General features: G+C 39.6%; 1 protein-coding gene, 1 long non-coding RNA gene and 1 pseudogene across 3 annotated transcripts in view; 2 read left to right on the plus strand and 1 right to left on the minus strand.

The window, feature by feature from the left end:
- LOC132026188 (uncharacterized) overlaps positions 1 to 8,694 on the plus strand; it is a 105,494-nt gene extending 96,800 nt beyond the window's left edge. Inside the window, exons 3-5 of one of the 2 annotated variants that reach the window (XR_009406821.1) lie at positions 7,561 to 7,684; positions 8,175 to 8,325; positions 8,448 to 8,694. This is a non-coding gene — a long non-coding RNA (uncharacterized LOC132026188). The remainder of the gene's footprint in view (positions 1 to 7,560; positions 7,685 to 8,174; positions 8,326 to 8,447) is intronic. The other variant, XR_009406820.1, reaches the window with a different exon arrangement.
- A 24,860-nt stretch (positions 8,695 to 33,554) lies between these two features.
- Positions 33,555 to 42,004, plus strand: LOC132025999 (large ribosomal subunit protein eL43-like; annotated as a pseudogene).
- An 11,944-nt stretch (positions 42,005 to 53,948) lies between these two features.
- RGS2 (regulator of G protein signaling 2) lies at positions 53,949 to 57,300 on the minus strand. Its single transcript, XM_059413320.1, has 5 exons — positions 57,140 to 57,300; positions 56,007 to 56,108; positions 55,843 to 55,904; positions 55,110 to 55,276; positions 53,949 to 54,816 (listed from the first exon to the last, which is right to left on the minus strand). The coding sequence occupies exons 1-5, from the start codon at positions 57,247 to 57,249 to the stop codon at positions 54,622 to 54,624; spliced, it is 636 nt and encodes a 211-aa protein (XP_059269303.1). The 5' UTR covers positions 57,250 to 57,300; the 3' UTR covers positions 53,949 to 54,621.
- Between the last annotated feature and the right edge of the window lie 14,789 nt (positions 57,301 to 72,089).

Below are 72,089 nucleotides of genomic sequence, written 5' to 3' on the forward strand. Positions count from 1 at the left end.
CAGGTCATAATCCTGAGATCCCGGGTCCTGGGATAGAGTCCCAAATCAGGTTCCTTCCTCACTGGGGAGACTGAGACTACTTCTCCCTCTTCTCCTGCTCCTGCTCATGTGCACCCTCTCTCTCTCTCTCTCTCTGTGTCAAATAAATAAATAAATAAATAAATAAATAAATAAATAAATCTTTAAAAAGAAAAGACACCTTTACTTTGGATGTGTAAGCCATTCAAGATTAACAAACCAATAACAAAAGGGAGACTACTGCATGAATTTAAAAATGCCATTCCTGGTTTTTATATTCCTGAAAAAGTTAAAGAGATATTGGCATATTTTTTCAGCATAAATTCTTTATGTTACTGTGTGGAAAGTTTCGAGTATTTCTAATGGAAGACATTTTTCTTGTGGTCAGTGGATATCATGATCCTATTAGGTCTGGTAGGCAGAAGTTTATTGATTTATAGAGTGGTACAGAGTCTTTTATACTAGACTGGTGATAACTCTTAATCTCAGGAAACAAACTGAGGGTTGCTGGAGTAGAGTGGGGTTGGAGGGATGGGTGGCTAGGTGATGGACATTGGGAAGGGTATTTGCTATGGTGAGTGCTGTGAATTGGGTAAGACTGGTGATTCGCAGACCTGTACCCCTGAAACAAATTATATATTATATGTTAATAAAAAGGAAAAAAATAACTAGGCTGGCCATAGAAAATCTTGATATTATACTTACTATATTATGGAATAATATACTTTGAACAATTTTTTAATTAATTATCTTTTAACATATAATGTATTATTTGCCCCAGGGGTACAGGTCTGTGAATTTTCAGGCTTACAAATTTGACAGCACTCACCATAGCACATACCCTCCCCAATGTCCATAACCCAACCACCCTCTCTATGCCTCCTCTCCCCCCAGCAACCCTCTGTTTTGTAAAATTAAGAGTCTCTTATGGTTTGTCCCCCTCTCTATCCTATCTTGTTTCATTTTTTCCTGCCCTACCCCCTAAGACTCCCACTTTGCCTCTCAAATTCCTCATGTTAGGGAGATCATATGATAATTATCTTTCTCTGATTGACTTATTTTGCTCAGCATAATACCCTCTAGTTCCATCTATGTTGTTGCAAATGGTAAGATTTCATTTCTTTTGATGGCTGTATAATATTCCATTGTGTATGTATACCACCTCTTATTTATCCATTCATCTGTTGCTGGACATCTAGGTTCTTTCCACAGTTAGGCTATAGTGGACATTGCTGCTATAAACATTCAGGTGCACATGCCTCTTCGGATCACAGCATTTGTATCCTCAGGGTAAATACCCAGTAGCGCAATTGCTGGGTGGTAGGGTGGCTCTATTTTCAACTTTCTGAGGAACTTCCATGCTGTTTTCCAGAGTGGCTGCACCAGCTTGCATTCCCACCAGCAGTATAGGAGGGTTCCCCTTTCTCTGCATCCTCTCCAACATCTGTCATTTCCTGACTTGTTAATTTTAGCCATTCCGACTGGTGTGCGGTGGTATCCCATTGTGGTTTTGATTTGTATTTCGCTAATGCCGAGTGATATGGAGCACTTTTTCATGTGTCTGTTGGCCATCTGGATGTCTTCTTTGCAGAAATGTCTGTTCATGTTCTCTGCCCATTTCTTGACTGGATTATTTGTTCTTTTGGTGTTCAGTTTGATAAGTTCTTTATAGATTCTGGATACTAGCCCTTTATCTAATATGTTGTTTGCAAGTATCTTCTCCCATTCTGTCAGTTGTCTTTTGGTTTTGTTGACTGTTTCCTTTGCTGTGCAAAAGCTTTTGATCTTGATGAAGTCCCAATGGTTCATTTTTGCCCTTGCTTCCCTTGCCTTTGGCGATGTTTCTAGGAAGAAGTCACTAGGGATGAGGTCAAAGAGGCTACTGCCTATGTTCTACTTAAGGATTCTGATGGATTCCTTCTCACATTGAGGTCTTTCATCCATTTTGAGTCTATTTTTGTGTGTGATGTAAGGAAATGGTCCAATTTCATTCTTCTGCATGTGGCTGTCCAATTTTCCCAACACCATACATTGAAGAGACTGCCTTTTTTCCACTGGACATTCTTTCTTGCTTTGTCAAAGATTAGTTGACTATAGAGTTGAGGGTCTACTTATGGGCTCTCTATTCTGTTTCACTGATCGATGTCTCTCTTTTTGTGCCAGTACCATGCTGTCTTGATGATTACAGCTTTGTAATAGAGCTTGAAATCTGGAATTGTGATGCCACCAACTTTGGCTTTCTGTTTCAACATTCCTCTGGCTATTTGAGGTCTTTTCTGGTTCCATATAAATTTTAGAATTATTTGTTCCATTTCTTTGAAAAAAAAAAAAAAAGGATGGTATTTTGATAGGGATTGCATTAAATGTGTAGATTGCTTTAGGCACTATAGACATTTCACAATATTTGTTCTTCCAACCCATGAGCATGGAAAGTTTTTCCATTTCTTTGTGTCTTCCTCAATTTCTTTCATGAGTATAGTTTTCTGAGTACAGGTTCTTTGCCTCTTTGGGTAGGTTTATTCCTAGGTATCTTCCCCCCACCCCAAGATTTTATTTATTTATTTGACAGAGATCACAGTAGGAAGAGAGGCTGGCAGAGAGAGAGGAGGAAGCAGGCTCCACATTGAGTAGAGAGACCTGTGCAGGGCTCAGTCGCAGGACCCTGGGATCATGACCTGAGCTGAAGGCAGAGGCTTTAACCCACTGAGCCAGCCAGGCGCCCCTATTTCTGGATATCTTATTGTTTTGGGTGCAATTATAAATGGGATTGACTCCTTAATTTCTCTTTCTTCTGTCTTGCTATTGGTGTATAGAAGTGCAACTGATTTCTGAGCATTGATTTTATATCCTGACACTTTACTGAGTTCCTGTATGAGTTCTAGCAGTTTTGGAATGAAATCTTTTGGGTTTTCTGCATAAAGTATCATATCATCTGCAAAGGGAGAGAGTTTGACTTCTTCTTTGCCAATTCGGATGTCTTTTATTTCTTTTTGTTGTCTGATTGCCAAGGCTGGGACTTCTAGTACTATGTTGAATAACAGTGGTGATAGTGGATATCCCTGCTGTGTTCCTGACATTAGGGAAAAAACTCTCAGAAAAACTGAGAGTGTTCCCCCTTGAGAATGATATATGCAGTGGGTTTTTCATAGATGGCTTTGATGATATTGAGATATGTACCCTCTATCCCTACACTTTGAAGAGTTTTGATTAAGAAAGGATGCTGTACTTTGTCAAATGCTTTTTCAGCATCTATTGAGAGTATCATATGGTTCTTGTTCTTTCTTTTATTAATGTATTTATCACATTGATTGGTTTGTGGATGTTGAACCAACCTTGCAGCCCTGGAATAAATCCCACTTTGTCGTGGTGAATAAGCCTTTTAATGTACTGTTGGATCCTATTGGCTAGTATTTTGGTGAGAATTTTTGCATCTGTGTTCATCAAGGATATTGGTCAGTAATTCCCCTTTTTTATGGGGTCTTTGTCTGGTTTCAGGATCAAGGTAATGCTGGTCTCATAAAATGTGTTTGGAAGTTTTCCTTCTATTTTTTTGGAACAGTTTCAGAAGAATAGGTATTAATTCTTCTTTAAATGTTTGGTAGAATTCCCCTGGGAAGCTCTATGGCCCTGGGCTCTTGTTTATTGGGAGATTTTTTGATGACTGCTTCAATCTCCTTACTGGTTATGGGTCTGTTCTGGTTTTTTATTTCTTCCTGCTTCAGTTTTGGTAGTTTAGATGTCTCTAGGAATGCATCCATTTCTTCCAGCTTGTCAAATTTGCTGCATATAGTTGCTCATAATATGTTCTTATGATTGTTTGTATTTCTTTGGTGTTGGTTGTGATCTCTCCTCTTTCATTCATGATTGTATTAATTTGGGTCCTTTTTCTTTTCTTTTTGATAAGTCTGGCCAGGGGTTTATCAACCTGATTAATTCTTTCAAAGAACCAGCTCCTAGTTTTGTTGATTGTTCTACTGTTCTTTTGGTTTCTATTTCATTGATTTCTGCTCTGATCTTTATTATTTCTCTTCTGCTGCTGGGTTTAGGCTTTCTTGGTTGTGCTTTCTCCATCTCCATTAGGTTTAGGGTTGTGTACTTGAGACCTTTTTTCTTTCTTGAGAAAGGCTTGTATCACTATATACTTTCTTCTTAGAACTGCTTTGCTGTGTCCCAAAGATTTTGAACAGTTGTGTTTTCATTTTCATTTGTTTCCATGATTTTTTTCAATTCTTTTTAAATTTCCTGGTTGACCCATTCATTCTTTAGTAGGATGCTCCTTAGCCTCCATGTATTTGAGTTCTTTCCAACTTTCCTCTTGTGATTGAGTTCTAACTTCAGAGCATTGTGGTCTGAAAATATGCAGGAAATTCATCCCAATCTTTTGGTACCAGTTGAGACCTGATTTGTGACTCAGGATGTGATCTATTCTGGAGAATGTTCCATGTACACTAGAGAAGAATGTGTATTCAGTTGCTTTGGGATGGAATGTTCTGAATATATCTGTGATAACCATCTGGTCCAGTGTGTTATTTAAAGCCTTTATTTCCTTGTTGATCTTTTGCTTGGATGATCTTTCCATTTCAGTGAATGGGGTGTTAAAGTCCCCTATTATTACTGAATTATTGTTAATGTATTTCTTTAATTTTGGTATTAATTGGTTTATATAGTTGGCTGCTCCTATGTTAGGGGCATAAATATTTAAAATTGTTAGATCTTCTTGTTGGACGGACCCTTTGAGTAGGATATATGTCCTTCCTCATTTCTCATTATAGTCTTTGGCTTATGATCTAATTTATCTGATGTAAGGATTGCCACCCCAGCTTTCTTTTGATGGCCATTAGCATGGTAGATTGTTTTCCACCCCCTCACTTTAAATCTGGAGGTGTCTTTGAAGTACTCTATGGTGACTAACATAACATAATAAAAAATTAAAAAATAAATAAAACAACAATAGCAAGTATGAAAAAAGAAGTTATAGAAAGTTGAAATTTTTATTCTAAGGAATTTTTGATTACTTTAAATGGCAATTACATAGGGTGCCTGAGTGGCTCAGTGGGTTAAGCCTCTGCCTTCGGCTCAGGTCATGGTCTCAGGGTCTTGGGATTGAGCCCCGTGTCGGGCTCTCTGCTCAGGGGGGAGCCTGCTTCCCCCCTTCCTCTGCCTGCCTCTCTGCCTACATGTGATCTCTCTCTATGTAAAATAAATTAAAAAATATTTTAAAAAGTGGCAATTACAAAAGGAAAAAAAAAACCCACAATATTTTGGAACAAGGGTCAGATAAAATTAGGTTTAAAAACATTTCAAGGAAAGTCTTTAAGAAGGAAAACTAATAATAAAAAGTGCATTTTGAGAACCCTGTGTGGAAAATGAGGAAAGGCAGTACGGCCCTCCTCCCCCTGCCCATTCTCTGTCTTCCTGAAGTGAGTGGTCAGATTAGCTGGCTTTTCCTGTACAACTGAGGTGTCTTCAAGGCATGGGATGATCTTGGTGAGGCTGCTTCTCCTCAGTTTTAAGGATCCACAGGATGTACTGATCACAAAAGGGAAAATCTGTTATTTTTACAGTAAGAAAATTGCAGTGATGGGACAGTTCAATTAGCCCTATGAATAGATGTCCTAATCTTTAATTTTAACTTTGACAAGGCTCTGTGACACTCATTGGTGCAACCATATATTTTATTGCAGCTTACTCATGAAAATAGTTTACATATTTTATGTATAGAACACCACCATAAATTTTCTTAGTCTTAGCACTCTTACCTTGCTACTGCTCAGTGTTTATGCTAATAAACTGTTGCTAAAGAGATGAGTCAACTGTTGAATAGTAAATATAATAACTTCAACCTTCTGCCAGCTACATTTGACCCAACACCCTTATATTATAGATGATAAAACTGGAACTCTAGAGACATAAGGAATTTATTCAAAGTCACCCAGATAATTAGAGCCAGAATTTGCCTACAACCCAGACCTCTTACTTGAAGCTCTTCATATTGCCTTCGTACTAAAATGGAGTCAATTTTCTGACAGATTAGTTCTTATCTTTAGGGGTGATGGAGGTTACTCTATGGAGATGGCAAGTTATTTTCATCTTATATATTACTAATAGTAAGACTGGATCCTAAAATCAGCCATATTACATCCATCTGGATGTGTTGTCTATGGCCATTTAAAAAAAAAAATGGCTTTGAGGCATTTTATTTCCCTGGAGCATTGGAGATATATGAAAATAGCAACATGTAGTGGAAAGAAACTTGGATTATAGTTCTGTCTTAATCATTGACCCTGGTAAAGGCACTTCACCTCATGGCATCTCAGTTTTTCAAGCTGTCAAATAAAGACCATAGTACCTACTTCCATGACAAAGGTGGGGAATTTTCAAAAAGATCCTCTAAACTCATGGTAATATGTTTAAGCTGACTGAATGAAACACCTGTAAAGAGATCTTCATATCGTTTGCTTTGGGAATTGCTTACTGGCAGGCTGGCTCCTATACCATAGATGACTCTGAAGGTGTGGTGATGAAAATAAACATCCTATTTATTTGGTAACGCACTTGTGACGAAACACATCAGTGTGAGTCTTCAAGAGCACTGATGGCTGCTAATTAACATTATGCCACATTTTATAACATCCCAAGGAAGGTTGGACAGAGCTGACTCATTCCCATTGCACATGGTGTACTCATTTAGCAAACAGGAACACGGTGGACTCCTGAAAGTTGAGATGTGAACATTTTCTACTAATTTCAAGGAACTTGAAAGTTGTGTGCATAGCTGTTCTGTCATATTCCTCATGTGGGAGGAAGAAATGACTTTAAAGTCCCTCAGTCATAGTAATTAAAAAAAGGCTATAATTTATTAATTTCTTATTTTATGTCAGTCACTGTAGAGGAGTTTTAGATGTGTTATTTCTAATTCTCAAAGTTATCCCATGAGAAGTATTATTATACTTGTTTTCTTAATAATATTTTTATAGAAAGAAAATGAAATATAATTTGAATGTCTTTGTTCCCATTCCTACTACGGCAGGTATGCTTTTCATTTTTTTCCTATGACTCTTGGCTAAGCAGAGGCAAGCATTATTAATTCCCACCAGCAGATAAACTAGGACAAGAGGGAGTTAAATAACTTGCTTGAATACAAGAGTCAGACCAGGGCCCTAATTTCTCCAAGGGCTATTTTTTTTCATTAGACCAGTAGTTTTTGAATTAATACATTCGACAGTTCAGTGTTGGCATTATGGTGGAATCTGGGGAGAGACAGCTCCTGCCCTGTTTGAATGCGGATGAGTCAAAATCAGAACCCTCTGAATAGGCCTACCTTAGGGGCCTCATCTTTTCCCTTCTCTCTTCCTCACAATACATTTAGGCCACTTGACGCAGGTTTAAACAGTGAAAATTAACTCATCATCACTACCATTTATTGAGCACTGTCTAGAAGGGTCTAAAGCGCTCTACTTCTATTATCTTCCTTAATCTCTTCAGTGTCCTGGGGGGAAGGATGGTGCTGGTTTTTTATTTTGTTTTTGTTTTCTTTGCCAGGGAAGAGACACAGAGAGGAGGCCAAGCAAACGAGAGGCAGAGGTTGAACGTCAAGCCTGCCCTGAAGTCAGCTGTTCTGTCTCCCACCCCAGCCGGCTTCTTGGTTAATGGACCTCAGTTTCTTGTAAGTAGCCACTGGTGAATCCACTTTCTGTCTTGCTCTACCTTCTGCAGGCTACAAGGGCAAGGAGAAGTGGGAGTTCAGGTGGTCTGGAGAAGGAAAAAACGCAGGTCTTTTGGTTACACTGGGATTATTGGCAGGCTGGAGCTGTGGGCTCTGTGGATGGGGAGATTGGACTTTAGAGACCACTCTGTGAAGGAGCTTAGTTGTGATACTGAGAAGGCAAACACCCAACTTGGACTACGTGGCAATAGGGAAAAGAAATGTTAAGGAAACTTTGGAGAGATTACTGGAGGAAAAGATTCGAAGCACTTAGCTAGGATCTTCACTGGTGTTCAGTGTGTGTGTTATCAAGGTAGTCTCTTACAGTTTTGTTTTTTGTTTGTTTGTTTGTTTCTGGTTAAGATTTGTTTATTTTAGAGAGAGAGCAAGAGCATAGGGATGGAGAGGGACAGACAGAAAGAGAGAGACTTTTTTTTTTTTTTTTTTAAAGATTTTTGTTTATTCATTAGAGCACAAGATGGAGGGGTCGGTGGGAGAAGCAGACTCCCCGTTGAGCAGAGAGCCTGATGCAGGGCTCCATCCCAGGACCCCGGGATCATGATCTGAGCTGAAGATAGATGCTTCACTGACTGACCCCCCAGGTATCACCCAGTGTGTTTTTGTAACGAACTAAACTCTATTCCTGATCAACTTTAGCCTCGTCTATGCGATTTCTTTCACATCATTTCCTGCTAATGTCTTGTCTTTAATCCTCTATCCCCAGGTCTACATTGCGCCGTGTTTGTGAGGAAAAGGGATCTTGGCACTGCTTGCTGCGTGCGGCTCCGCGTCTGGCTTGGGCCCCCTTTGCATGTAAGAGCTTCAAAAATATGTGAATAGTGAGTAAAAGAAGTGGTAACAAAAGAATTTTTGGACATATTCATTGTTTTCGGCTTGATAGGACAAATCGCGTCACCTTGCTGATGATAGAACTCCAAGTAAATTCTAAAGAAGCGTGTTCCATCAATCCTATTTTATTACACAAATAACTCTCTCTCTGCTTTGTGTCCGGAACAACTGATATCAGTCACCTCCTTATTTCTAGCAAGCAGCTTATTTTCTTGCTACAGTGATCTAATTCGCCAATTGAATCACTAATAACCAGTTTCTGACCCCTGCTTCTCCACCTCAAGAATAATTTAACAGATAGATAGTACTTTGTTTCAAAGTCCATTAGAATATCAGAAGAATGCTTTGTTAATGACTGAAAGCATGTGATAAAATTTAATTATATAATTAATCGTTGGCAGAGAAGTAGATAATTTGGTTTTACCCTTACTCTAATCATACCTCTATTCTGTTTTTTAAATAGGTAAACTGTTTATTTTTATTTGATAGTCTACTAGCCACTTGAAACATATTTAATGGACTACTATAATTTTGTCCTAAAATTCATTTAAAATTTTGAGTCTTATAAATTATTTTTGTTTTATTGATTGACTTATATATTAAAAATGTATTAAATGAATGCTATTTGTCAATCTTGGGCTACATTATTTAGAGGTTTAAAAATACATTTAGAATCAGGCTCCAGGGAATTATGATATAAAATTGTATAGTATATTATTTATGGATTACCTTGGTTATTTTATCACTCAATATGCAAGGCAATATTGAACATGTTTGTGTGCCTTACAAATGTTTAAAGGTCATCTGGGGTGTTGATAAATGACTTCCTTCTGGTTCACTGTCTTTATTGGCAAGCTATTCAGGAAAAAAGTACTATATTTGAAAACAAAACTAATGGTATAGTTTTTTAAGGCTTGGATTAGGAAAGTGGAAAAGTGCTCAGGAAAAAAACTGAAGCTAAAACCAGAAATTTCTCAGTGCTTAAACTTTCTTTTATTGTTTAATATAGTTGAGTTCCTTGAATAATTTTAAATGAAGTAACTTCGTTCTATAAACTGACCAAACCTGGTGATTAGTTGTTTAAGCTGAAATTTTCTCACACCCTTAAATTCCCCTTAGCTTCTCCAACTTCCCCACCTACCCTAAAACTATTTAAGAGTTTAAATGACTTTCAAAGAGATTTACAAAGCCCTGAAGTCCAACCATACCCAGCTTCATCGAATTAGGTTCTAGGCCATGATAGTCCCAGCCCCATCCCCCAAGGGATCCCATGTGCACATGAAAGTGAGAACCGGTGGTAGAAACACCATCTCCTAGTTCTCAGGGGAGAGAGTTTTCAGGCATCTTCCGAGGTTCTCCTCTGCTCAGCTTTCTTTCACAACCAATTCCCTTGAAGAATCATTATTGTCTAAAGTCAATTTAGCTCATTTGCTTTAAGATATCTGAGAATGTGTATGCTTGTTATTTCCTAAGGGAAAAAAAAAATCTTGCTCTATTTTGTTGCTTTAGCTTGGGTTTTTCTATGTTCTTTTTTGTGGTCTCTACTCCATAAACGACAGTTGACTTCTTAGAGCAACCATAATTCTAAAATGTGTGCAAAAACTTGTAAGTTAGTAATATTTCACGCAAGCTACAAATTCTACATTAACAATATTACCTTAAGCTCAAACTGTCTATGAGATAAGTTTTAACATCCTGGTTCATAGCTCCATAAATTTATAATCTCTCATCTCTACAGCATTCAAAGGCTATTTGATTACACATTTCAAAATTCTCCAACATTTTCTATGATTTTGGAAAATCAAGTTTATTTGACAGGTATGAATCATAGTGTAGACCTTAATTGTAATTGCATTCATTTACAATTCTTAAAAAGACAGTTTGAATGGATTAACTACTAAATGATACCAGGCTTGTAAACAACTTTTACTTTATGACACTTTCAACTGGAGCTTCCCATGAAGCTTGGTTCAGGACCACTTTATCTTAAACTGAACTGTTAAAGAAAGCAATGTTGGGTCATAAACCATTTAGATACAAGTTCTATCACAAGAAGAAACCTGCACAGGTTGGTTTGTTTGGTTTGGCTTGGCATTTATCTTTACCTCTCAAGGCTTTTTGTTTTTGTTTTTCTCCTCTCTAGTTTTCGATCAGAAGTCATTGCTCCTCTTCCGTCGTCCATGCTTTTCTTCTCTAATCTTTTTTTCCACAAGTTGCTCACTTGGGCAACAATCATCTCCATGCACATCATCATTTCTACCTGTGTTAGCACTCCATAAACCCTCCTCTTTGTATTTACTCTTGTGATGTATTTACGCTGTAACATACTTTTGCTTATTTGGGGATAGAAGTGGTGCCAGGATGGTCTGATGAGATTCTGATGGGACAGAAAACCAACCAGAGCCCTCAGTGGCTGCTCTGGAACTTGTTCTCTACTTTGAAGGTCAGAGACACACTCCTGTTGGTGTCCAGGTCTAAACAGATCCTGGGAGAATGGATAGCAACAACTAAAATCCAAGCAAGATTTAGGTAGACCCCGGACTGCCAATTTAATAATTTTCTGTAAAAAGTAACTGTTAGGAAAATGGAGAAACTACAACCTGTGTGGTTAGGTTGTGCTCTTGTTATAGTCAGCTTATGTGGGAAATAGCCAGTTTCTTTGAAGAGGTTAAAATCGAAATAAAAAAGATTCGCATCAGTTTAGGAAAACCCTTTCTATAATAGTCAGAAAAATAAATGCTGGGTTAAGTAATATAAATGAGTCAAATCATCCAGGAGGAGGATCTAAAAATTAGAGAAGGCAGACATGCTTAGATTTTGCTCAGCTACCCTGATTCATGGAATTATTGACGTAATTTCGCCCAGAGCACTGATTTCCCAGTAAAAGCCAGAAATCCGAATTTTTAAAGGATCATTAGTTTGTGGCTAAATCTGTCTCAATTTGAACACCAAAATAAATAACAATAGCAAAAAGTTATAATCCATTGTATATACATCATGACCTACTGTACGAGTTACTAGTACTATCATACTAGTGTTAAATAAATGCTATGTTAAAAAAAAATCACAGGAAAAGGTCTCCCTAAGCCACCTGATAAATGATGATGGAATGATGGAATAATTAATATTACTTATTATTCTAAAAGGAAAAATGATAACTTTGTAGTGGAGAAACCCTGCAGAAAATACCTTAATGCAGTGATTAAAGTTAATATCTCCAATAACAGGGCAAATTGACATAAGTGCCTCCTGATACATTCACTAAGAAGATAAAAATATCACTGTGCAGTTCCTGACAAAAATGCATAAAGTTAATCTAATCATAAGGGAACATCAGACTAACCCAAATTGAGGTGCATTTTATTAAATAAGTGATGTATTCTACTTAAATGTCACTGTCATGAAAGACTGAGGCTCAGTTCCAGATAAGAGGAAGCTAAAGTGACATGGCAATGAAACTGACGCTTGATTTGTGATTTTTGTGGTTGTTTTACAGGACTTTACTGGGATAATTGGGTAAAATCTGAATAAGGTCTATAGGACAGGTGATAATATTGAATCAATATTCATTTCGTGATTTTGAGAACTGTACCACAGCTAGATAAGAAATACACATGTATCATGGCTTTAGGGGCAAATGCGCATTATGTCTGCAACCTATAATCAAATAATTCACAAAAAAATTCACAGAGACACAAAGAGAGGTGATGGAGAGAAAGAAAGAGAGAGAGGATAAAGCAAATAGAATCCTAACATAGGGCGTGCCTGGGTGGCTCAGTGGGTTAAAGCTTCTGCCTTTGGCTCGGGGGCTCAGGTCATGATCTCAGGGTCCTGGAATCGAGCCCCGCATCAGGCTCTTTGCTCAGTGGGGAGCCTGCTTCCTCCTCTCTCTGCCTGCCTCTCTGCCTACTTGTGATCTCTGTCAGATAAATAAATAAAATCTTTGAAGAAAAAAAAAAAAAAGCATCCTAACATAGCATGTGAGTAAAAATATACAGGAATTCTTTGGGGCATTTTTATGACTTTTTAGTCAATCGGATGTTATAGCACAACATAAATTTAAAGTCAGTCACCAGTTTGAATCGATGATCTATCGAGAGAGTTTGCAGCTGGAAGCCGGAGGCTTGAATTTCTTTGGATGAGCCTTGGCAGTCAGAGTGTGGCACTGTGAACAAGGACGCAATACCTCTAGCGCCTCCTCCTTTCGAATTCTTTTCTTTGGATCGAGGGGCACAGTTATCAATGCCACAGTTGTCGGTGCTGTGAGGGTCCCAAGCACGCCTCCCCCTTGTTCGTGTCATTAGAGAATCTTCAGCCTCTTCCTTATACGTTGTTACTTAGAAGAGTTGTGGTGCTACCTTTTGGAAAAACTTCCACTTTTAACGGTTAGTTAACCTTACGGTGTACGTGTTTTCAAGGGGCAAGCCTGCATTTCAACTTTTGGGGTATAATTTATAAAAATTTGCCATATCTTTACTCTCCCTTTCTCCAGGTGGACTGAATACATAGCAGCTCCAGCCCTAATTAAGCTGATTTAATATCAGAGACTCAGAGTTCCCTACAGGTCTTACAGGTCTTAATCTTTTTTTTTTTTTTTTTTTTTTTTTTTTTAATTTCCAGATCTCTTTGTTCCGGGTCTTGTTCTGGACACAGGCAAGGCTTCTCCTTCCATAGCATTTATTATAGTCCCGTTACCCTAGAAGTGAGCACTCTGAGTGAACAAACTAGTACAATTCAGCAAGTGCTCTTGAATGATAATGAACATTTCCATTTTAATGAGATTTGATTAAAGCGCAGCAGTCTCTGTAAATTATCTAAAATGACACAGTACTTGTATTAGAAATTCAGTCATGCCTCTGTTAGGGATCAACAGAGGAGAGCTTATTTCCACCCTCATTTCTCTTCCATAAAAGGGAAGAACGGCTGCATCAGCCACTTTAATAGCGGAGGAAGCAGCAAATTGATTTTTTGACAGGATCGCTGTGGAGAATGATGGGGAGTGGGTGGACCGGCCTGAGCAAAACGAGAGATGAGAGATAGGAGCCCAGGATGCGCCGGGAGTCGTGCGAGGGAGGGGTGGGTGTAAACCGGAAGATGAAAATGTCATTCCTGGCATTGTTTGCAGGGAGGGAGACCACATTTATGTGGAGTTGCAAGCAGAATTCGGTCGAGCAGTTAGAATTTTAATTTAAAGCTTTTCTGGGCGCCTGGGTGGCTCAGTGGGTTAAGCCGCTGCCTTCGGCTCAGGTCATGATCTCAGGGTCCTGGGATCGAGTCCCGCATCGGGATCTCTGCTCAGCAGGGAGCCTGCTTCCTCCTCTCTCTCTCTGCCTGCCTCTCTGTCTACTGTGATCTCTCTCTGTCAAATAAATAAATAAAATCTTTAAAAAAAAAATTAAAGCTTTTCTGTGACCGCAATAGAGACCACTCTGGAGAGCAGGGTGGCATCTGCCGACTCGTGGGACTCAGGACTCTAACTGAGAGTTGTGGCAAGGAGAGTACTTGTTGACTAGGAAGGGTAGAGAAGGCGGGTAGCAAAGAGAAGGGATGAAAACAGGGGGAAGACAAAAGATTTAATGGCTTGGCAAGAACAGTGAGGACCAGGCAAGAAAAATAGCACAGAAAGGTCAAGGGAGGGAAGACAGCTCGGTGACTGGTCTTTTGGAAAGGTTGTTGTCCGACACAGCTTTTCATTTTGATATGAGCAGCAGTCCCTGGTATGAGGCTGAAAGCCAGAATTGTCAAATCCTTAGATGTTGAATGAGTCACAGGACGGAGGTAAGAAAAAGAGACCCCAATGGAACAGATCCTACTCCTACTCTCAGCAGGAGGGGAATCTGCCTGTTTGATGTTTTGCTCAGAATGAGGAAAGTCATTTTTCTCCTTTTGGCCCTTCGCTAAAATATCTGCGCCCTGATCCTGTTAGGAGGGAGCTACAGGCAGAATGTCCTTAGCAAGGCAGGTTTGGCTGCAACCTTGCTCAGCAACCGAAAGCAGTACTTTCTTTCTTTCCTTTTTTGTAAGATTTTATTTATTTATTTGACAGACCGAGATCACAAGTAGGAAGAGAGAGAAAGAGAGACAGGCTCCCCATTGAGCAGAGAGCCTGATGGAGGGCTCGATCCCAGGACTCTGGGATCATGACCTGAGCCAAAGGCAGAGGCTTTAACCCACTGAGCCACCCAGGTGCCCCCGCAAGCAGTTTTTAAAAGAGGCTCTTTTGTCAATGGCTTTAGTGTTGATAGGCCTGGGCTCAGGCTTCGGCTTTGTTTTCAATCAGCAAATGTCTTCATTCCCATCATCAAATGAACAAACCAACCCTCAAACCAACCCACACTTGGACTTGTTTTCTACTTCCCCTTATAATGAAGAGGTAGTGTCCCTCTTTTTTGTTTTTTAATTTATTTTTATATTTTTGAATTATTTATTTATTTAAAGATTTTTATTTATTTATTTACCAGAGACAGAGGGAGAGAGAGCGAGAGAGCACAGGCAGACAAAGAGGCAGGCAGAGGCAGAGGGAGAAGCAAGCTCCCTTGCCGAGCAAGGAGCCTGATGTGGGACTCGATCCCAGGACCCTGGGATCATGACCTGAGCCGAAGGCAGCTGCTCAACCAACTGAGCCACCCAGGTGTCCCTGAATTATTTTTTTAAAGATTTTATTTATTTATTAGAGAGAGAGACAGTGAGAGAGAGCATAAGAGGTGAGAAGGTCAGAGGGAGAAGCAGACTCCCCATGCAGCTGGGAGCCCGATGCAGGACTCGATCTTGGGACTCCAGGATCCTGACCTGAGCTGAAGACAGTTGCTTAACCAACTGAGCCACCCAGGTGCCCCGGTAGTGTCCCTCTTAAATTAATGGCTATCATTGCCATTTGGAGTATGGCCCACATCTTCCCTTGCTTTCTCCAGGAATTCTCACACTGTTCTCCTCTGAATATTATCTATAATACTCCTCTCTACAGGATCATTTCTATCAGCATACTAATAGGCTTTTGTGACTCTTGTTAAATTAATCTTTTTCTCATCCCTTCTCTTCTCTGCCTCTCTCACTCCCCTGTACTCCCCCTAGGTAATTTCATCCATACCCATAACTTTATTTTATTTTATTTTGAAGATTTTATTTATTTATTTATTTATTTGACAGCCACAGATCACAAGTAGGCAGAGAGAGAGGAAGGGAAGCAGGCTCCCTGCTGAGCAGAGAGTCCGATGCAGGGCTTGATCCCAGGACCCTGGGATCATGACCTGAGCTGTAGACAGAGGTTTTACCCCACTGAGCCACCCAGGCGGCCCCATCCCCATAACTTTAAATATCATCTTCACACTGTGTCTCCCCAGTTTATGTCTATAGCCCAGAGTTCTCCACTCAACCCCAACATTCAGTAGTCTAATATTTCTAGCAGAATTTACCCAAAAGACATTTCTTGATTCTTCCCACACATGTCCCCTGTCCTAGCCCTTAAGTTTCCCCATCTCAACCAGTGGAAACGCAGTAAGTCTCACCATCTACCCAGGTGCTCAAGCCAAAGACCCAGGAGTCATTCCTCCTCCTCATCGAATCCATCTCATCACTGAGTTCTAGAAATGCCATCACCGAGCTGTTTCTCAGCTCCTGCTACTTTCTTCCATGTCCATTCTTCACCATTCTCTTGCTTCTGGGTCACTACTACCCAGCCTGCCCACCGGTCTCCCTGCTTCCACGGCTGCACCTCGTCCCTCCTCACCAGTATTTCTCATTCATCTGCTACATGGCACAAGAGTTGCACTTAAATATAGACCTGGTATGTCCTCTCCTGCTTAAAAAGTTTCAGTGACCTCTCAAACTTAGAATGCAATTTAAACTCCTATTTTGCGTCTTCAGGACCCTGTGTAATCAGAGAATCAGAGCCCGCCCTGGTCTTTCTATTCATCTCAAGTTACTCTCACATTCTTCCATTTTGCTCCAGTCACATTGATTTTATTTTGGTTCCTTGAGTGTGTAAAAACTCTCCTGCCTCAGGGCCTTTGCCCTTGTGACTCATCCCTCAAACTAGAAGTTTCTCTGCACCCTCATCCAGTATTTCTTATCCCTGCAGTTTCAGCTGAAATGTGACTTCCTTGGTGAGCAGCTTTTCCTGGCAACTCCTTTTTATAGATTTTTCCAACCCCATTACTCCATTATTCTCTGATCCAGTACCCCATTTTCTTGTAGCGGGCACATGGCAATTCTTTTTGTATTATGTTTTCATTCTTCCCATAATTTTTGTCTAGTTTAGTATCGCACATGTAAAGGAGCATCGAGTATAGTATGGGGCAGGGAACATGCTGGAAGCATCGCGCAGTCACACAGTCTGAGTACGCATTGCGGATGTGTTCTCTTAGAGGTTATTTAACATCTAAACTTCAGTCTATTCAATGTGGACAATAATACCAACCTCCAAGTGTTGGTGAGAGAAGTAAATGAGATGATATATGGAGTTAATAGCAAAAAACTTCGTATATCATGAATAGGTCACAACTGTTACCTGATGATTTTATTGTTCACTTTTTATTCTCCAACAGCTAGTGTAATGCTTGGAAGCAGGCTCTTATTAAATATTTGTTCAATGATTAAATAAATGAATAAATTGTGGGGTCAATTTCGTAGAGCTGTTTTGAGGATGAGACACAGCATATGTCAAGTGATTAAAACAGTGCTGGTACACTGTAAATATTCAATAAAACTTTATCATCAGTACTCAAAGAGCTGGCTAATTTGATCAATTAATACAATTAAGAACTACACCCAGGCTTCTTATCTAAAGCAATTGCCATCTCTAATTGCCCACTGGGTCTCACCCCTCCCATACTCTAAAGGACACAGCTCCTACAATTGTCTCTTCCCCCCCCCCCCCCCCCCACCATTGGATACCTACCAAGAAAAAAATATTGCTGGAACAATTTTCAGTTTAGTAAACCCTTTGTTGAATCCCCATACCATCCTCCAATGACATCATCTCATTTCTCCTCAGCTTTTGTCAGTTAAACTTGAACAGGAGTTGTTCACAATCTCTGTCTCTGATTTTTCTCCTCCAATTTTCCTTGACCTATTCTAATCCTATTTTCTCCACCTCTCTGCAGAAACTTCCTTTTTCAAGTTTATTAATAATTTACTGGACAAATCAAACCTTACATTCTTGGTTTCCAACTTCCTGACCAGTCAGCAGGATTGACAGCTGCTCCTTCCTTTTTAAAAATACTTTATTTGGCTTCTAGGATACCATGCAATCTTGTTTATCCTTCTGGCTGACTAACCCACCTTGTCGGTTCCTCCTTCTGTCCCAAACTCTTATCTTGTCTCAGGATGAGAACCTCACCTCTGTATACATTTTCCGTGTTAACCTTATCCAATCCCGTAGCTTTACATATCACCAGGTAACTGATGATTTCCAGGTTTATATGTTCATCTTTGACCTCCTTCTGGAACCCCATACATGCAATTGGCTCCTTGATTTTTCCATTCTGGTGTTTAACAGGCATCTCAAATGTGACCTGTTCAAAACTGCTCTTAATTCCACGCTTCTCTCACGATCCCAACACTATCTGCTCCCCAGTTTTCCCACGGGACTGGCAGCTCGTTTCAGTTGCTCAGACCAAAAACACTGCATTCATCATTGATTCTTCCACACTCTCTAAAAAAAATCTATGTGACTGTTTGGAAAATATATCCTAAATACAACTGCTTATCACCTCAACTGCTCTCTATACTCCACAGCCAGGATCATGCCTCCCTTTGACTATTGTTACGTCTCTTCAGTCACCTGCTTCCACCCACTCCATCTCTTTGCCACGCAGCTGCCATAGTGACACTTTTAAAAAGGCATTGCATTCCTCTGCTCAAACCATTAAATGGCTTTCCATTGCAGGTAAATGCTAAAATCCTTATTGTGGCCTTAAAAGTCTTTTTAGAAAAGATTTATCTATTTATTTATTTGACAGCCAGAGATCACAAGTAGGCAGTGAGGCAGGCAGAGAGAGAGAGGAGGAAGCAGGCTCCCCGCCGAGCAGAGAGCCCGATGCGGGACTCGATCCCAGGACTCTGGGATCATGACCTGAGCGGAAGACAGAGGCTTTAACCCGCTGAGCCACCCAGGTGCCCCAAGGCCTTAAAAGTTCTCTATCATCTTTCTGATTTCCCTTAGACCTCCCAACACCTTTGTGATCTATCTTTCCCCCTCTCCTCCCCATGCCCAGTGCCTCCACACCAAGCAACTTCCTGTATATAGAACATGCCAAGCATTGCCCTGCCTTGCGGGCTTGGCCTTTCTTGTCCCCTCGTCTGGATAGCTCTCTCCCCAGATGTGTTTGTATGCCTCCCTCCCTCCCTCCTTCAGATCTCCAAGGTCCGCTTTTCTGAGAGGTCCTCCTTAGCCAGGCAATATAAAATGGGGTTCTCCCTCAGAGCCGCCATGGTCACTCTTATTCTGTGTGTTTTTTTTTTTAATTTATGCATATCAACCACTGACATTTGATATGTTTGATTGTTGTCTCTTGCCTCAGTAGTATAGAAGTTCCATGAGCGCAGGGACTTTATTGCCCTCTTTACTCCCTGAACCTAGAATCGTAGGCATTAAAAATATTGGACAACTCAATAAATGAATTAATAAATGTTTTAGGAGTCTAAAGACTTCTATGTTTCTCTATTTAATGGAAGCTTCTGCTTATTAGTAATAAGCAGGTGAAAATCTGAAAGTTCCCTTTGCAGGTGTGATCGGTATTGTAGAGAGGAGTTAGTGGAATTTTTTGGTGTTTCTCAAGGGGATTAAGTAGAGGACTGTTCCCTTCTTGTATGCATACAGCTAGCTCTATCTAGGTCCAAAAACCAAACTTTTTTTCTGAGAAATCTGCGCTCAACTTTCAATCATTCTGCACATTGCAATGGACCCAAGTCACCGCGAGGTGACATCATCATGCAGCTCCCAGCACTCCCAGCTCCTCCCAGTCACTTACTAATTGACTATTTGGTCACGAAGAAGAAAATCTTGTTTCAAAGCAGGACTTCTCTGTGATAAATATGCCTTTTGGCTCCTTGTCCTCCTGGAGACACCGGGTAGCTTGTTTAATCTCCTAGTTGGTTGGTGAGTAAGTACGGTCTATTTTCCATCTGGAGCTCAGTTGTGCTTATGATGCGGTGAATAGGGTATCTGCTGAAGAACCACAGCATCCTCCCTAGGAATGGAATGACTATAAAACACCAGACCTCCCAGGAAGCTTTTAGTCTGAAGCCAAACCTATAGATGAAACTTATTCATACAATTGATGATGAACAACAGCAATAAAAACCCACTTTAATCTCAAATATTTCTTCTTTGTTGTCTACTTTCTCCTCATGGACCAGATACCTGGCACCAAGCTGTCATGTTTGCAATGTTTTCCATGTCTCCTTCCATGTTAGATTCAGCCTAAATTCCCGTTGGAACGCTTTTAAGACAGTTTCAGCATTTTATGATGAGTCAACTATAATCACTTAAAATTTAAAAGTTCCTTCCACAGAAAGCTTGAAAGTAGGTTTTCTTCTCTTCTTCCAGGAGAATCTTATCATTGGGAGCCAGTGAGTATATTCCCTCATACTTTCTAAATTGAGTGGGAATGTTTGGCTGCAACTTAGATGCTACTTCAGATAATAATTACAAGCATCATAATTACAAGTTTTGTTTAGTACAACTTGTGTTCACATAGTCATGTGGTAGGTTAATTAATATGTGAACATATTTGTGAGTGCCATCTTTAACTACTGTCTTACCTTCAAAAATAAACCTGTAAGAGGTGCTTAACTTCTACGAAAACAAATTTAAAGTAGGTCTAACGTTCCTAATTCATAAGTGGTCTCTATATGATCAGCCTTTCCTTTATCTGGATCATCTAGCTTAGCCATGTAAATGTTTTTAAGAAATTGTTTTCTCATGTCAGGGCATCTGGGTGGCTCAGTTGCTTATGCATCTGACTTAGGTTCAGGTCGTGATATCGGGGTCCTGGGACTGAGCTCAGTGTGAGGCTCCTAGCTCAGTGGGGAGTCTGCTTCCCCCTTTCCCTCTACCCTTCCTCTCTGCTCATGCTGTCTCTCTCAAATAAATAAATAAGTAAAATAAAATAAAATTGTCTTCTCATGTCTTGTCACTATTATAAGACTTTGCTTATATTTCCAGTGGAAGCCAACTCAGTTGTACATGGACACACACACACACACAGTACCTACTCTATAAGAGGTGGCAGGCTAGGTTAGCAGGGAAGTACAAAAATAAATAAACAATCACTCTGTAGAGTGGATTCTTTTTGCACTTGTCTTCAGAAGACAGCTAATCCACTCTACTGGTTGAAAAGTTTTATTATCTTTACCCTTCTCTAATTTCAGAAATATATTCTACTTTTATTCCAAGCTATTGACTAGAGAGAACATTATCCTAAAAATGATTCGTGCATATTTATTGGTAAGAAACACCATCTTTTACAAGAAGTAAATGTAAGTCTTTAAAAAAGCTAATAACTTGGGGGCACCTGGGTGGCTCAGTGGGTTAAAGCCTCTGCCTTCGGCTCAGGTCATGATCCCAGGGTCCTGGAATCTAGCCCCGCGTCGGGCTCTCTGCTGAGCAGGGAGCCTGCTTCCTCCTCTCTCCCTGCCTGCCTCTCTGCCTACTTGTGATCTCTGTCTGTCAAACAAATAAATAAAATCCTTAAAAAAAAAAGAAAAGCTAATAACTTGGTTTGCATCATTGCTTCTTAATAGTTATTGGGATTAAATACCATGCTTTGTAAAACAAAACAAAACAAAACATGAGCCAAGACTTATAATCTCTAAAGATGGGTAATAATAAATTCAAACATGTGACTCTAACAATGAATGAAAATAGTTGCAAAGTTGAGGGATGAGAGTAACTCTCATCGGTGTTAAAACTAGTTGGTCGTTCTAGTAATGCTCAATAGTTGATCACTTTCTTTCTCTAGCAACAGTATCACATCAAAAGAAATCTCTGCTCTTTAATGCAGGAGGAAAAATTATTGATTGCTTTGTTTCAGTTGGATATTGTGTTAAAAGATATCAGTCAGTTTTAGAATAGCTGAGTCTGAACCTCCTTCTAAATATAGGTGATTGGCAAATGAAACAAAATAAATAAAATTAATCTTAGAGGAGTTGAAGTAAAAGAAAATTTCCTCTAAATATAAATAAATAAGACAAAATGTGCAAATGAAAATAAATAACTGGCCACAATTGTTCAAAGCTAACTGGAGTATTTCATTTCATGTTGCTGCAGGATTTATATTCTTTTGTATTTATAAGGTATTTAAGAGTATAAGTAGGGGCGCCTGGGTGGCTCAGTGGGTTAAAGCCTCTGCCTTCAGCTCAGGTCATGATCCCAGGATCCTGGGATTGAGCCCCGGATCAGGCTCTCTGCTCAGCGGGGAGCCTGCTTCCCCCTCTCTCTCTCTCCCTGCCTGCCTCTCTGCCTACTTGTGATCTCTGTCTGTCAAATAAATAAATAAAATCTTTAAAAAAAAAGAGTATAAGTAATGAAATCTTGTGGAAATAGGTACTGCTTATAAATCAAGAGGCCCTTCCTATAAATGTACTGGTCAAACATATAGAAGGACAATTAACACATGGTGTCTCCTTGAGATTATTTGACCAAAAGAAGGAATCATTCATATGAAGAGATCTGAAAAAAATTTGAGATGATGATGCCAAAATAATTTTGATATTAGTTGTCATTACTCAGTTGTCACTGTAAAATATCTTGCCGAACTTTTAATTCTATCTTCACGAATATCTTATTTCATTAAATAGCTCATAATCTCATTGAAAGCTTTCTAAAATTTTACTTCTTTGTATTTCTCTTATGTATAGACAAGCAATTTGTATGAGTTCTGTGCTTAATAGATAGGTTTTGGATTTTTGATTGAGAAAGGAGATGTGTGGTTAAAAATATGACTTCTATACTACTTGGACTAGCAATTTATAGAGAATAAGAACATAATTAGGTTCACTTTAAGTCAATTTGAACATCGTCCAGTGGATACCTAATGCCTAATCTAGATGGTACAGAGTGATATCACTTTATTTTCTAAATGCAGAAGTACTGGCTAGCAAAAGACTCTAATTAACAGTGTGGCAAATAATAGGATTGATTTTATCATGTACCTAAATTGATGACTAATACATTGGAATTTGTTATATAGTCACATTCTTCACAGTTAAAGATGTGATAATCACATAAACATTAAATTAGGTAAGCATGTAGTAAACAAGTTAGAAAAAAGTATATCAATAAAGTCATCTATAAAGTTTTGTGTAAAAACGAGGTGATTTTAGTTACAATTTAATGATTTTTATGAATTTTTCTATTCTACAAGTTTTTGAAAAGACATCATTGTAGTGGGACGCCTGGGTGGCTCAGTGGGTTAAAGCCTCTACCTTCAGCTCAGGTCATGATCCCAGGGTCCTGGGATCGAGCCCCGCATCGGGCTCCCTGCTCAGTGGGGAGCCTGCTTCCTCTCTCTCTGCCTGCTTGTGATCTCTGTCTGTAAAAAAAAAAAAAAAAAAAAAAAGAGGTTAAAGAAAATATCCTGTTTTCAAAAAACTAAGGATCTCTGTCAAAAAAAAAAAAAAAGACATTGTACTACAAAGCATTGTAGTAAAGAGGTTAAAGAAAATATCCTATTTTCAAAAACCTAAGGAAAGAGTCAAATTCCATGGCTGTTTCTATCTTACAGCACATTTAAATTATGGGAAACAAGAAGCTTTGAATGATGTGTGTGATAATCTGTTGCCGCACACTTAATAATTTAACACTGATAAACTATTTAGAAAGCAACAACTATATTTCTAAGACCCATAGAAGGAATAAGAATTAACTGAAAATCTCCACCAGTATAAATTACTTTATCAATTACCAAATAATGAAGATGGTGATTTATCAATTACTATCAATACATACAGCCATCGTTCACTGTACTTTAGTATAGAAATGTGTCTTATCACTCTCCACTGATGAATTAGAAGGAAAAAATATAAGGAACTGAATGAGACATACATAAGTTTCTCTTTTCTTAAATGCCATATGCCTTATTTCATATCCCCCCTTTATTCTGAATTTGCCAAAAGTTTATAATAAGTCAAGCAGAGAAAAACAACTATCATATGATCTCCCTGATATGAGGAAGTGGTGATGCAACATGGGGGCTTAAGTGGGTACGAGAAGAATAAATGAAACAAGATGGGATTGGGAGGGAGACAAACCATAAGTGACTCCTAATCTCACAAAACAAACTGAGAGTTGCTGGGGGGCGGGGGACTGGGAGAGGGTGGTGGGGTTATGGACATTGGGAAGGGTATGTGCTATGGTGAGTGCTGTAAAGTGTGTAAACCTGGTGATTCACAGACCTGTACTCCTGGGGCTAATAATACATTATATGTTTATTAAAAAATAAAAAAATATATATATAAACTTGCAACTAACAGATTAAAAAGCCCTAGAGATCTAAACACACACACACACACACACACACACTCACACATTTATCAACAGTTATTTTTATCCCTAGATTTAATATACATAAAAGCATCAGTATTAACTGTAAATTTTATTACAATAATAGCTTACATGGCTAATATTTTCTAGTTCAAATTTCATGTATTATTTCATTTATCTTCTCAATACCCATTGAAGTAGGGTTATTACTATTATCCTTTTTTTTAAAGTTGAGGAAAATAGAGACACAGTGAAGGCCCTTGTCTTAGACATATGCTACTCAAGCAACTGCATCTGGTTCCTCTGGGAGCTTGTGAGAAGTGCAGAACTTCAAGCCACACCTTAGAAACCTACAGAATTAGAATGTGCATTCAGTAAGACTCTTAGGTATTCACACTCACATTAAAGTCAGAGACACATGTCTCTTAAATCACACAGCTGGTGCAGGGAAGCTAGGATTCAATCCCATGCAGTTAGACTCTGTGCTGGGACTCTCAAATACCACATTAGGTCGTCTTAATTGTTAGAGAAATGAATGGGAAGCACTTAATTATTATGAAATAAATATTGCCACATGCTTAATGTGCCTATGGATTTTGTGAAACGTGGATCGGATTGTACTTGTATGAATTATACTTTTAATGAAAAGATTCTATTTATTTATTTGACAGAGATACAGTGAGAGAGGGAACACAAGCAGGGGGAGTGGGACGGGGAGAAGCAGGCTTCCTGCTGAGCTGGGAGCCCTATGAGGGGCTCAGTCCCATGACTCTGGGATCATGACCTGAGTGGAAGGTAGATACTTAATGACTGAGCCACCGAGGTGCCCCTGAATTACACTTATAAAAAAAAAAGATTTTATTTATTTATTAGAGAGAGAGAGTGAAAGAGAGCAAGAGAGGGGAGAGGGGCAGAGGGAGAAGCAGATTCCCTGCTGAGCAGGCAGCGCCATGCAGGACTCGATCCCCAGAATCCAGGATCATGACCTTAGCCGAAGGCAGTCATGATCAAGGCAGTCGCTAAGCCACTCAGGTACCCCGAGTTATACTTTTTAATAATAAATAAAAATACTGACTTCTCATCAATCACTTTAATAATTGACTATTTATCATGATCCAACCTTATTTTTCTACGCTCGCCTCCATGTCTTCTTTTTAGTCATTCTTTAAAAAATTTACTCATTTATTCCATAAGCATGTGAAGAGTGACTAATATTTGTTAAGCATTTTTCTTTTTTTAGGTGTGGGAAGACAAAGACCAATTAGACCCAATTCTTGACCTCAAGACATTTAGTGGTATCGAAGACCGATCATTACAAGTTTAAATGACTGTTGTAATGGAATTATTTACTAAGTGCAGTGGGAACATTAGCAGAAAGCATGTCTTAGTTTGAGGTGCCCCCAAAGCAGACCCAAGACAAAAATTCAAATGGCAGGTAGTGTTTCTGATAAGCAAAAACAATGCTGATAGAGGAGTGATCCAGGATGAGAGGAAAGAGAAAATAGACAATGAGGCCAGCTATCCCTGAGGATGATTAGACTTTAAAACTCTGAGGTGGGGGGTTAGTATACCAGCCATGGCCCCGAGTTATTTTTCATTCAAGGGGCAGGGAGTTGGAATATTTATACCCTTCTTTGGTTGAAGCTGCCCCTGTTGAAGCAAGCCCCTTGCTTGCTGCATAGGCAGACAACATGTCCTTTGGCAGAGAAATGCAGACATGGGCAGCTGGAAAGCAGGCCCGAGTGCCCTGAGTGGTTAGGGCTAAGGGATGTATGGGATGTGGACTAGACATCCACAGCCTCTGCTTTGGCCTGTCTGGGGACTCAGGGAAAGTTCCACTGAGAAAGTGAGTCTTGGATCTCCTCTTGATGGCCAAAGATGTTTTTGTTTTTGTCTTTATTTTCTCTAGGAAGACAAAATGGCATGTGCAAAGACAGAGGGGCAGGAGAGAACATGGAATATTCGAGAAACTAAACGTTGTCTAATGCTCCTCAAGGCTAGGGGATAGCAGCAGCAGGGGCTCTGCATTTCATACCATGTTCAGTTTTTCTCTTCTGGGAAATAGGACACCACTGAAGGCTTTTGAGTAGAATTGTGACATGGTTGAATTTATAGATTTAAAGAGACCGTTTTGGCTAGGGGAGTGGGGGTTGGTTAAAGGAGGTGGGGATGAGGGCAGGGGATTGTGAAAGGGTCTGCAGCAAGATAAGATGAGGTTGGCCCATCCTGGTGGAGGGAAAAGGACACGTTTGAGACAGTTCATGTTGTGTGGTGAAATGGAGGGACTTAGTGACTACTTTACTGAAGGAGCAGGGAGAGGGGGGAGACTGCAGGACTCTGGTGTGGGTGACGGTGGGCAAATGGATGATGGCTCTGGTGCCTCAAAGTGTTATTAAATGGTTTTGTAGAGTCTCTCTGCCCAGCAGGAAATGGAATTGATCATTCCCAGAGTGTACAGCTGGGGTAACCCCTAAAAATAGGAGAAAAAGAGAAGGAATGAAGAAATGCACATATTATGTCATTTTCTAGGAATCCAAATCTCTAGTAACCGATACTTTGAAAGCTGAGGTAACTTGGAAGCACTGGTTCAAATAAAATTTCCCCATCATTCTTAGATGGGGATCCCTCTAAGTGGGGATCCCTTAGAGTCATGATCCCTCATGTAAAGAGGCAGTGGTGTGAAAAATGATTTCCCTAAACAATAATTTTAAAAAAGAAAATCTCATAGTCTAAAGGGAGTTGAGTCATCCAGGATGATAAATTTGGGCCACATATTATTTATTCTTCCTCTTCTCTGTCAGAAAAATTTGTGCTGAGGTATCAGTCCCTACAGCTCTAGCCTGGGATTGTCAGGACAATGCATTCCTAGATCCCAGACCTGGAGGGATCTCATGGAACACACCCAGTGATCCTGATCATGGAGTGAAAATATTGGGATGCATTTTTGTAAAGTATCCTTAAAGTCAACATTCATTCCCTAACAGCTATTTATTAAAGTACTTCTGTATTCCAAGTACATGGTATTGGGCTCCTTTCTATAGAGTTTAATAGCAAAGGAAAACCTTAAACTAACAATAGTCAGCTAAAGACTTTGAGAGTGAATAAAGAAACACTTATTAAAGGATAACATTTTGTTTTTTCATTTAGGTGGATTTCGATCATCTTTTCATTTAAAGACAAGTCATGGAGGGGGGAACAAGATATTCAGCGTTCAACTTTTTCTGTAGTTTCTCAAACAGTTCTGTAAGCAAAGCGTTGATTCAAATGTTTAGTGAATGAAGTAATGAGAACCCCAGAATCAGTCATCATTAATCCACCCATTAAATAAATACTAATGAGCTTTAACTCTGAGATAGGTACTAGCATCTTTGTTGGGTGCAGTGATTTAAAAAGCACATCTCCAGTGCACCTGGGTAGCTCACTCAGTTAAGTAGCTGGCTCCTGATTTTGGCTCAGGTCATGATCTCAGTGTCCTGGGACCAACTCTACATTGGGTTCCACACTCAGCGAGGAGTCTTCTTGAGGATTCTCTGTCTCCCTCTGCCCTTCTCCCACTCATGCACTCTCTCTCTCTCTCTTTCTAAGATAGACAAATCTTTTTTAAAAAAGCACTTCTGCAATTCTAAGAGAAAGCTGCTGGCTTCTCAAGAAACACACATGGAGTTGATTTTGAAAATGCAGTCAGATGTGCTAATAGGCACTGGTACAAAGTGTTTCTGAAACACAGAGATGCCAAGCAATGGGGAAGAAAAGTAGCTTTCCCTACCCCCCCAATTAAAATCCTAGGTTTGATAGTTTGCTTCTTTGTATATACATTTGCAACTTTAGAATGAAATTTAGGAGCACCTGGGTGGCTCAGTGCGTTAAGCTTCTGCTTTTGGCTCAGGTCATAATCTCAGGGTCATGGGGTTGAGCCCTGCATTGGGCTCTCTGCTCAGTGGGGAGCCTGCTTCCCCCCCCCCCCCCCCCACCTGCCTCTCAGTCTCTCTCTTTCAAATAAATAAATAAAAATCTTTAGAACAAAATTTATACTCTAAATGTTTCATGTGGCCAATATCATAAATGTGCTGTAGTGGGTATATACCAGGAACCTGCACAATGATCTCCTCAGCTTTCCCTTCTTTGGGAATTCACAAAAGTGGACCTTTGGGAGTCCCATCATAAAATGTAACGCTGCTTTATGACTAGGGAGAGTCACTTGATCCAATTGTATTGGACTTTCTTTTCTAGAATTCCAGAACTGACACCCAGAGGATGAGATTCATTTTCTCTATGAACTGGACTTTATGCCTAGTCCAGAGATACTGGAAGTCTGACTTCTCATGCGGATTTAAGAACAAAGGAAACCAACCTAAACCCAGAGAAGAAACCTTAAAGATAAAATTCCAATGGCTTTGTACTCTTGGTTCTAGACCCTTCCAGAACTCTAATAGCATTCATGCTTTTAAGCATAAGGAATTTTCCATTTTCTGTCAAAAGTTCCAGTTTCCATCTAAGCTAGTTAGAATGGGTTTCTGCAATTTTAAAAAAATCCTAAATAATTGTAACAGGCATCTTTATTCACTTACTCAGAATTCTTCATTGATCGCTGCCTACCTGCCTTCTTTTCTATCAGCATCTAGGTACTTACTACCTTGGGAGAACTTTTTTTTTTTTTTAAGTTTTTAGCTACTGTGGTGGGTGAAGTGAGTGGAATTGACTTCACTTTCAGGCCCAGGGAAGGACCTTCTGCAAAGCTCGTACTCTTGCTTACAATGATTCATTTCAGGGTAGGTCTGTGACCTCCCACTTAAGTGGATGGTCTGAAGAGATGCTAAGTGAGATAATCTGGGAGAAATACACCCGATGTTATTTGACTACAGATGTTCCCACTTTTGGGGGAACATCTTCCCAAACAATGGGGCAGGAGAATGTGAAGTCTAGAAGGGCTGTAAATCTTCCTATTGTGGAGGAAGCCAGATAGAGGAAAAAGCTGACCCAAAGGAGGAGCTGAGAACACCGAGAAACAGATACATGTTGGCTTCATGGATCAAGTCGTGACTGAAGTCAACACTGAGTCTGTACATTTATTTTTCCTCTTTATTTTATTTATTTATTTTGATTTGAGTCATTTAGTCAGATTTCCTACTGTGAAACAAAAGCCTCATAACCAACAGTAATGCATTCAGAATATTTTTTCCCCAGGTCCTTGATTTTTTTTTTTTTTTTTCCACCTACCATCTTGGCCTGAAAAACCTACTGATTTATAGACTGTGGGTTTATAAATTCAGTCACTTCTGTTGTCCTTTTGAAATGTTGGTCTGATAGTATTGCTGTTACTTACATGTTACAATGAGACTACATTTGGACAGTCCCCACCAAATGAGTAACAGAATGTTAGAGATTAGACAAGAGAATGAGATGTACTCTTTTGATCAGGAATATCTTAAAACAATACTTAATAAGTAGTATGTATTTAGAAATTGAGTAACCTCAGAAGCTTTAGTTTCCAGGACACCATTTTTTTTGGGGGGGGTGAGTATTTTCAAGAAATAGTTTTAGGTTTTTAGGCTTAAAAATTGAAAAGATTTCTGACAAGGCATGTTCTAGATAAAATTGTACCTCCTGAAGCAGGATAACCTGCTCCACAAAATGTTAAATTATGTTTTTAACTTAGCCGTTTGTCATAGAAAGGAGTGGTAAATGTTTTTGATAACTTTTTTTTTTTTTTTTAAGATTTTATTTGTTTGAGAGAGAGAGGGAGAGAGAGAGAGAGGAGCAGGAGGGAGGGAGAAGAAGAGGCAGAGACTCTCCAGTAGACTTCTCATTGAGCACAGAGCCATGCAGGGCTTGATCTCACAACCCTGAGATCATGACCTGAGCTGAAGCCGAGGCGGGTGCTCAACCAACTGAGCTACCCATCACCCCCATTTTTGATAACTTTAAACCAAACTGCCCCTCTAGAAAATGATTGGATATTCTGTGGTTGAGCTAGTCTTTCTATCCAGTGATAGGAAGACTCCAATTGCCTCTGAGGATTCTTGCGAGTAAATTATATGTTCTCTTGCCAGCACCAAGTAAGTGTTGGACCTCCATTCAATGGCTGGGGGGTTCTCAAAATTCTCAAGTGTCCTGTAAATAAACACAGGTTAAAATTCTCTTCCCTTGCCTTCCTCTTTCTCTTTCATCATTTTTTCATCTCTTTCTTCTTTTCTTTCTCATTTTAACAAAACCAGAGAATATTTTTTTTACTGGAAATACCCTTCTATCTTTAAACTTCCCATAACAAAACCAATAAATAGACTACAGACCTATCCAATAAAATCTTTATTTATGCTTAATTTGAATCATAAAATTAAAACAATAATAAAACAGTAAGCCTATCTGTTTACTAGCTTCTCTATTTCAAGTTTGGGAGACCTGGCCTTCTATGAAAAAGCTATTTTTAGATTTCCGAGCTACATGATCACAGGTGTTAGCTAACTCATCTTTCCTTGGAAAATGAGTAAATTTCGACAAAGAAGTTTTGTGTATTGTTTTGACTGTTCCTTTGTCACAGGATCCTTCTGGTATTCTGGTAACTCAAATACCTGACAAGACATGTTGGTAGTATTACTAGATAAAAGAATAGATTTAAGAAAAAGTTCTTGTTCAGACACCAGCAGTGTTTTGAAAGAAATCACTTTCTTTTTTCAAATAGTGACATTGAAAAATCTTAATCTACATAGTAATTTTTTAAGATGTTGTGGTTTATAAGACTTGTGACTAAAATCTCAAATTTGGAAAAGAATATAAGATGCAATGCTCTTGGGCCATCTGGTTGGCTCAGTTGATTGAGGGTCTACCTCCTACTCAAGTCATGTTCTCGGCGTCCTAAGCCCTGTGTCAGTCTCCGTGCTTAGCAGGGAGTCTGCTTCTCCCTCTCTTTCTGCCTCTCCCCTCCACTGCTCATGCTCTCTCTATCTCTCAAATAAATAAAATCTTAAAAACGAAATAAAAGAAGCAGTGTTCTTTCTTGTAACGTATGAAATGCAGAAGGCAGCTATTGAAGACGCGAAAACAGAGCTACTAGACAGATTAGTGACTTGTCTAAAGTTACACAGACAGTAAATGGCTGACCCTAATGTCTAGGCCCTTAGCCACAGAATAATAATTCTTCATTCTTGGGCACTTCCTTGAGCCAGGCAAGGCTTCACATGCAGTAACTTGACAGTAACTTCTCTTACTTTACTTATTTACTTACTTCTGTATGTCTTGTGCCCATCCAATGTGCTATCTTCATAACTGTTAGTTTAAGTAGCCCCCCTGAAGGGTCTAGATGACAGGCTGGATTTTGATGGAAAGAAGGCCAAGGATAAGTGCTGGGGAGAGGACAAGCTCTTGTGATGAAGTGAAGTGGAGATTTCTTTTTTAATTGTGGTGAGAACATTTAACATGAGGTCTACCCTTCTTTACAACATTTTAAGTGTACAATACATTATGGTTAACTACAGGCACTCTGTTGTATGAAGGATCTCTAGAACTTATTCATCGTGCATGACTGAAACTTTATACTCATTGAAAAGCAACTTTCCATTTCCACATTCCCCCAGCCACTGGCATCTAACATTCTATCCTCCGCTTTTATGAGTTTAACTATTTTAGGTATCTCATATAAGTTGAATCATGCAGTATTTGTCTTTGTGAGCTTGGTTTATTTCACTTAGCATAGCATCCTCTAGCTTCATCCATGTTGCATATAGCAAGATTTCAAGAAGTACAGATTTTTTAATAAGAATAACTGCCATCCACTGATGCAGGTGCTCAGACTTTACAGGTTGTGGTAAAGGTTGGATGCTCCCCCCCCCCCTTCATTTATAACAAACCCTCTGGCTTTTAGCTGGGCACACCTGCAGAAGAGTTGTGTGCAACTTCCAGAAAATGTCCTTAAAGACTAGAAGCATGCTCTTCTTTTTTGCTTCTGTCCTCCTGCCTGGGATGCGACCTGAATGACTGGAGCTCCAGGAACCATCACATATCATGAGGGAAGCTTGGGGATTAGGCAATAAGGTAGAAGTAGCCTGACTTTCTGATATTAAAAGGGCCACCTGTGTTCTGGAATGAATCTCTTTGGACACTTGCATGTGAGAGGAGTGAAGGAAACTCTCCTTGTTTAAACCACAGTTATTTTTGAAATGTTATTCATAGCTGAAATAAATTCCAGCTAATTTACATATATAATTTCATTTTATCCTGACAATAACTCCCTGAGGTAGGTACTATGATTATCTTGATTTATAAGTGAAAAAATCAAGGCCCAGAGAACCTTAGTAACTTTCTCATGGTCACCCAACTATTGGAGGGTAAAGCTGGGATTCTAATATCCCCTCTTAGACATGAGAATGTATTCATCAAATATTAGGTTAATGGGACAAAAGGACCTCCACTGGTTTTACGTCTCTAGTTAGGGTCTCTTTCTAATAAGGCTACATGAGAGGCCTGACCCTTCAGTGGTCCTCAGCACAGGCGGGTAGGTCATTGCAAAGGTCTCATTACAGCCGATACCTAGTAGAGACCACAAGATGTTTGGTTAGGATGTATTGGTCTTTCTTACTGAATACTTATCAAACTGATTTGAACAATTAAGAAATTTGTTAGCTTACATAAAAGGAGAACCAGACATAGAGCAGTCTTCAGGGTTAGTTGATGAAGCGGGTAAGTAAGGTAACAAGAACACAGGCTCTTTCCCCCCTCTGCTCTGTGGTTCACAGCATCAGCTTCATTCAGAATTTGGTGCTTTCTGTGGTAACAAGAAGGCTGCTCATAGCAATCAGGATTATCTATTTTCTTATTCACATGTGGCAGAGAGAAGGCATTTCCTTGTTTTTCCTTTAAAATTGATAAAGAACTTTCTTTTTTTTTTTTTTAAAGATTTTATTTATTTGACAGACAGAGATCACAAGTAGGCAGAGAAGCAGGCAGAGAGAGAGGAGGAAGCAGGCTCCCCACTGAGCAGAGAGCCCGATGTGGGGCTTGATCTTAGGACCCCGGGACCATGACCTGAGCCAAAGAAATCTGCATGGCATCCCCGAAGGCCAATGCTGCTCCTGCCTAAGGACTTCACCTCCAAGTAAATCCCCCTCCTCCTGGACCAGGTGCTTCTGTACAGGACATCCCCTCTCCATCAGATGTAGCAACAGAGATAAAATGGTCCAGGGGAGTGGTAGTCTGAGCAAAGGAGAGGTCCTTGCTCAAAACCACAAGGAAGACATTTTTTTTTCCTTCCACTGACTGGAGTCCAGAACTGTAGTGCTTCCCCTGCTATGACAGGTCCACAGCAGAGCAGCTCTGTCACGCGAGCCATCCTAAATACTGCCCCTCGGGGAACACCGCCCTCTCACTGCATGCCACAATAAATGGCCCACTCCCATCCACCTGAAATCCTAGGTCTTTCTCCTCTGAGCCCTTTCTCAGATACATCCCTATCAGACAAAGAGACTTGGAAGAAGAACCTATAAGTGAGAAACAGAGACCAAGAAGATGAAACTGCAGCGTCAGGAGAGTGGCCGAGAGAATCGAATGCTTCAGTCTTGGAGTTTGCAAGTAATGGTGTGTGGCTTGTCCCAGGCCTGTGCAATCTCTTTCTTCTCACATTGAGGGTATGCTGATAGAGCTCACCTAAGGGCCCCGTTGCCGGCATCTGGAAGGTATTCTCCAAACACGACTTTGCTGTGTGGAGGGGGGCTGTTGACCCCTACCCCCTGGTGTGTCTCTCTCTGAAACAGTGGAGGGCGTGGGATGCTGTCACTTTCCCCACGCACTGCTCCCAGTGCTCCCTCTGCCTCCTCCGCCCAGCTTACTACTTCATCTCTCCTCCCAAGATGCAGTGCTCCTCACCAGCCCGCACAGATTCTTTCTTGTCTTCCTTTTTTGGCAAAAGGGGGAGGATGTGAGGGAGAGGAGGTTGCAGTCTCCACCTGTGTCTATAAAGGGAGGTTGCTGGTGGGAGTACGGGTAAAATAGTGCTCTGGGAGCCCTCTGGTTTTGTGCCCAAAGGCAGGTACTGGGGAGAGAATTAAAATCTCATGCCTCTCAGACAGACAATTTTGTTCTTTCTCAGGTTGTAAACCATGTGTCATCAAAAGACTGTGATTCCTAAATTAGCTTCATGGCATGCTTGGGCAGCCGAATTTCCACTTAGAATCTGGCAATGGATTGCCTGTCAATCACAGGTCTTGGTGTCCTGCATTTTTCCTCTTACTGTCTTCACAAACACCCTAGGGGACATTGTGAGACATTGCTTCTGAGAATGCTCACCAAAGTTCATTTAAAACTGCTCTTTGCAACAGTATTTTGATAAGTGCATCTGTAAAGCCATATAATTTTTTTTCTGCTCAGAAATGAAAAGAAGTCTCATGACTGGTTTGACTAGATGCCTACTTAAATGACTAACGCCACCTCAGCTTAATTACTGATCTCCGTATTTGAAGTTAATGCGCAATTTTTAAACCAACACTTTCTCTTCAGCACTAAAAAAATTGCTGCCTGATTTCTATATAAATTAAAAATATCTCAAGTGACTTGCCTCTAGCCATACCTCTTTCACAAAGCTTCCATGGTATCAGCACTTACTGTACCAGAAGGCCTTGTATCATCAACTCACATTTTAAATGTGTAAGAATTCATCTTCCCCTCAACAAAGATTCCTTGAAGGCTAGAATTACAATATATATAACACATATATATGCATTATACATATATAAATGTATATGACATGTAAAACATATATATATGTATATAATATACGTGTTTTTAATACATATGTTATACAATATATTATATATATAGATATATATATATATGCTTTTACTACTTCCAAAAATACTGGTTGCATCTTCTGTCACATTTCTGTCCCTACTGATATCATTTTAGTTTCAGTTTTTATTTCTTCTTATTTGTACAATTGTGATTGTCTTTCCTGTAATTTCTTCTCATCTCAATTTACACTACATGAAGTAGCTAGATCAGACTTTTGGGGAATAATTCTCGTCTTGCTAGTCTCTTGGGCAAAAATGATGTAAAAAAATTCCCTATATTTCTTTAACAATAAAGCTAAAGTTAATCTTTAGCCACGTCTTTTTGGCTATGCTAGGTCCTATGGCCTCCTAACTCTTATTTGATATTTTTCTAGCATTTTGAATTGTATGGCCTGAACTACTTTTCCAAAACTTTCTTCTCCCTTAGCTTCTAGAACAGCATTTTCTCTTGACTCCAGTGGTATCTCTGTTAATTATTCCTCAGTGTCTTTTGCTGAACCTCAACATGTCTCTCAAATCTTGATATACTCTAATAGATGCTTGGTCTCTTCTGTTATCTCTCCACATGACAGGCTTTTCCTGGGGAAGCTAACTTATTCTCCAGCACTAACTTGCGTGTACACAGTGAGGAATCCAGATTCTTAGTCTTCAGGCCTGACTTATCTACCTGGTTCCAAACATGTGTTTTCAAATGTCTGGTGAAAAAAATCATATGCTTATGTCCTCCATTACAATGATTCTTTCAATGGCTGAAAGGAGTTTCATTATTAAATTTTGGGGGAAAATCCATTTTTCTTGTATATAAATAACCTATAATTATAAATCAAATTTCCATAACGGATGAAGAAGGAAGAAAAATAGTGGCAAGTGGGCTTTCCTTTTGATTTTGGTACTTATTTTCCACACAGCCTTGAAAATGTCACTTAAATTCATGGGTCTTCAGTTTGATGACTAATCAAAAAAAAAAAAGGACTACTCTAGTTGAGGCAACTCACGTGGTGGGAAATGGGCTGGGTCTGAAGTCTTGTCTTGGTTCTGTCCCAAGTGAGCAAAGTGATATTAGTGAGTCATTTTCCTTTCTAGTTCTTTGTGTCTTATGAAATAAGAAGATTGGATTAGTTATTAAAAGACCTGTTCTATGTACTGCTATCCTAGTATAGGTTACGTATGATTGTGAAAACACCTTGCACCCTGTTAGGCATTATATGGTTCTAAGGTATCACTAAGAGTATAAACATTCGGGGCGCCTGGGTAGCACAGTTGGTTAAGCGATCGACTTTTGGTTTTGCTAAGCTCTGATCTCAGGATCATGAGATTGAGCCCCCTGTTGGGCTCCTTGCTCAGTCTGGAGTCTGCTTGAGTTCTCTCTCCCTCTCCCTCTGCCCCCCTCCCACCCCTCCAATTCTCTCTCAGATAAATAAACCTTAAAAAAATAAAAAGCATAAACAATCAAGTTGACACTGAAGATGAGGGGCTAAATCATTAAGAACTGATAAGCTCTGGGTCCTATTAGCATCTATAATGATGGGATCATTTGTGTTCATGAGCAAGTTTTAAGTTAGAATCACTGAATTACTATTTACCGTCAGTATAATTACCAATAATTGTTGTTTATAATAATTTAGTATTGGCTGCACAATTAACAGTAGACTTCTAATATTGCATATTGTATTATATACTACATCTATTAAGAATATAGATGCCATTTTTTATTGTTTCTCTATTCTAGTAGGTTGACTCTTAATAGAGTCAGTAAGCTTTTTTGTTTTAAGGAATGAGATTATATACTACAAATTGAGCACAAAAATAGGAAAATAGGAAAGTATAAAAATCTAGTAAGAGATAAAGGGAAATATATCCTTTAGATACCTTACAATACCATAAAAAGTTCAGGTACTATATGACACAGAATTCTCAAAGGTTTTAAAGGGGAAAACAGATTCTAACCCTTCTGGATTTATGTGACTTTCCTGTTTATATTTCATGTTCCATTTAGACACCAGTTGAATGGTCAACAAAAGTTTTTGTCCTTTTTCTAGATAATGGTTGTAGAAAAGATTTGACTAATCCCCATTCCTCCCCACAATTTCTAGTCTGACCTGGAATGAACAGAGCTGTACACATGCATACATGCTCAATCTACTTGGAAATGAAACTAGTCCCTTTGGAAGTTTAACCACTTTAGGAAACACATTTGACACTACCTGATTTTATGCAATTTGGCACTTACATAATCTATAATGCCAATTTTATAATAAAGCAAGACAATTTTAAAACATCCTTATAAAAATCTGTGTTTTGCATGCATGATATTTATAATATACCTAAAATCTGTTTTTTGTCTCATCAAAACTTTTTATTTAGTTCAGATGTTTGTTTTGTTTTTAATTCGAATTGCACATCTTTTCTGTTTTAATCATAGGAATGAAATGATCTGCCTGAAAAAGTACACTTTTTTAATTTCCTTATCTATCTGGGCTGTGCAGAAGGTGTTCCCTCTGAGACCTGAGTCTGTGATTTCCTCAATAATTCCTATCTCACTGATGAAGAGTTCCAGGCAGGTTATTCATTAATTGTTGTCGTCAGTAACCTCACTCACAGTATTAGCTGTCAGATTCACTGCCAAGCTTCCTTTGTTACTGGCCTTAGTAAGACAAACCTTTGTTTATCTTTCATGACAGCTCATAGGCTGTCTTGGATGCCCTGCCTAGCGAGGAGGCGTGGAATGCCACCCTTCTTTACACGTTGTCATTCCTGATGCCATGAACCATTTCTCAACTCTTACTTAGTCACTTCCTTTCAACTCCCGGGTAATGTTCATTGCATTTCTTGGGCTTGGTTGGGTAGCTAGGTAACACTGAGATGTGCAAATGGTTTCTTTACACTGTGATTTGCTTTCAATCAGAGTTTGCTGTTGAGAAGGGCTACATGGGTTAAAGATTTATGAGACTGCTTTCGAGATCATTATCTTTTTGTGTTCCAGACTCTAGCTAACAAGAGATATTACCATCAGTCACTGGCAGATCACGGGGACTTACCTAAATTTTGTTGAGTCCCAGACTCTTGTCCTAGGACGTGTTCAGGATGCAGGTAAAGAAACAGAGGAGGGGAATGGTGTTGTTATGACGAGACCTGGAAACCTTGTGCCATCTTTAGCATATTTGTGAGGTAGCAGTATGCATGACATCCATCCAAGATGGTCTGTGAAATGGAGAAATTATGCATACATTTTATCATCTAAGTTTGGGTGAGTAATAATGGGTGGATAAGAAGAAATTAGGAATGAGGGGTGCCTGGTTCAGTCAGTTAAGTGTCTGATTCTTGATTTTGGCCCGGGTCATGATATTAGGATCATGAAATTGAGCCCTGCATTGGGCTCCATGCTGGTTGTGGAATCTGCTTGATATTTCCTCTGCCCCTCCCCCTACTCACATGCTCTTTCTAGAAATAAATAAGTAAATAAATAAATAAATAAAATCTTAAAAAAAAAGAAGAAATTAGGAATGGAAGTCTAAGGAATGACTAATATTTGTCTTAAATGACTTAAGAATGTTTTTTAAGCTAAATTAGAAATAAACAAGTGTGCAGTCTTTTGGTAAAGTCTAACATGTATCATTTTTCTCTGGGATAGATTTGCTTATTTATTCATTTAACAACATTTATTAGGCATCTTTCATGTGTCTCAACCTGTGTTAAACTCTGAGAATAAAAGGGAATGTAAAACAGTTTATTTCCTCTGAGGAGTTCATAGTCTCATGAAAGGGCAGATATACATTTAAATGTGATGTGACAGTGGTTGAATAGTCCTTCTTTAGTCTTGGTGTGTGGTCTTTCCCTTCTGCTTCATCTGCCATCAGGGTGACGAAAGACTTTCATTCCTTTCAGGGTACGAGGCACACATATGAGTATTCTGGGCCATTGAAAAGGTATTTTCCAATATCGCACAATTAAGAAGGGGCTACCCTGGGGAGTGGAAAAGCCACACCCAAAGTGATGGGAAGAATACTAACTACTTCTCAGTTAGGGTGAGAGGTGTTGTTCTCTGGAGTTTTGAGGTAGGTCTGAAGACTTGGGTCACTTTGTAAGCCACAACCTTGCCTGGTAATGGATGGCTCCCTAGAACTCTCCATATAATTGTCCTAACCCTGGGTGGAGCTGGAGAGGATGCATGGAAGTTAGAAAGCCAATGCATACTCTAAAGAAGGCTGTTGGGCCAATTGTGTCATCTTGGAATATAATTCTGTGCTACTTCTTTTGGGTCTCCATTTTGAACTTTTCTTTAAAGTGATGGTTCTGTGGAAACTCTAGGGCTGTCTGATGTTTCTCAGATAAATAAATGCATAAATATATATAGGATTGCAAAAAACCATAATTATGTTGAAATATCATAATCAAAATATTTTTAAGAAGAAAAAAACAGTGACAGAGGAGACTTACACTTTCAGAAAAGTGGAATACATTTTCTTTTCCTTATTCCTCCCACTAAAAATAACTAAAAGCCCTGGACATTACATATGAAACAAACAAAAAAAGACTCTGAAAGGTGGAGAGAAGTAAAAGACCAGCTAGAGACTTTAGAGACCAAGGAATGTTATGGTTGTGATTTCCCTAGATTGTCTTTTTGCCTTAATGTATTCTAGACCTAAAGCTAAAAAGCTGGCAACTCAGAAATGTCAATACATACAGACAAAAAAGTCCCAACAGAAGCTTTCTTTCTTTATAGCCAAAGGGTAAGGAAAGGGAAAGTCTAGCAAGACAGAAAACTTTAAACAGTAAGCATTCCACTCCAGCCAAACACCATAGAAGAAAAAAAATCTGTGGCCCCACCCACATCTATGCAAGCAAAGGCTGAATGGGTTGTAGTGGAGTTCTAGTGGAGAGTTGTGACTCCTATCCCTGCCCAGTGTAATGATAAACTTCTCTTCCCCTCAAGTAGCAACAGAAGCCAAGTGGGAAATTTGGATTTCTAGTCCACCTGAAATAATAAGGCAGCATCTCCCTTCTCCTGCTGGAACAGTGTCAGATGAAATCAACTAAAACAGGAAGTGTCAATAGAACCCAGAGTCTCATAACATAATATTCAGAATGTCCAGATTATTATACAAAATCAATTGTCACACCAAGAAATAGGCTAATCTCAGCTCAAATGAAGAAAAAAAAAAAGAGAAACAATCAGTAGATGCCAACAAAGAGATGACAGAAATGTTAAAGTTATCTGGCAAAGATATCAAAGCAACCTTTATAAAAATATTTCAGTAAGCAGTTATGGACATACTTAAAACATAAGTAGAAAGTTTCAGCAGAGAAATAGAAGATATCAAGAAGAACTAAAGGGAAAAATTAGAAATGAAAAATACAAGAACCTAAATAAAAACATTCAATGGATGGGCCCAAAATTAGAATGGATGAGACACAGGCAATAATCAGTGACCTTAAAGATAAAATAGAATTTCTCCAGTTTAAAAGAGTAGAGAAAATGGAGAGAAAAAAAATGAACAATTCCTCATGTACTTGTGGGATTACAACAACAACAATAACAACAAAAGGAAGGCTGAGAACTTCCCCAATTCAACAAGAACACTAAACCTATATAATCAAGAAGGCAAATGGGTCACAAAAAGGAAAAACCCATAGAAATCCACATCAAAATGTATCATACACAAACTTCTAAAACTAAAAAGCAAAATCTTGTAAGGAGTGAGAGAGAATGACCTTACTCATAGGGAGAAAGCAATTTGAATGACATGAGATTTATCAGAAATCATGGAAGCCGGAGAAAGTGGCATGTCATTTTTATGTGCTGGAAGAAAAGAACGGTCAAACCCAAATTCTATATTTAGGGCAAATGTCCTTTAGGAATGAAGGAGAAATCAAGACATTCTCTGATAAAGGAAAACCAAAACCATTTGTCAGCATTAGAACTATTCACGGTTCTTATCTCATGAAAGGAAGGGGAAGATGGGCATACTGATAACCAATTCAAAACATTAAGTAGCAAAAGAGATGGTGTAAGACTTGCACTATGGAGTACTACTCAGCAATAAAAGGAAAAGCCACTGATACATGCAATATCTTGAAGAATCTCTGTAGTATTATGTTGAGTAGAAAATCCAGTCCCCAAAGGTTATACACTGGAGGATTCCACTTATATGACATTCTAGAAATAACAAAGTTATAGACATGGAGAGATTAGTGATTGCTAGGGTTTAAGGATGGAGTAGGGTGGCAGGGAAGTTTGCATGACTACAAAAGGGCAGCACAAGGGATCCTTGTGAAGATAGAAATGTTCTGTTTCTTGACTGTATCAATGTCAGTATCCCGTTATGATATTTTACTATAGTTTTGTAGGATGTCACCATTGGGGAAACTGGGAAACTGAGAATACACAGGATCTCCTTGTATTGTTTCTTGCAATTATATGTGAGTCAACAATTTCTCAAAACGTTTACTTAAAAAACTGTAATAGAATAACATATATGCTTCTTTATTCACACTTTAAACTTTTTTAAAGTTTCTAGCAGTAAGTCTAATTACTATTGGAACTTGGAAGTAATGATGAATGCAAACAATGTTTCAAAATACCTTCAACAACTGTAACGTGGCATAAAAATATCTGTACTTTGTGACAGTCACATGTCTTGCTACTGCTGTTGTTGTTTGTTGCTTAGATTCATAATGGAAGGAAATGCTAAATTTACTTGGAAGTTGGTGAAAATAAAGATGTAATTCTTTCCTATCCAAGGATACAGACCCCCAAAAGGTCTAAAAGCAGGTTTTGTACATCTGCTCAAACAATGAGAATGCTTCTGATTGACAAGAGAAATAAGATTAATTCTTGGGGACAGATTTCTCAGAAGGCTATAGTCTCTGAGCTTGGACCTAGTTTGTAGGGATATGGCTAAGATGGACCCAAAAGGTCAGAATCATTGATAAATATGGGACACCTTATGGTGCCTCTCTCAGGAAAATGGTGGATAAAATTGAAATAAGCCATCATGCCAAGTACATTTGCTCCTTCTGTGGCAAAACCAAGATGGGAAGAAAAGCCATGGGCACCCAGCAGTGTGGTTCCTCCATAAAACAGTGGCTGATGGTCCCTGGACCTACACCACCACCTCCGCCCTCATAGTAAAGTCTACTATGAGAAGACTGAAAACATCGAAAGACCAGTGAAAGCTCCACCATTGAAGCTCCTCCATTTGAAACATTACTAGCTTATAATAAATGGGTTAATTTATGGAACAACAACAACAAAGCTATTATGGAGGTGCGAACAAATAACTTGGGAGATCAGAAGTATTTGCTCTGCTTCATGAAGTTTTAAAGAGATCAAAGTTTTGACAAGAATTTGAAGAGGGAATAAGGAAATCTCACAGGAAAGAAGGGCATTTCAGACAAGAAAACAATGTGTGCCAAGACCTGGGGTGTGGAGCCACCTGAGAAGCTCAAGGAGTATTGAGATGTCTGCTTTGACAGCAGGCCAGGGTGCTTTAGTAGAGACTAAAGGGGATAATTTAAGAAACTATCAAAGAAAACTGGAAAAGTAATTGAACCAGAATGAAAAGAGCCTGCTAATAGACCTGAAGCTGATTGTATAAATGATTCAGGGTCGCTGAACAGGCTTTCCTCGATGGAGAAATGAAGTTGGAGATCAGATTTAATTTGAAAAAGGGAAGGGGAGTTAAATTTGGATGCCTCCGTGTGCCAGCCCAGTGTTAAGCAGAATGCGTACAATGCTTCTTAGATTTCTTAGCACGGTTTCTAACATTGACATAAGTTACCAGTAAACAATCTGATAGCGCTTCGGTATCATCCCAGAGGCTGAACAACTAATTAAAATGGTGAATCAAGGTAACAACTGGAGTCTGATCCATCTTTCAGCTCCATGTTCTTTCCACCCCTTTCCACAAGTAGGATGAACAGGAGTGAGACCGGTCTGAAGGGGAGAATGTTCAGCAGAATGCAGTCAGGAATCCAGCCGCGAGGTGGTGAGAGCCTGCCCAAAGGCAGACTGTCTTCAGGGAATTGTTTGTTTTTTAAGAAAAACAGTGTTACCCTGGAATTACTTAAATGCTAGTGTTACTGGGTTCTTTGTGGAAATTTAAGGAGTAGAGCTTCGAGGGGAAATCTCTGAGGTTTAGTGACTCAGTAATGCGAGTGGGTGAGGTTTCTAACCCTCATAAAAAGGTATACAGTGGCAGGTTTTCAGCCCAGGGGATGGAGTGGGTGGTGATAATGTCAGCGACATGATAGGGCACTAGGGAGAGAAGCAGGATGCCACCTGAGGAAATAAACCATTAAGAAATAATCAGAAGGACAGTAGCCTGGAGTATGAAAATGACATTAGCAAAAAAAAATGTGGGTGCCCTAGTATCCTTCGTGATTTGAGAAATGCCTCAAGGGATTCTTAATTTTTAGAACTTAAAAAATACTGAATGCAATATGTTGTTGGTTCAGAAATGATCCTCTCTATGGAAAAATATTATTTTGGAATTAATAAGAAGTTATGGCTTAGCTAACACAAGTTTTAAGGCTCTTATTTAAAAAGGAGTTGTTGTTGTAAAGCAGAGCTGGGCTTTGGTTTAATCGGTCAGTCAACACTAGTTCAGGGAGCATGTCACAGCACTACACAGCTAAAATATGCCTTCCCAGACCATCCTGTCCCTTCCCTATCTGACCACTTAGTTTATTTCTTTCTTAGGCATTTGTCATAATCTGGAATTATCTCGTTTATTCACTTGTTCAGTAATTATTGACTCCAGTGGAATGTCCTTTCCATAGGGGCCGGAATCCTCTCTCTTTTATTCAGCGTGGTGTGCCCAGTGCCTTGCACACAGTAGGTATGCAGCAAGTTTTTGTTGAATGAAGGATTGGAGGCAAAGATTGATAAACTGGTGTGCCTGAGGAATGTGAGTTGGGTCTTGAAAAATATATAGGATACAGGTAGAATAAATGGAGTGGGAGGCCTGTCCAGACAAGAAGGCCAATATAAGTGAAATGATGTTGGCTTTGCTTTTGGAAGGAGGAGAGCAGATGGATGGAGGCAGTGATTTTTATGTTAGATTGTTTGGGAAAAAAATTAAAATTATAAGGATAGGGATAGATTTCAGGAATATCCAAAGCCAAGCAGGATTTTGAGCTAGAAGAGATTTTAGAGACCCAGTCAAGTGTTTACAAATGAAGGAGTTGAGAGGGGACAATCCCTGGGTTAACCAGGCAGTTAATGCTGTTATGACCAGATTCTCATTCTGTTGACTTCTAATCTAGTGCTTGTTCTATGCTACTCAGAAATACGGAGGCAATGAAACTTTTTGAATGAAGCACAATATATAGTTAAATTGGCATTTATGAGGAATAATCTGCTTCCATATGTAGGATGAGTTGGAAAAAGGAAATTCTAGTTTTTTAAAAAAGATTTTATTTATTTATCTGACAGAGAGAGATCACAAGTAGGCAGAGAGGCAGGCAGAGAGAGAGAGGAGGAAGCAGGCTCCCTGCTGAGCAGAGAGCCCAATGTGGGGCTCGATTCCAGGACCCTGAGATCATGACCTGAGCCGAAGTCAGAGGCTTTAACCCACTGAGCCACCCAGGCGCCCCAGGAAATTCTAATTTTAAGAGAACAGGCAACAGCCCAAGAAGCAATATTGGCCTGACACAAAGAAGACCTAGATAATGATGGTAGAGGAGTAGAAGGAGAAGGACAGTAATCACTGAAGGACAAACAGACAGAACTGAAACAGCAGATTAAATTTTGTTACTCTAAAAGGCCTTTTGTGATAAAATATTTAATACTTAGAATATTTTTTTCAGGGGTACCTGGCTGGCTCAGTCCACAAAGCGTGTGACTCTTGATCTCGGGATTGTGAGTTTGAGCCCCATGCTGGGTATAGATTGCTTAAAAATAAAATCTTTTTTTTTTTAAAAAGAATATTTTAGTTCAGTCCCACCTAGAATATTTACATGTTTTGCTTTTAACTTTTGCAGAATGCATATTGAACAAAGAAGTATTTATTTTTGTAACAGGTTGTACAAATTCAGAAGAAATGCATGTTGTTGTCTAAATAGTTGGAACACAAAAATCATATGTTAACATAAGGCCTATATTAAATCATATCAGCCATAACTAAAGACTCATGAAGCGAAAGATACAGCGTTGAGAACGGTTTTCCCCCAAACTTGAAAGCTTTGATTTTCCTGTTAATGATAATAAATGATTTCTATTTTGTGTTAAAAGCTTACAAATGTCTTCCACATGAATTATATCTTTTGATCCCCCCCACCAGAGCTTGAGGCTGAGATGAGGTGAATGAGAAAACTGTGACTCCTAGAAGTGACATTTCCACACACAAAACTTTAGGAAGTGGAGCTATAAATCAAATTTCTATAGCTATTCCTTGTATTAGACTTATTTTCTCTTTTAATACTTTCCAGCCATATTTAAACTGATAAAGACAATTCATGCAGTCGGGATGAAAATCATGTGTGTTCTGGGTTTTGTTTAGCAGTGACCTATTTTGTGACATCCCCAAGTGCTTACTTTATCATAGACTGTCTCTTCTGTCACTTCAGAACAATATTCCAAAACAAGTTCCTCTCAGCGTTGTGTAATGGACATTGCCAATTGACCACACAGTTTCACCTCCTCCTTTCTAACAAAACCCCAAGTTGTTTCAGCTACCTGTTGCTTCCTTAGGCACGATCTCACTTCTAGACTACAGAGTTGTATTGGATCCTGGTGATTCCATACCCTTGACCCATGATCATTCAAAAACCCAGCGTTAAGCCAATTCGTTTATGATTTCTTCTATGGACTGTGACAAGTTGATCTAATTAGATTGAAGAAATAAACATTTTCCCTGTCATTGGAGGAGCAATCTTTTGGTGTCCATTGCTACCCTTGTTAATGGCAACTGTTTTGGACCATGGTGGAAGCTACTGTGTTGACACAACTGAAGTATGGAGGAGGGCTGAGTGAAAGGGAGTGCCGAATAACAGCAGGAGCTCAGGGTGCACCAGGATTGGTATCTACCCTAGCTTTGAATTAGTGTATTTTCATGCCGGTTTGATTGGGGTTTTCTAATACTTGCAGACAACATCATCCCAGTGCTAGATGTAAGCGAGGATAGCATATGTTAACCTAAGGCCTATATTAAATCATATCAATAATAACTGAAGACTCATGAAATGAAAGATACAGGGTTGAGAACAATCCACTGAAGTTAAGTTCCCCTGATGGCAGAGTTCATTGATCTTGTCAATTGCTCTGTTGGGTACCTGGATGAATATTGTTGAATGCATGAAAGCACTATTCTAATTCTAATAATTCTAGGGGAACCTGGGTGGCTTGGTCTGTTGAGCATCTGACTCTTGATTTTGGCTCATGATCTCAGGGTTGTGGGGTCGAGCCCCACATTGGACTTGGAGCTCAGCACAGAGTCTGCTTGAGATTCTCTCTCCCTCTACCCCTCCCTCCACTTGTGCTCTCTTAAAAACAAAACAAAACATAAATAAAATTTAAAAAAATTATAATGAGCACAGAAGTCGGTTATTTTGAGAAACTGACTCATTCAAGCCAGGGTTTTCATATTAACTGAGTTAGTCGTCTTCCAGTCAACAATAGCGTTTGATCTAGACAATACTTTTGTCTAGAAAATGATGCAAAGCAGTGTTAATAGATAACTCTTAAATAAATAATATTATTACTAAACATTGTTTGCTAGCACTTCTGTAAGTATTTTGCATGTATCAATCCATTTATTTAAAAAAAAATTAAAAGAACAAAAAAAACCTGTAAGGCAGTCTGATATTCCTCTGCTTTCGACTTGAGAGACAGCGAAGTTCGTGCCTGGCTGGCTGAGTAGGAAGAGCATGTGACTTTTGATCTCAGGGTTATGAGTTCAAGCCCCATGTTGGGGGTAGAGAGTACTTAAATAGTTAAAACTTCACACAAAAAAAGTTCCATAATAAGTCACACAGCAAGCAAGAGAGGGGACATTTGAAGTGTGGCAATCTAGCTTCATTGCCTTCATATGGGAAATAGAAGATACTTTTCCCAATTAAAGGCAACATGGTGGTGAAGAATTTTGAGAACCACTGGCTATGAAATGTATTTGGGCATTGGAAAAAAATAAAGTATAAATTCATTTTGGTTTGTGATCTATCATCTAGATTCAACCTTTATTGCTATGAGTTCCAATAAGGGGGACACATGGGGCTACTGAACCCTTGAATGTGACTAGGGGGCATTTGAATATTCTGTAAGTATAAACACACATCAGATGTAATAAAACTTAATTTGAAGACTTAATTTTGAGGACTTAATAAGAGAAAAATATATAACATACCTCTTCAATAATTTACTATATGAATCACATGCCACAATGATAGTACTGTTCTGAGTATACTGGGTTACATAAAATACACTGTTAAAATTAACTTCATTGGTTTCTTTTTGCATCTTTTAAAGATTTTATTTATTTATTTATTTGACAGACAGAGATCAGAAGTAGGCAGAGAGGCAGGCAGAGAGAGAGGAAGGAAGCAGGCTCCCCGCTGAGCAGAAAACCCAATGCGGGGCTTGATCCTAGGACCCTGGGATCATGACCTGAGCCGAAGGCAGAGGCTTTAATCCACCGAGCCACCCAGGTGCCCCATCTTTTTGCATCTTTTAATGCGTCTATCAAACTAAAAAGTTTGCATCTTTCAATTAGGCTATAAAATATAAACTAAAAACTATATATGTGGCATATTACTTTTTTACTGAATAGCACTACTTTCCTGATTTTATCTTTGATGTTGTTTCTGGGCTCTTTCTACATTCTCTGGATTAAAAAAAAAAATGACTCAAAGTTCAGATATACTTCATCAACATTAACATTTTCAGTAGTAGATGGATTATTTTTTTCTAAAAATAGTTGTATGAAGACCAAAATTATTTTTGAAATTATTGTTACTAGCTGTCCTACGACGTTAATGATCTTACTTGCACTTTTGTGGAATGTTGCAGGGTTTACAAAGTTCTGGAATCTGAAACAGAAGTAGAAGAACTAAGAAAGGGGTAGAACTTTAAGTCCTGACACTGAGGTTACCATGCTCAATGGCCACTTCTGTGAAATCACTCTGTGTGAGAATGCACTGGTTTGTGCCAAATGGGGATTTAACGTCATAAACTTCCGTGCGAGAGGGCAAAGTTCAACCAAGCACCACCTGCTTGTGAAAGCAAAGCTTTATATCTGGTTTTTCTCAGACTCTAGCACAGGTCATGTAAACTGCACATTTTCTTGGTGTTTCAGTATTGCAGTTTCAAAATGCACTTATTGTAGAAAATTTGTGGTTGAGTTCTAAGGCTAAAGATCTGAGGGTAAAGACTGAGAGAATCGTTTGCGATGGACATGGAATGGGTCTCTGAGATCGGAAGTTGCAAATGCATTAAAAAAGAAAAAAAGGCAAAACAACAACCAAGAAAACCAAGTTACTTTTTAGCCCGTAGCAGACGGCAGCAAATAGTTTCTTCTCACTTTCCTATTTGGGTCTTCTCTCTTTTTTATTATTTTGACTTTGATATGACGTCTGTACATGTCTAAGTTATACACCAGCTAAATAAACAGACAAGTCTCACTCCTAAGGGAAGTTTCCATATAGGTCAGTGCAGTTTTTAAAACATATAAATATCAGATTAACTTGGGATTCCAGAAAATCTAATGTTAGGATCTTATCCAAGATCCACATAGTTTAGTTTTTTTCCCCCCTCTAAATTTGCAAGGCAAAAATGTAGAGAGAAAATAAAAAGCTTTGCAGACTCCTTAAAAAATTTTTTTTTACAAATGCACTTAGCAAATTCAAATGAAATCATTTATGTCACTGCTTGTAATTTTTTTTTCACCACATGCATTTTTATGGAAGAGTTTGAGAATCAATCAATGAGCTGATCAGTTAATCAATGATCAATGGCTACTGAGTATCCTTCATGTTTGGAACCTTACTATTACTCTGAAAGTTAAGTAAAATAAGCCAAAATGGTACCACGATTGACCGTTTAGTTGGAAGATAAGACTGACACACCCTTGACAACCTTTCATAGAGGCGAAACTTGATCTGAGCCTTGAGAAATGAGTTAAATTTAAAGGAAGGCAGAGCAGTTCTAAACATGGATAATTTGATCTAATAATGGGAGAAAAATAGTGTATCTCAGGAACAATAAAAGAATCCAGCATTGATTGCTTCTGGATGGTGAAACTAAGACTGGATAGGCAGAAAAAAACAAAGAATTTTTATCTATAGGTATTGGAGTTTCCTCTGATTTGGGAGATACCAGAGAGTTTGCATATTTTCTGGTCAGAAGAGTGATGTGAACACATCGATGTTCAAATGACCATCTAGTGAATGAATTAGAAGGACACCGAACCTGAGGTCTACCCAGGTCCAGGGGAGGGAATGACAACCATGGTGTGTAAACTTGACTGTAGGAAGAGAAGGGAAAGAAGCCTGGGATAAACTGAAGGAAGATTCTATAGAGCCTGATGACTAGGCTGGTTGATCATCTTACCGAAATCCATTTTTAAGAAAAATAAAGTTTAGCTTTTAGTTTTGAGCGTGAGCTCCTGGCCTTTCTTTTCCCGTCCTTCTCGGTAGTTGACCATTTCTTCTGCTCCTTGGCATCTTTCTTGCCCAGAGAAACCCTGGTAAATGTTTGCCAAAAAACTGAATCAACAAAACAGCTTTCAAATATACATCCTCACAGAAACTATCTGCCTACAAAAATGTCATAATACTACACAAGACCTAATCTTACTTTCCCCTTAAGTTAAACCATTTCTCCACCCTGAGTACTTTCCCCTCCATCCTTATTAAATCTACTCATTCTTTAAATCTCATCAAAAAACGCCACTTTATTTTGTTCCTCGACAGATTCTAACTAAAAGTATTTGCATTTTTCTTTTGGTAATTAATCACCAATCATAGCTCACCTGATGTTTTAACTTTTGTACATTATTCCGTAAGCCATATCTATTTTTTAAGTCGGTTACCTTCCCAGGACAGAGCCAAATGTGAGGCTTGAACTCCCCACTCTGAGATCTAGCCCTGAGCTGAGATCAAGGGTCAGACACTGAACAGAGCCACCAGGTGCCCCTTATTTTGGGAGATATTTAATGGGCACCTCTTGGAGGACAAGCTGTGTATCTTACATGTCTATTTATTTCCTCCATGGCATAGACTTGTGTTCTGCATAGTGTAGGCGATGTATAATCTACTATTGTCGCATTGAATTATTTATTGGGTGGCATTGTCCTGGTTTAGGCGCATGACATTTCTTGTCTGGGCTATTAGTGTGGTCTCTTAGCTCATCTCCCTGCCTCCAATTCATCCTCCAAATTGCTGCCCAATTTATTTTTATACATTTTCGTTGAGATTAGTGTCTGTTGCCTCAGAATAAAATCCTAACCTTTAATATTCAAAAACCTTCTATCACCTGGTCCTGGGCTTCACTTCTACACCCATCCTGGGTCCTATTCTCCACACAGAGTGTGGTCTGGTCATGCTGGACCATGGGCCCCAAATGGCTAATATCAGTACTTTGTTGAATCCTGTCACCTTAAGCTAGAAAGGACCTCTTACCCTACAAGAGATTCCTTTTATTTATTTAGTATTTTTTGCCCTTCAGGTCATAGGAGACACTCTTTTGGGCTATTACTGTCACTTCAAGCAACTCCATGCTACTCTTTAGCTAGAATGCCAAAAATAAACCTCATCTCCTTGCTATTGACAACAACAGGAAAACTTGTTTTCCAGAGTTGTCAAAAGGCATCTAAGCCAGTACACAGAAATCTCCATGAAGGTCAAAGCTCACTTTTTAATAGTGGTGAAGTCCCTTCAGTCAGACTAATTCCTTTTTTTAATCTGTGATGGGACTAACACAGGAAAACAAAGTTAGAAACAGGCTAGTGCCTGGTATAGGGTGGGGCTTTCTTAAAGTCCAAATGCACGATGCACCCCAGCCGTAAGAGACTCCCTGCTGGCCCTGACCAAACGTTGTGGTAAAACAGACAAACGCACCAACAAACCCTCTACCAAAGACCCATTTCCTCTGAAATTTTGAGTGATTGCTCTAAACCACATCATTGAAACTCATCTGTTGCCTCCCTATGTTCACATGGCAGAAAATACACAATTCTATTTTTTCAGTGGGACTGCATGAGATTGCTGTATTTTGAAATGCTCCTAAGCTTAAAATCTTTGAAAAAATGAAATACTATCAAAATGAATAGACTGTGGATCTTAAATGTCTGAACTTGGAGAATCTGGAGCATTAAGTGATATTTATTTGTGGAGGTATGTGGCTTCTAATCTTCAACCTGTTTCTGTTTGTTCCACACTAGAGAACATTTGAAAATACCACCTGAATAAAGCCTGTGCTTTTAGTGGCCCTGAAAAAGTCAAAACTCTTGTTTTTTGTTACTATAATCTGGCCTCTTCTTCGATTGAAGGCCAAAAGTTATAAAGAACATGCTGAGTAAGAGGTAGTTATTTTTTTTTGCCAAAGGAAAAACTCTGCAGATATTTTCAGACATTTGAGTCAATGTGCCTTTTAAAACCTTGTACTATTTCCTTGTGCATCGGTAGATACTTGTTTCATCAAAATTTATTTATAAGACCTTTTAATACTCGTTCGTTTATTCAGCAATGATTTATGTCGCTTCCGCTGTGTGTCAGGCAAGGTGCTAGGTGTTGGGATTCAGCAATGAATAGCAAAAGATACTGCCCTCAAATCGTGCTATCCACAGTCTGGGGAGGAGTCATAGGATTATCAAATAATCGTACCAATTAATGAGAATTCTATTAGTGCTCTAAATGAGAGAATCTGGTGTTATGAGAGTGTCTAAAAAGGGATTTGACCTAGATAAGGAGGTCAGGGAAAGCTCCCCTAGGGAAGTGACAATTGCACTGATCTATGAATGATGAGTGAGAGCTAAAATTGCATTCCCTGCAGAGGGATTATTAGGTGCAAAGGCTCTGTGGACCAGTGGGCATGCTACCTGCTATGGGAATGGAAGCGGGTCAGTGCGGCCAGCAGAGCTGGGGAAATGTGGTGAAGACGAGGATGGATTGGAAGGAGGGTGCAAACTGTGCAGGTACTAGGCCATAGTAGGGATAATGCCTTTATCCTAATTGTTTGGAAGACCTGCCAAGGGTTTATAAGCAACAAGAGACAAGATCAAGCTTATGTTTGAAATGGATTCTCAGAATTAAAAAGCAGGGGACACATGGAGGTAGGGTAAGAATGAGGGGCGTCTTGACATGCATCAGATATTGGCATCTTTGATGAGGGTGGCCAGGAAAAGCGGGCTGGAAATATATTTGAGCTAAAATAAATAGGACTTGGTAATGATTTGAAATGTATGGCATGACTCTTAAGTTTCTCTGTTGGCCAAAATCTTTCCAAATGAAGGCATAGGCAGACCTGACAGATTTATTCTCTTAAGACATGTCTCTGTCAATAACTCTTCAGAATTCATTGATTCAACCACTATTTACAGAGCCCCTGTTTGGGGATATCCTGGTTGCTGGCAATGCAGGAGTGCGGGAGGGAGTCTTTCACGGAACTTATGCCTGTTGGTACCAGACACTTCGGCTAAAATGAAGATTAGTGGAAAAACAATGAAAGCAGTATTTAAACTATGGGGGTAGTAGTGTCAATTTTTTAAGATTTTATGTACTTAAGTGAGAGAGAGAGAGAGAGTGCAAGCAGAAGAAGAGGTAGAGGGAGAGGCAGACTCCCTGCTGAGCAGAGAGCCCCATATGGGACTTAATCCCAGGACCTCAGGATCATGACCTGAGCCAAACACAGATGCTTAACCCACTGAGCCACCCAGGCACCTGTCAATTTCTTTTGGCAAATCAGTATGCCTTTTTTTTTTTTTTAAGTCATTTACAATTTCTAAAGCCCCTTACTATTCCATAGGTAGTGGGATAGATGGGGAGGTGTACACTGAGGAACTAAGAAAGATGGACTTCCGAGGTCAGAAAGCTATGAGAAATTATTACCTCAGCTCAGGTCTTGCAAATCTGAGACGAGGGCTCTCATTCCTTTTTGAGCCTGTAATTAAGGAGGGGAGGAAAGAAGCCTCCTGGAGAAGAGTATTCCTTTTCTAAAGAACCAGTTTGAAAAATAACAGATTCAAGGCCTCTCACTCTCAGCTAGGAAAAAAAAAAAGCACATTCCTAAATTAAGTTTAAGAAACAAAAGTGTGCTTCTTTTGCCTTCATCATTAGCTAAAGTAACATAACCAGATTCTTTATTGGCCCAATGAAGGCAGGAGAATCAGGAAAATCCTGATTTTTGTATTGATCATACCAATTTCAGGTTGCATCTTGGAAGTTCATGTCTGTACCCTGTGGGGGAAGTAGGAACCAAGGGAAATATAAATGTCCTACATTCACCTTGTTTGGCTTCCTTTTTCATTTGTGAAGCAGAGCTATATGAATTACTCTGGTGCTTTGTCTACATTATATTATTTTACATTTTTTTTTAAAGATTTTAGTCATTTGACAGAGATCACAAGTAGGCAGAGAGGCAGTCAGAGCAAGAGGGGGAAGCAGGCTCCCTGCTGAGCAGAAAGCCCGACGCAGGGCTCGATCCCAGGACCCTGAGACCATGACCTGAGCCGAAGGCAGAGGCTTAACCCACTGAGCCACCCAGGCGCCCCTATTATTTTACTTCTTATACTTAGCTAGTCTTTAGTAGATATCCAGAAAGGGCTTTAAGGTAATTTTTTGTTTGTTTTTATTAAAAATAAGCTTGATTTTTTTTTTTTTTTTTTTGGTAAGGTTATATTAGAAATTTTGACCCCAGAGTGGTTTTAAGGAGGTGGTCTGACTTCTCTTGGCCTTCATAATGTTTATTAGGTTTAAAAAAGAGGTAACTGCAGAGAAGGCATACTCCTATCACTTCTCATTTCTGACCACTGTCCGTTTTTATGGAACGGGCACATCACCTACGATACTCTTGGTTACTGGAAAGAGGTTTCCCTTGTATCTGCCGTATTTCCAGTTTAACAATCCCCTCTCCTCCAACAACCCACAACCCCCCCCCCCCAATATCTGAACCAAATACTCAACATTATTTATCAAAATAAATTTATTAAATGTATTCAAAGACCACGTCAAAGTTTAGCTGCCTTCAGGACAGTTTTTGGCACTCATCATGGACAATGTAGTTTCCTACACGACAGCACTCATTCTATTACACCACGTGAACAATTCAAATACAGACCGTTTCAGTTTTAGTGTTACATGAGACAACAGTACTGATGATCTGTAGTCATAAGAACTTCAACACCCTTGCACACAGTAAACATTTTAACATTACTTACTCCTAAATAACTAAAACTAAAACCACTATGTGGTAACATGGACTGATTTAGGGAAAGATACACAGCCAGCTAGCTAAGGCCACATAATCCCAGACCTATTGATTTTTAAATGCTTTTGGACCAACAGTATCACATCATACCTTGGGGTCTCACATTCCTATTTCTGCCTTCCCAGTGTGAGACACACCACATGTAGACCACTTTCTCCCTGTGTCCTGGACACAGCTACGGAAGCTGTCCCAATACAAGCTTCTCCTAGACAGTTACCACCTTCCTGATGCACTAACTCTGAATCAATAGTTCTGAGTGATGTTTCTTGAACACCCAGGCTAAATTCAAGGTCAGTCTTTTTGGCAGGTCACAGCCTTTCCCCTTAGGAAAAAAATGAAATGTCCTCCACATTGGGCTCCCTTTCTCAGCTCATGTGGCGTGGGGCTCAGTGGTGATCTGAGGCTTTTTACACAAGTCCTGGTAAAATTCTGACTCCAAGAAACGGGGATAAGAGTTGTTCTCCATCAAGCTGTAGACCCTCTTCTGGGCAGTTGTAAAGCAGCCACTTGTAGCTTCTTGTATATTTTGAGCAATCAGAGTTTTGGTTTGAAAATCTATGTTTATCTGAAATTTAAAAAAAAAAAAAGTGGTTTATTCCATATTCAGAACTAGAGATTGATACCTGTATGATATTTGAAAACAAGAAGCAAAAACTATAGTGTGTGATAAGCTTCATTAGCCAGGTCATTTAAGAAATAAAATCAATCTAATTAAAAACCAGAATTAGTTTCTAAAAACCATTTAACTCCCCGCCCCCGAGTCCCCTGGCCTTTAATTTAATTTGATGTCTTTTGTTTTGTGTTGGTGCTAAGAGTGTTCAAAATATGCTGCAATGAAGAACACTGTTTCCCCCTTACCTCTTTTGGAGCTTCTTTTTCTATGAAATCAGTATATATTTTCCTTGCTTTGGAGGACAGTTTTTGGGGTGACTTGGTTTTTTTGAAGTCTTCACAGGCCAGCCAGAATTCAATATTTTCTTCACAAAACTCAGATTTTAAAAAAGCCCTGAATGCAGCAAGACCATCTAGGGAAAGAGGAGGAAAAAAGTATACAGAATGTGAACTGGGTGACCAATTCATCCCTTCAATTTTTTCCAGAACTACCATTTTCCCACTCCTATATTTTATTATTTCTAGATGATAGCAATTTTCTTGATTTCACTCAAACTTGTAATCCTCTCAATTTAGCTCTTTAAAGGCTAAGATGCTAATATGCAAAATGCTTAAGTTGGTGCACTGCTACAAAAATATAAATAGTTAACTTTGCTATTAATGCAAATATTTATATGGGAACCTAAATTCTCTGGGAACTAAACCTCCTGGAAACATTGTATGCAATGGAAAAGCTGATTCAACCCTAAGGAAGAGGAACTGCCACTATAATTTTGGCTAATTTTTCTTCCCTGTCTACAGTGAATAAACCATGCATTTCCATGGTTAAATACTAGGAAATAAAGGAGAAAAATAGGCATTATATTTTTAGCGATTATAAAGCTGAACTCCCCTTGGGCAGTCTGCTTTTCTGTTGTGTGAACAGCTTTTTCTAGATGTGTGATACTTGAAATGGATCAAATTCAACAGGTTAACTTACATTTACTGGCTAGCAGCTCATCAAATGCTTCTGACCACAGTTGTGCTTCCTCAGGGGAAGGCCTGCAAGAGAAAGTCTGCATGTGAGCTTGGGCACATCACAGTTCCTCTTTCCAGCACAGCAGCAAGTGATTCACATTTCTAAGTACAAGATTTTCAACTTACTTGATGAACGTTTGCTGTTTGCTTTTCTTGCCAGTTTTGGGCTTTCCAGGAGAGGATGAATTTTGCAAGAAGTAGCTCAAACGGGTCTTCCAATCTTTTAATCTTAAAAAAAAAAAAAGAAAAAGATACTCACTAAGTGGGAACATTTTACATTGCTACTGCAGTTGGAGGCATTTTTACCAAATAAAGTCACCCAGTAGCTACCAACCAAATAAGACAAAACAAGAACTCTTCAAGTCAGTCTTACGCATTTTACATTTAAACCTAGCACCTACGTGCCGAACACAGTTTCATCCATTCATCTCAACAGAAGTACTACTTTTATAACCAAGAGTAAGACTACTTAAAATGACTAGGGTAGTTAAATGAATTTAGTTGGCATACTTCAAAAGGCAGATGCTATTTCTGGCCCACAAAAGGCAACAGTTTTTATGCAGCCTTAATTATAATTCTGAGACATTTCACACTTGAAACCTCCAGTGGAACTGCCTGGAGCCAGTCAGCATTCATTTCCCCTAGAGCAGGAGGCTCTGGACCACACTAGAAGCCATGAGGGAGGTAGGTGTGGGTGAGTGTGTGTGTGTCTGTGTGTGTGTGTGTATGACTGACCCCCCCCCCCCACAACACTCATTTTATTCAGATCATGCACAACAAGGATTCGTTTCAGTCTTTGATGGGTCAGATATGCAGTTCCATTTTTTAAAACGAATATAATCAGAACTAACGAAAATACTCCTCCCAGAAGCTGTGTAAGCTGATCAAAACTTACAATGCAAGGTACCATTTCTGGGGATGCCCTTCGGCCGCAGGATTCTCGGATGTTATCGTAAATGCAGGGGACAAAAAGCCAACCTGCAATTTCTCAGGCGCATCTACCACCGCCTCCTGTTCAAAAATTTTCTCAATTCCTAAACTACCGAGACTCCTTTGCTCACATAACGAAATCAGTACATACCACACGGATTTAACCTTACTTAGCAAATTGACCTTTTCCACATTTTTTTTTTTTCCCCCTGCAGAAGCGCAGGTTAGAGTTTCCTAATGTCAATCCAAACCGAGCCGGAATGTAGCACGTTTGCAGCAACCCGGAGAGCCAGGTCCGCAGCGAGGGGCGGGAGAGAAGCCATACTCACAGGGTCCGCTTCATTTTTTCCCGCTTCTCCTCGCTCTTGGGGCTGTTGCCGGAGCTCTTGTCCATGGATCCGCAGTCGTGCTGGACAGCCAGGAACATGGCACTTTGCATTATCTTCCTCCTGCTAGGGCCGCAGACGTTTGCGAGAGACTGTGCGCGGCCACATTTATTAGAAGGGGCGGGGCGGGGCCTCAGGCCGCCGGTCCCGCCCCCAGAGGGCGCCGATTGGTCGGTTGGAGACGGGCACGGGGCGGGGTCAGCCCCCCGCCTGGCCTGCGGCAGTCCCGGGCGCTGCGGAAGGGTCTGGAAGCGGGGCCCGCTGACGTCTGCGGCTGCTGCGTCGTGCGCACTCGTGCCAGACCCGGCGGCTGGTGGGGTTTGGTGTGGGATCGGACGGAGAAGCGCAGCCGCGAGCCGCGGCCAGCGACCTTTCTCAAGGACTGGCGGCCCCCAGCGAAGGGAGGGAGCGAAGTTGGCCGCGGGCCGGAGGCGGGAGGGGGGAGAGCGGAGAGAGCGGGGAGAGGGGTCCCCCCAGGCCCGCGCTCCGCTCCCCTCCCCCACGCTTACGCGCCCCCGCCCGCGGAGTGGAGCGCTGCTTCCCCGCCGGGCCGGACTCCCTTGTAGGGGACCAGGGAAGAGTTGCCTTGTGTCGAAATAAGATGTACCCCCCGCTTTCCCACCGCTTTTGAGGGCCCGCTCTCTTCCCGCCCCTCATTTCTTGCTTTGCAAACTGAGGCGGTTGGGAGACCCTCGCCTATTCCGCTCTGCGATTCCATTTAGTGTGCGGGGACGGAAAAGATGAAAAGCAGGAACCCTGACAATTCAGGGGCAGGTGGTGTGACCCACTCCGCAGCTTGCCGGGGCCTCTTGAACACGTTTGGGAATGAATGATAAATAGGGAAGGAGCAGGAGAAAGTGACTTCATCAGATCATAGTGTTTTTGACTGTGTGTGCCTTTTTGATCACCAAAGGATGCGTGATTGGGCGTGTCCGTGGGGTTGCAAGCTGTTTCTCCGGAGTCCTTGGCTGCTTTTCCTTCCAGAGCAGAGATCACAGATCGCCCTGTGCTGAGACAGAGGGAAACACCGAGACCTCGCAACTGTAACACGCCAGAGCCATTCTTGTTTAAGAATGCAAGGATGCAGGATTTCCTCCTGAGTCATTCCTGGTTGCCTTAGAATTTACCAGAACACTTAACTGGAAAAAAGGGGAGAGGTGGGGAGCGTAGAGAGGAGGAGGAGACGTTAGCGGTTTACTTGAATAAGTTTAATTTGTTATTTCTTCAAAAATCATCTCTACTGTAGCCAGCTGTAAATATTTTGATTGGAAGGACAGAGAACCTCCACAATAGATAACCTCAACACAATTACTTGTTTCAGGTAACAGAACTGTACAGTGGAATATTCAAATGGTTTCCCCATCGAGCATTTAAGTAGAAAATAAGATTAACAGCAAGGTAGTGATTAGGCTGCGAAATTCTCCCTGATTTGCATTAGAACTGCTTAAAGAAAATCAGAACTAGTTTAGCGTCTTAAAGTGAGCTGCCAGTAATTGGGAGCTCCAAGTTTGACTTGTAGGGTAAAATGGGCAATTATTACTAAAGAGAACAGTCATACTTGATTATGGAAAGGAAAGCCATTTAGATCTCAGTAGTAAGTACTTTAAAACATGTTTGTGAAATGTAAGAATGCTATTTTTCTCATGCATATACTCTTTTATCTGTAAAAGAACATCGCATATTTCCATCTATTTTCACTTCCTGATTATTCAATAATTATTTATTAAATAAGTGTGATAAATAGGAACTTGCTTTTTTTGCGGGGGGGCAGTGTAAACCTTAATACATTATTCACTTAGAACCTCAGATGATAGAATTCACTCATAGTGGAAGGTCCAGGAGTTCTGACAAAGAGACAGCAAGGAGAAAGAGCTGGACCTGTGTCTGGAGACCTAATTAGAGTCTCAGCTTAACCAGTAAGTGCTAAGTAACCGTTGAGACTGTCTCATCACACCTCCTGGAGCCCCAGTTTCTCATTTGTACTAAGAGTAATGTACCTTTATTGCCAATCTTATGAGATGTTATGTGACTCATGTGAGGGGCACACAGAAATGTGGCATTATTAATTTGCATATGTGTGAAAAAGGAATTATGGCTATCCAAGGTAGAAAAACCATTAAAGAATTAACTCAGAGTTAATTAGGTTATAAATGTGTAAATGCTATTAAAATATCAAAATAATGTCCCAGAGATTTGTAAAGTTTTAAGCTCATAATAGATTTTTAATATGTACTCTCTGGATAATAAATAAGGAAAACAAATAATTTGCCATTTAAACTTTTTCAGGGATCACCGAGCAGGGAGGTTAAATCGAAAATATACATATTTGTTTAAGCAACTGGTTTAAATACAGACTATTCTAGATGTTTCTGTTTATTTTTTTCATAAAAGGTTTTCGATTGACAGCAAATGTCAAGTGGCAACAAATTATTTTTTTTTCCTGAAAATTATGAGGTCAATTGATAAATCTGAATGTGTAACAATTTATTATTTCTGTAGGAGTTATTTTAAGATTTTAAGGCAAGACCTATTTCAGGCTTCTGAGAAAACTTTCAGTCAAACAGTTGCCATGTTAATCTCTTTTATAAAGGCAGCAGACATAGATTTAAAGCAAAAGCTACAGTGTTTAATGACTTCCCTTTGTCTTTTTGTTGCAAGTGGCTTTTAGGTAAATGGGATTGCTCAATATTAAGATGACACATATTTTCCATTCTGTGGTGGAGGGAGAGACAATGCGATAGTTGTAAATATTGCACAGCAAAACCACAGTTTGGTTTGCTTGAGAATAGACATTTTCAATGTTGAATCTACCATGCCCTCTACTGGAGAGGTTCTCTGAACACATTAGTGGTAGAGGTTCTCCGTGTGGTTCATCAACTTTTTGTATGGAAAAAAAAAAAAAAATTACAGAAGAAAGCAAACAAAAAATACAAGTTTTTAGCAATAGCAAAAGTAGAATATGAAAGGCAAAAGTCTCCCTTGCCACAATTCTTCCGCCAGATGCTCTTACCACTGTATGCTATTATTACTAAGAGTTATGAATTATTATTAGCTAAACATGTTGATACAGAATAACTTTCATACTTAGGCTTTAGAAATTTAAGAAACTAGAGAAATGCTTAAAAAACACAAAAGAATCATTCTGTGTATTACTCGATGCTTTGTTTTTTTTTTTCAGTCAATAGATATCTTAGTTCTTAAATTTACAAAAGCTGTAAACTTGTTGCTTATCTCCCAAAAATCTTAAGTTGGTGGTGAGTTTAAAAGAAAGGGGGGAGCCCTAAGAAGTTAAACGCTGTGTGTCAAAGTGTGTGATGAATAATTGGAAAAAAATGAAAATATTCATACTGTCATTGTTGATAATATTTGAAGACGTATGACACCTGTGCCTCCTTCTCTCCCTTCCTTCCTCTTTCCCTCCCTTTCTTCTTTCCCTCTTTTGTCCTTTTCTTTCTTTCTTTTGGGGGAGGGGAGTCTCATTTAACTTTAGTTGGAGAAATAATTTTTTTTAGCAGAATGAGCACATGACCCCACAAGATTCCATACTTTTCTTCAACTTCTAATATGATCTGAGTTTTTAAAATCATGATTCATGTCTTTCTGAGAATGTAATTTGTATACCCAGAAGCTGAGAAGAAAGTTAGTGTTTTTATCAGGAATGAATCAGAGTTCCAACCTAGCACTTGACATGGGTTTTAGAGTTTTAGTCATTTTACCAATCTTTGTGTTGATAATTCCAGTTAGAGTAGTTCCATGGTTCTGCCTTAAATTCATCCGTGGTATAAAGTATGTCCTACTTCATATGCAGGCAGGGCCTAATCAATTTGATAACCCCCTTCCTCACTAAAGCACCTAGGTTCTCTTTGAAAACCAGCATCAGGAGCATCTCGATGTTACTGTCTCCCCCTCACCCCGTATAAAAAATTCTAACATTTATTGAAATGCCTCTAATAGATTTCTGTAGTTATTAGGCCTGTAGTTGAAAGGAGCAATTGTATGAAGTCTACATTAAGGAATTATTTCTAGCGTATGCCCATTGCTGCTGCTGTCTTCTGAGACTGCGGATTACATAGAATCTCAAGGGGAGCAGTGATTATAAATCCCTTGTTATAAAATAAGTCACACAGGTAGAATACTGTCTATAAATTACAGAGGTAGAGTTGAGCATTTATTTCCTGACATTTCTTCTGCCTGGGATTGTAATTTCTGTGCACAGAATTTTGTCAAATCATTAGAGTGCCAAGTGTCCTTCCAATTTTTCTTTTCTTTCTTTTCTTTTTTAATTTTGGGATATTGGGTTCATAATATACATGAGTTCAAAGGGGACATGATACCAATCACAGAGTCAGAGAAAGAGAGAGAGAGAGGAGAAGGGCTAATAAATAATCTAATTCATCTAATAAATAATTTCTTTGCATTGGTATTTCCAGTTTATGCATTATCCCTATGTAGGAAGTAGTCACCCATTTTAGACTTTGGTTTTCAGCAATTTTTGAACCTTGGACTACTTCATCATGAACTAAGATTTTGTGGATTTTCTCTACCAAACACATTTTTGGAACAAAAATTCTCAAATCTTAATAAAATTCATTGGAAGGATAATGCTTTCAAGGAGATACCAGTTTGAACTTGACACAATTGTCATAAATATTGAAGTCTCAAATGGTGAATGACCCAGACCTCATAACAGTCTCAACGTCAAAAGATAAAATAATTTTGCTTTTCTTTTCATAAATTATCCTTAGGAGAAAGGATGGTCGAACAGGATGATCTGGGATATTTGGATTTAGCTGCCTGTTCTAGCACTGTCTTAGTTATACCTCAGTCAAATTGCTTAGCTTTCTTGTGCCTAGGCTTCCTATCTTTAGGTGGAAGTGATTCTAGCAACCTTCCTTTGCAAGGAAGTTCAGACATTGTGGGGAATGGCCCGAGTGATGTGGTGCAAAGGGCTGGCCTTCAGCATCACTTTGTAGCAGGACTAGTTTTTCCTAGGTGACTCTTTCCCATCTTGTTGCTGCTTTATTAACACCCACTATTTGGTGCTGCTCCTATGGTAGCATGCCTCTGTTAAGGTGGAAAGGGTTGAATCAAAAGAAAGCCCTGAGCATCTACCAGTTCAAGGAATACCAGGACAAGCCCCATCTTGCTTCTAGGGAGGATCAACTGAGCTAAGAATGGGGGTGACCTAATGGACAATCCTGCCTCTGTGGTCTTCACCCTGAGAGAACTGCATCCTGGAACTGGTACTATCATTGCCTGATACTCCTCCTTTCTTGGAGATCTATTCACCCATTAGGTTCCCTGGTAGTCCCCTTGGGCTCTTCCAAATGCTCCGCTGGGAACAACAGGAATATAAGGTTACTTTTTGAAATGTTTAAAGTTCCTGCTCAAAAATGTTTTAGCTCTTCACAGGCTAAGTGTTTCATCTATTTTGGAAGAATTCTCCACGATCTTTATTGGATATCCACGAATTCTATCTCGGATATTTGACAAAGATTCATTTTTCTCAGTGCAGTTTAGGAGGGAGGAAAGGTGCCTTTGATGCTTTTGTCTGTTCCTTTCTAACTGCATTTCCTCCTCTCTGGTTGTAGTGAAACTATCTCATTCAGAGACTTATAGTCTCCCAGGTATCAATTATTTTATCACCTTCGGTTAATTCAGTATACATTTGATTTCATGTTCTCAAGAGTTTCTAAGTAAGTCTTAAACCCAGCTAAGACCAGCAAAATCAACTGGTCTGGCCCAGCCTTGATCAGCTGTATCTATCTCAGGATCACCATTTTCTTCAAAACTTCTTAAGATTCATCTTCTTGGATATTTCCATTTTCTGATGGGTTTGTTATATACAGTTTCAAGGTTCCACCATCCACATTGTCTTCTTTATGAACAATAGGATCTCTACTCTTTAGCAATGATCTGGCTTTCTTAATCATTTAAAAATTGTCCTGTTTGTAGTAGAGTGTTGTTTTTAGATTCCCCCCCGCTCCGACTAATATAAAGTTTGCTTACTCCTTGTACCTATCCTTTAGCTTCTTGTGAAAACCATTTTGTCCCAAACTTGAAGATGATTTTCATCTACAGCATGTTTTTAGGTGCTGTCTGAAATTATTCTTCACTTTTCTGCTGTACTTTGAAGGGTACAGTTACTTGAAATTGGATAGCTTTTAATGCATCTTCTAAGCACGGAGTATTTCTCATAATGTCAACTTGTTCTAAATGTTTGGATTTTTCTTTGTTAAGTGCTTTACTAGAAGTCTGTATTCTAAATCTGCCGTGGCCAGCGCAACAAATCGACCAGGAAAACGTAAAGGTTAAGAGGATGGTGAAAAGAAATTAAGAGACAAAGAGATGGGGGCAGGAGGGACACTGAAGATGATGTCCAACAGTGCCGATTTTATATTCCACATCTTACAAGCATTTATAAGGCAGACCACAATAGAAGGAGTAATACATCAGTACCTAGTCAGATGACCACAAGTTTCTATAGCAAGTTTACATTAACTACAAGCAAACCTCGTGATGCCAGGTAGTCTCGGCTAAAGCCATCAGCAAGACAATCAACGAGGGAGTGGGTTATGGGAGGTACAGGAACAACAAGGACCAACTAAGAATTCAGGACCCTGGCCACATTGTTCCTTTCTAATAATTTTTTTTTTAAAAGATTTTATTTATTTCACAGAGAGAGAAAAATCACAAGTAGGCAAAGAGGCAGGCAGAGAGAGAGAGGGGAGAAAGCAGGCTCCCCGCAGAGCAGAGAACCCAATGCGGGGCTCGATTCCATGACCCGAGCCGAAGGCAGAGGCTTTAACCCACTGAGCCACCCAGGCGCCCCATTCCCTTCTATAGGGAGAGTGTGTGGGAAGTCACGTAGGCGAGTGCATGACACATAGCGCAGACCCTATTCTCAGTGTTACACAACTTTTCTGTCCTTAACCTTGTCAAGGTGTCCGGACTTTGAAGGAGACACAAGTCAGGGCCTGGTCTGATCCTCAACTCCAACCATGCCGTAGCCTCCAACATAAACCCAAGCAAAGGGTTGGAGATTTCCAGCTCTTTTTTAATGACCTCTAGTTTTTCTGTTTCTGATAGTTTGGTCTTAACTCCAGTTCCCATTAAAGAGGATTGGAGGTCTTACAATTCTTCTTGAATTAGGTTAAACTTGTAAAAATTTTGGTATCTTTCCTCTAGAAGAAACTTTAGTGGTTAGTTTTCTGTCTTTACTTCCATAGGGTAGGCTTTTAATTGTTAAAAATCTGACTATGACCGCAAATAACACCGTCTTTCATAGTAATTGGTAGGGATATGTGTTCAGTTTAAGGTTCTCTGCTAGGCTGCCACAGTTTCTGTAGAACCAGTGCAATACAGCTTCACAACCATGAGCAGACTCTTCAAGATCTAGGGGATTCCGAGCCACTTTAGGTTGGCAAAACTCTGATGGCCACATAAGCTGTAGAGAACATCAGTGACCCTTCTGCCTTGAACCACTCTGTGTCTGATAACTAGGCAGACCTCAGTGGAGGTGAAGGAGCAGGGACGAATACAGTAAATCATTGGCTAATGTTTCTTCTTCTTTTGACTAAACTTTTCATTCTGGGGCTGCTAGAAGCCTTGTTTACTCATACAGGCCACAGGAAGCTTCCTACTCTAATGCTCCTCCACATCTTGCTGGCTTTGAATGTTTATGGGAAGGGGTAGGGAGAGATTATGGAGGCCACTACAAAGATGTCAACTTACTTTGCCAATATTACCTTTAATAAATTAGGAAGAAAGAGTGGAATTTAAGTTTTCGTATTTTAAGAATGTAAAATCCAACTATAAGTGAATAAAACTTTTTTTTTTTTTCCCCAGACTGTTCTTGCACGTGGAAAAACATCTGATGATGCAGAGACCCTCCAGGGTGCTTCTGTTCAGGATAATCATCTGTGGAGGTAGTAGAAACTGGATGCAGCTCCTCATGGGGCACACGCACAGGGCATGGGGGATCCAGATCTTGTCTGGTTCAATGAACAGCTCAATCTTATTTACAGTAAGACTGCAGATTGGGTGGGTGTCTAGTGATTTTGTCTGGGCTGGACATCTCCACTGACTTGGCTAGGCTTAGTCATGCATCTTGGAGTAGCCTAGAGATTAGCAAATCTGGGTTGGGCTAGGCTGCATGGCTCTGTGGATCTTGGCTAGGCTCCCTCATGTGTCCTGAGGTCAGCTGGGGGTCAGCTGATATAGGCTGGTAGAGCTCAGTGTTTGGTTGTGCACCTCATACCTCTCATCCTTACCTTATAAACTTGCGGTAAAGTCCAGTCTTCCCCCACAATGGTAACAGCAGAGCACAAGACAGCCATTAAAAGGCAGTTATCCAATTTGCGCTTTTAAAAATTCACTGTGACTATGAAATGTCAGCATCTCATTTCATGGTCTTTTCTCTTCATGAAGTCATGAGCCTGAGGGACACTCTAGATTTTCTAGAATTGGGATGTAGAGTGGACATCAATATAGTTTACCCATTTCTTCTGTTTCTATGGCTTGGTTCACCAGCCACTGCCTTGGTTAACGTGTGTTGACAGAGACGAACTCCTACCACAGTGAACATCAGTTCCTAGATGGCTAGAAGAGTATTCCCAACTTACTGTGCTCTACTGACACTTCACAGCGCTTGCTGTCCAATGGAATAACAATAGCTTGAACGTCCAAGGTGCTGATTCAGCAGAACCAAATGCTGTATTACTGCAATATTCCAGGAAAGTCTGCTCATATTTATAGGCTTTTATTTCCTTCTCTGAAGAGCAGTAAATCTGTGAATACAATTCATATCCTGAACCTGGTGGGGCTCAAGCTGGGTATAAAAACTTTAATCTTTTGCAGGATGGAGATAATTTTTTTCCTGAGAGAACTTTCTCTTGGTAACCAATCACAGTTTCCTTAAAAGAATAAATTGACATCAATGTCAGGGTGCAAGGATTGGTGCAGTGAGTCACTCCTCCTATTACCTTGCCAAAAGGTGATGAGCCTTTGATTCTTGTCCTGAGATACCTAGCAGAAACTAAGAGCTCCAGAATTTCAGTCAAGTTGACATTTTGGTTTTTTATCTTCTCTTTTCCACCTTTTGGAGACCCTGGCTAGCCTGTCTGTTGGGGGTACACCATGATTCACGGGGGTTGTGGACGACTGTAATGAAATTTAAGGAGCAACTGGAGGAAGTTGTCTCTGTTTTGGGAAATTGTTACCAGGGTGGAGTATCCCCTTTGGCTTTACACATGAAGTACTCAAGGTTTCTTTCTGTCGTATAACATATAAACAGACCTGCTTAACATATAAACATATGTTTATATAACATATAAACAGACCTGCTTTTTGATTTGACAGAAAAGTGCTTAAGAACTTCAGGAAAGGAGAAAGTGTGTTTGTGAGCATGTGTCTGTTGGGGGAGGGGCAGGGGAGGGGTGATGAAAGCTAAGAAAAGTGAGAAAGTTCCACAAGGATGTGAGTTTAATGTGGGCAGGAGAACATTACCTGTAGGCCTCCCAGATCTAAGCCAGGAATCTTTTTGGGGGATATCAGATTTACTTTCTGTGTGGGAAGAAGTTGTTTTTCTTGCTCCTTTGAAGCATCTACTCATTTGTCCCTTAAATCTTGAAGTTCCTCAATTAGTTTCTCTTTGCTCTGCACATTCACTGGGAGTACCCATTCCCATACGTTCAAATGTGACCTGTGTGCTGATTAATCCCGATGCTGTTCTCTCTCCTCATCTCAGAGCCTTATAGTTAATTGTTCATTAGCTGGATTCACTTAGGTGACTCAAATAAATTTGTTCAAAATAGTGTTTCCCATCTTTGCACCTGAACCCATTTCCTCGCCTTTGTTTTCTTTTTCATTTTTCTTTCTTTACTTTTTGCCTTGAAGTTTTTTATTTTTTCCCTTAAGGTTTTATTTATTTATTTGACAGACAGAGATCACAAGTAGGCAGAGAGGCAGGCAGAGAGAGAGAGGAGGAAGCAGACTTCCAGCTGAGCAGAGAGCCCGACTCAGGGCTTGATCCCAGGACCCTGGGATCATGACCTGAGCCGAAGGCAAAGGCTTTAACCCACTGAGCCACCCAGGTGCCCCTGCCTTGAAGTTTTTAAAATTTTACTTCTATTATTATTTTTTATTATGTTCAGTTAGCCACTGTATAGTACATAATTAGTTCTTAATGTAGTGTTCAATGATTCATTAGTTAAGTAGAGCACCCAGCACTCCCCTTTGCCTCTGTTTTCTATCTCAGGGAATGGCTCCATCATCCCCTCAGGTGTTTAAGACTGAACAGAGGGGTGGGGTGGAGGGAGTGGTCGTCACTGAGTCCCACCCTCTCTCAATCTTGGATTGAGTCTATCTGCCCATTAATTTTACAACTTAAATGTCCTATAAACTATAAAATTGTTTTCACTCCCACTTCTGCTTTCCTTAATATCTATCTCTCTTAGGGATCTAAGCAAGCCTTCTAATTGATTCCCATCTTGTAAATGGATCCTTTTCAAAAACTTATCTGCTTTTCAGTCAGCATGATTTTACTAAAACACTTGTCTGACCGTTATTAAAACCAGTAATGGCTTTCTGTTACCCTTAAGATAAGTTCCAGATAACTTAAATGGACTTATAAGATACTTTTTCTTGACCCCTGATTGCCCTTCCAGCCTTTGTTACCATTGTCTTTCTTTGTGCTGTTATTCTGCTGCGTTTTTTTTTTAAAGTTCCTTCTATCTGCCATGCTTTTTCTTTCTTCTGTCCATTTGCTCATGCTGTTCCCCTCTAGTTGAATCTTTTTTTCATTCTTCCCACTCTTCATCTGACTGTTCTCTATATTATTCGTATTTCTTTTTTTTAAAATTTTATTTATTTGACAGAGAGAGATCACAAGTAGGCAGAGAGGCAGGCAGAGAGAGAGGAAGGGAAGCAGGCTCCCTGCTGAGCAGAGAGCCCGATGTGGGACTCGATCCCAGGACCCTGAGATCATGACCTGAGCCAAAGGCAGAGGCTTTAACCCACTGAGCCACCCAGGTGGCTAATATTACTCATATTTCTACAGGTACCACTGAAATGAACTTTAGCTCCTGGGTACCAGCTATATGCTTTTCTTTCCCCCCACTAACAAGCCTGGGGGAGGTGTTCCTCCCAAGTACTCCCACAGCACCTATTAGTTTCCTTACCCCAGTTTATCATAGTTGTCTCGTTTCTTGTCGGTATTTCCCACTAGACGACTTCTTGTTCTCCTTCTTGTTTTTGTTCTTCTTCTTCTTGTTCTGGTTCCATTTCCAGTTCCTGTTCTTGACCTTCTCCTCCTCCTCCTTCTTCTTTAAATTATTGTATCTTGGAACATAGGGTAGACTCAGTAAATATTTGTTGAGGAAATGGATGGATGGACGCATGGATGAATAAATGAATGAATGATTACTTTTCCAGTGTGTGACTTCTGTTGGAAATGCGTATGTTCCTGATACCTGTAATTAAATTCTGATTGTAACCTTATAAAATAGCTTCCATATAACACTGAGTTTTACATATGTGTAAATTAATTTTCTATTCTTTCTGTTGGTATTTCTTCTGTTTGCTATTTATAAGATAATCGGTTTGCAGTTTTTTTTTTTTTTTTAAATCTGCCTTTTATCTGTTGTAGATAGAATACTTTTTTGTAAAATTACTTAACTGAGGGGCACCTGGGTGGCTCAGTGGGTTAAGCCTCTGCCTTGGGCTCCGGCCATGGTCTCAGGGTCCTGGGATGGAGCCCTGCCTCTGGCTCTCTGCTCAGCGGGGAGCCTGCTTCCCCATCTCCCTCTGCCTGCCTCTCTGCCTATGTGGGATCTCTTGTCTCTCTGTCAAATAAATAAATAAAATCTTTTTAAAAATTACTTAACGGAGATCCAAATTAGGAGGAAAATTAATACAGTTGACCTTTGAACAATGTGGAGTTAGGGCTCTGACCTGGTACAGTTGAAAATCTACATATAACTTTTGAGTCCCCCAAAACTTATAATAGTCTACTGTTGAGTAGAAGACTTACCACTCATAAACAGTTGATTAACTTGTATTTTGTATGTATACTGCATTCTTACCATGGAGTAAGCTATAGAAAAGAAAATGTTAAGAAAATCATAAGAAGAGAAAATACTTTTACAGTACTGTATTGTATTTATTGAAAAACAATCCATGTATAAGTGGGCCTGTGCAGTTCAAACTCATATTGTTTAAGGACCAACTGTAAAGAAGAAAGATTGAAAATAAATTAACCAGGGCACCTGAGTGGTTCAGCTGGTTGGGCATCTGCCTTTGGCTCAGGTCATGATTCTGGGGTTCTGGGATCTGGCTCCCTGCATCAGGCTTCACGCACAGTGGGGAGCCTGCTTCTCCTGCTCCCTCTGCTGCCCCCCGCCTCAACTTGTTCTCCCTCACTCTCTGTCAAATAAATAAATAAAGTATTTTTTTAAAAAAAGGAAAGGAAATGAACTGATCTATGTTTGTCACTTAATGGTTATGTGGAATGCTGTATTAAGGAGCCTGAAGCAGATAGCGCCACTATTAGTAGATAAACTGAATAAAACTATTAGGACCAGATAATCTTATACTGCTCCGAAGCACAGTGATGGGAAGTTTTCTCAATGATTTCTCGAGGCAAGCATAATTTGGATCCCTCAACCTGATGTAGAAAACACTCAAAAGAAAACTGAAGGAGGGCGCCTGGGTGGCTCAGTGGGTTAAGCCGCTGCCTTCGGCTCAGGTCATGATCTCAGAGTCCTGGGATCGAGTCCCGCATTGGGCTCTCTGCTCAGCGGAGAGCCTGCTTCCCTCTCTCTCTCTGCCTGCCTCTCCATCTACTTGTGATTTCTCTCTGTCAAATAAATAAATAAAATCTTTAAAAAAAAAAAAAACTGAAGGAAAATTTCAACTACAAAGATGTAGTTGCCTTAAATAAAATAAAATATTTTTAAATAGAGTCTACCTGTAAATTTATAGTGAGCAGAAATACTATGTACAGTGAAATAGACAATTCTTGGCACCTATCAGTCGGAAAAGATGCTCCTTTTAATTTGGGTTAAGCAGAAATTAAAGAAACTGTATTACAACTTATAGACAAAGTAGTGAATAATATCTACTTGGCTTTGCTACCGGGTGGTTTTTATTCACAGTTGTGGAATTCTCATTTGTGGCAGTGTTACCGGCCTGTCACCACATGAAGTGTGAGGAATCACTAGCCTCCACCTTGAAAGCCTCCGAACTAGCTGAAAGCTGAAGTAAAATGTCCAGCACTTGATTTTGGATATTAAACTCTTGTGACTTTTGTTTTGAGTTGGTCATCTGTATGTCCGACCTATGTCCACTTGCCATCATGAGATAAGAACTAGAATCACTCACCTTTGTTGCCACCTAGTACAGGCTTTTTCATAAAGCCAGTGCTAAAGAAATGCTGTTTAATTGTATCTAATCAAAGAAGCTGTGGTATAAGTGACACGTTCACTGGTCTTGAGGACAAGGATTTGGTTTTGAGGCCAGGCTGCCAATGATTAACCACTTTTGTGGGTCACTTCCTTCATGACTCAGCTAGGACATCCCCTCTGGGGAGCCTCCTTGACACCCACTCTAGCTTGCATTCTGACGGTGCTGGCTCATGTGCTCCCACAACTCTGTGCTTCCTTCTTTTCGGGCGTCTAGCAGCCTCTGTGAGATAGTGAGCGCTTGAGTTCAGAGTCACTGTCTTCTTTATCCTTGTATCTGCAGACACTAGCCCTGGTCTAGCACCCAGGAAAAGCTAAACAAGTTTGTTACATGGATGAATGATTTAACTTCTCTAAGCATTTTTTTTTAAAAAAAAAGATTATATTTGTTTATTTGCCCAAGAGATAGAAAGAGAGAGCACAGGCAGGGGGAGCGACAGGCAGAGGGAGAAGCAGACTCCCCGCTGAGCAGGGAGACCGATGCAGGACTTGATCCCAGGACCCTGGGATCATGACCTCAGCCAAAGGCAGACACTCAACTGATTGAGCCACTCAGATGCCCTGACATTTTTTGTTTTTTAATTTGGAAAATGGAAATACTGATAATATTGAGATTTCCAAGACTCTTCTTTAAAAATAAAAGTCTGGTCCTCCTTTAATAATAATATAATATGTCTTGTTTATTGAACATCAGTTATACATGCCAAACACTGACCAGGTACTCAACATATGGTAGCATGATCTTCTATCCTTACACCCCTAAGAGATAGGTGCCATGATTCCCCTTGTATAGATGTTTGGAGATGTGAAAGAATTCCTCCAAATCAACAGCAACCAAGACCGGCAGACCTGGGGCCTGAAATCCAAGTCTGTCTACTTAGAATTCCAAATCTTTCTATTATAGGACTGATGTTTCCATAGGAAGGTCAGTTTGGGTTGTGTTGGACAGGTCTCATCATGGATACCCTCAGCTATGTAATTCTGATCTCTAAAAGATTGACCTTGAAAGGTGAGCTGGGGAAACCTCGCCTCCGATATATGATATATTGTTTGACACATGTTAATTGCATGCTCGATATAATTGTTGAATAGAATAATGAATTAGTTAATTAATGAGAAGCCCATGGATGGTACTAGTAATTTATGTAATAAACAAAAAGACTATGCGTGATTGAATAGTTTTTAAACAACCACAACTTCAGTTCAGATGACATGCAAATACTCTTCGGAAGGTAGAACTGAAATTTGGTTTTCATTTAGTAGGTGAAAAATTATGAAACTGGCTAGTCATCTAGGAATCTTATTAAAAATGAAAATTCAGAGATTACGTTCCCAGGATTTGTTATACTCTCCTCTTAAGAGTGTGACATAAAATGCTTCACAAATTATGGAGTGTTAAATATACTTAATGTATTACTAAGGATTTTTTTTTT

The sequence above is a fragment of the Mustela nigripes genome, chromosome 10 (genome assembly GCF_022355385.1).
Source record: "Mustela nigripes isolate SB6536 chromosome 10, MUSNIG.SB6536, whole genome shotgun sequence".
Classification (NCBI taxonomy): Eukaryota; Metazoa; Chordata; class Mammalia; order Carnivora; family Mustelidae; genus Mustela; species Mustela nigripes.

Coding starts and splice junctions, on each gene's coding strand:
- RGS2 (XM_059413320.1), bottom strand. CDS start 57,249: ATGCAAAGTGCCATGTTCCTGGCTGTCCAGCACGACTGCGGATCCATG. Junction 55,905..56,006: donor AAACAGCAAACGTTCATCAA/GTAAGTTGAAAA, acceptor TTTCTCTTGCAG/GCCTTCCCCTGAGGAAGCAC. Junction 55,277..55,842: donor TGAGCTGCTAGCCAGTAAAT/GTAAGTTAACCT, acceptor CTCTTTCCCTAG/ATGGTCTTGCTGCATTCAGG.